The sequence below is a fragment of the Cucumis melo genome, chromosome 10 (assembly GCF_025177605.1).
Source record: "Cucumis melo cultivar AY chromosome 10, USDA_Cmelo_AY_1.0, whole genome shotgun sequence".
Classification (NCBI taxonomy): domain Eukaryota; kingdom Viridiplantae; phylum Streptophyta; class Magnoliopsida; order Cucurbitales; family Cucurbitaceae; genus Cucumis; species Cucumis melo.
In genome coordinates this window covers 23,779,231-23,851,319 of record NC_066866.1, presented here as the reverse complement: position 1 = coordinate 23,851,319, position 72,089 = coordinate 23,779,231, and the positions used below count along the sequence as shown (strand labels likewise).

At 32.1% G+C, this 72,089-nt stretch overlaps 6 protein-coding genes across 9 annotated transcripts; 5 read left to right on the top strand and 1 right to left on the bottom strand.

Annotated features, from left to right (window-relative positions):
• The first annotated feature begins 6,236 nt into the window (after nucleotides 1–6,236).
• On the top strand, nucleotides 6,237–6,980 carry LOC103502519 (uncharacterized). The gene has a single exon (XM_008466475.3). It carries the CDS (start codon nucleotides 6,327–6,329, stop codon nucleotides 6,834–6,836), a length of 510 nt encoding a protein of 169 aa, XP_008464697.2. The 5' UTR covers nucleotides 6,237–6,326; the 3' UTR covers nucleotides 6,837–6,980.
• Nucleotides 6,981–14,754: 7,774 nt separating this feature from the next.
• On the top strand, nucleotides 14,755–17,821 carry LOC103502518 (cell number regulator 2-like). Its single transcript, XM_008466474.2, has 4 exons — nucleotides 14,755–15,130; nucleotides 16,039–16,110; nucleotides 17,242–17,454; nucleotides 17,536–17,821. The coding sequence occupies exons 1-4, from the start codon at nucleotides 15,040–15,042 to the stop codon at nucleotides 17,610–17,612; spliced, it is 453 nt and encodes a 150-aa protein (XP_008464696.2). The 5' UTR covers nucleotides 14,755–15,039; the 3' UTR covers nucleotides 17,613–17,821.
• A 14,858-nt stretch (nucleotides 17,822–32,679) lies between these two features.
• On the top strand, nucleotides 32,680–33,619 carry LOC103502542 (MLP-like protein 329). Its single transcript, XM_051091456.1, has 2 exons — nucleotides 32,680–32,829; nucleotides 33,183–33,619. Exons 1-2 carry the CDS (start codon nucleotides 32,691–32,693, stop codon nucleotides 33,446–33,448), a joined length of 405 nt encoding a protein of 134 aa, XP_050947413.1. The 5' UTR covers nucleotides 32,680–32,690; the 3' UTR covers nucleotides 33,449–33,619.
• Nucleotides 33,620–42,095: 8,476 nt separating this feature from the next.
• Nucleotides 42,096–50,022, top strand: LOC103502517 (vacuolar fusion protein CCZ1 homolog B). Of its 4 annotated transcripts, none has more exons than XM_051091451.1 (10): nucleotides 42,096–42,796; nucleotides 43,251–43,344; nucleotides 44,000–44,183; nucleotides 44,285–44,326; nucleotides 44,411–44,520; nucleotides 45,194–45,289; nucleotides 45,472–45,867; nucleotides 46,364–46,519; nucleotides 48,679–48,908; nucleotides 49,613–50,022. In XM_051091451.1, the coding sequence occupies exons 1-10, from the start codon at nucleotides 42,612–42,614 to the stop codon at nucleotides 49,641–49,643; spliced, it is 1,524 nt and encodes a 507-aa protein (XP_050947408.1). In that variant the 5' UTR covers nucleotides 42,096–42,611; the 3' UTR covers nucleotides 49,644–50,022. The 4 variants fall into 4 exon arrangements, with proteins under 4 accessions (XP_050947408.1, XP_050947409.1, XP_050947410.1 ...); XM_051091453.1 differs by having other exon boundaries at nucleotides 42,647–42,796; nucleotides 43,995–44,183; XM_051091452.1 differs by lacking the exon at nucleotides 44,285–44,326 and having other exon boundaries at nucleotides 42,098–42,796.
• Nucleotides 50,023–50,704: 682 nt separating this feature from the next.
• LOC127151489 (vacuolar iron transporter 1-like) lies at nucleotides 50,705–61,719 on the top strand. The gene is made up of 4 exons (XM_051091455.1): nucleotides 50,705–51,300; nucleotides 51,384–51,469; nucleotides 55,213–55,327; nucleotides 61,233–61,719. Exons 1-4 carry the CDS (start codon nucleotides 51,044–51,046, stop codon nucleotides 61,528–61,530), a joined length of 756 nt encoding a protein of 251 aa, XP_050947412.1. The 5' UTR covers nucleotides 50,705–51,043; the 3' UTR covers nucleotides 61,531–61,719.
• Nucleotides 61,720–61,921: 202 nt separating this feature from the next.
• LOC103502515 (heat stress transcription factor A-8) lies at nucleotides 61,922–65,805 on the bottom strand. Its single transcript, XM_008466471.3, has 2 exons — nucleotides 65,437–65,805; nucleotides 61,922–63,460 (listed from the first exon to the last, which is right to left on the bottom strand). The coding sequence occupies exons 1-2, from the start codon at nucleotides 65,656–65,658 to the stop codon at nucleotides 62,450–62,452; spliced, it is 1,233 nt and encodes a 410-aa protein (XP_008464693.2). The 5' UTR covers nucleotides 65,659–65,805; the 3' UTR covers nucleotides 61,922–62,449.
• Nucleotides 65,806–72,089: the final 6,284 nt, after the last annotated feature.

The following is a 72,089-nucleotide window of genomic DNA, read 5'->3' as shown; positions in this document are numbered from 1 at the left end:
TAAGTTTAATTTACGTCTTTCGGTTATATTAGCTTTCATACCTATAATAAAACACCCAAATATTTAACAAAATCATAAAATCTGAAAAATCAGTAAAATACTTTTATAAATTCCAGTTTTACCTTTCATATTGCGGATGACGATGCGTCACTTCTCTTTCTTCATTTCTAGATTTCTTCGGCTCCTCTTCTAGATCTTCTTTTTTCTATTTTTATTCATCTTCCTTTTCTTCTCTTTCTTTCTTTCTTCATCTTCTCTTTCTTTCTTCCAACTCCTCTTCTAGAATATCAAATCTGGAACTTTGGTATTTAAACTCAAGGAATGCTAAAGGAATATTTAAATATCACTTTGGTATGACCTAAACGATTGTTTACCTAGTCAACACAATCATTTAACATATGTTCAACAAGATTTGAAGCTCCTTTTCCATCGTTTAAAAAGAACTACATGATTGTGTTGATATGATCTAAACGATCATTTTCCTAGTGTCGATTGTTTAGTATGGTCAACATGATCGTCTAGATTTATAGCCACTCCCAATTGTTTAAGAAGAACTATATGATCATGTGGATATGATCCAAATGATCACTTGCCTAGTCAACACGATCATTTAGCATGGTCAACATGAATGTTTAGATTTGAAGTCATTTTCCCATCGTTTAAAAAGAGCTAAATGATTGTGTGGATATAGTCTAGACGACCACTTACCTTCGCATAGTCAACACGATCGTTTAGATTTGAAGCCCTTTTCCTATTATTTAAAAAAAACTACACAATCGTGTGGATATAATGTAAACAATCGCGTACCACAATCAACTCGATCGTTTACGTGGTCAATACGATCATTTAAATTTAAAGCACTTTTTCCCATCGTCGAAAGGAACTACACGATCGTACGTGTTGATATTATTTACCTACACAATCGTGTATCGTTTAGAAGAAGAATTACATGCGCATGTGTAGGCAATTAATTGAGTGTTGATTGGAGCATTTTTTGTATTTTTCATTGTGGGCCTATAAACTTTTTCCATTTTCAAAATTGTCTACACAATATAAATATTTTTTCGTTTTGTTATATTTTTAAAAAAAGAAAACTCTTAGAAATAATTTGTTATGGATAATTTGAAACACTTTGCTTATTTTAGTTTTCTCTATTTTAAATTTTTATATGTTCAATTTAATCGATAATTGGTGGTTGTTGTTGTTCTTTTTCAAAAGTTTATTTTTTATAATTATTAACATGAAAACTATTATTTATCATTATATTAACGAGTTTCAAGAAAATAAAAGTAATATTTACCTAAAGTGAAAGAGTAAAATTTATGATTTGAAAACTAAAAAAAAAAACTAAAAGCGAACAATCTTCACAGTACGGAGACCAAACTCATATTTTGTCTCAAACCATTTTTCACTAAAAGTTATATACACATATTTATTGTATTTTGTTTTATTAAATTATTACTATATTATTATTATGTAACCAATTTTTTGATATAAGAAGTCTTTGAGATATTAAATTAACAACAAAACAATATTTTTAAATACAGTAGAAATCCAATCTTACTTATTTATAAATTATAACAAAAAAATTTTACTTTTATATGTGATAAATCTAGATATACATTTTTTTTCTTTATATTTGTGAGTGTCCAAACTAATTTGTGCGCAACTTAACTAATCTCACGAGGCAACTTGCATAACTTACAACATTTAGGTGTCAAGAAAACTCGTATAAATTAATTCTTAAGTAGGTGGCCACCATAAATTGAAACCATGATCTTTTAGTTAGATATTGAGAATGTGTCTTCTTTTCAAGCGTTAGGTCAATCCACAGTGATTATCTAGATACATATTTATTGTATCAGCGATAGAAACAAGTTAATAGATGAATATATAAATAAAATTTAGTTATATTTGAAAATATATTTGAACAAACCATTACTTATTAAAATTAGAAAGACGTAAATGAAAGAATATAAAATTTAATTAGAGGAAGTAAAAAAGTAGAGTTTAAAGGGGTTGTGATAATATCATAGGAAGGGTAAAACCAAAGGTAGAAGAAATATATTAAATAGGGAGACACAATTTTTGAGGTGTGCAATAACTGTTCCAACGCTCCTATTGTCTGAGGTTTTGGCAATTACATATATGTGTGCAAGTGGATGTGTCACACTTTTTTAATTTCGCCACTTCTTCAAAACGTCATTTCCATGTGTATTGTTAACTAATTTAGTTATATATTATTTAGTTTTTACGATACCATGATAATTACCCATTCTACGTATAACCTTTTCTAACTTTACTTTTAATACCATCTTAAAAAGTATTATATAAATGAAAGATAATTGTCTTCACTTATATACTCTTCGTTATTTTCTTCTATTGGATCTTATTTGCATTCTTAATATTTTGTATATTTTCTACTTTTCACTATAGTATAGTTTTCGGTAATGCTAATGGTGAAAAATCCTATTGTCTACCAACTTAAAATAATTTCTTTTATTGCGATTTCAATGGTTTAACTTGAGATTTGTGCTTATAGTTTTTTTTTTTTTTCTTCCATTTGGTTGTTTGATTTGTGTATGAACTCTACTTCTTATACTTTAGTTTTTTTTTTTCTTTTTCTTTTTCTTTTTTTGTATTTCACCTTAGAATAAGTTATTTACCTAAAAAGAGAGATATAATTAATTATGTTTATTTACAATATAAATGTATAGAAAGAAAAAAAAAAGAGTGAGGTATGGGTGTTGTTGATGATTGTTTTAAACCTTCCTTTCATAAATGAGAATGGTTTAAATTTAATGAGAAGTTGGCTTCTAACATTAATGGCCCACAGACTCATAGAGCATGGGTAGAAAATTAAGGAAATAAAGCTGCCAACTATATAACGCTTTGGGAGGCAGTAATTTAAACCGTCTACACTCAAAGAAAGCTAACATGCATGTTGTTTCAAAGAGTGCTCTATGAAATTTGGAGTAATTGGTTGGAGTGGTGAGAATGATAGATATATTTGATTGTATTTGATATATTTGATTTTAAGATAAAACTTGATGTTATTTGATATAATATCAAAGTAGATGAAAAAATAAAATTGGGATGGAATTAAAAAAAAAAAATGGAGAAGTAAAAGAAAACCACATCCATATAGTAATAACAAGAAAAGAAGTAATGAAAAGAAGTAATGAAAGAGATGGAATAGTTGTTTCAGGTTTGGCTTACATTATTTTTGGTAGTTGAACCATACTGCCCACATTTCATTTATAAGATTTTAAAGATTATGGAGCTCACATGAGGAGTAATAAAAGTTTGGAAGCTCCTCCATATTTCCATTACATTGCTTTCTTTAACCTACAATTGCATTAAATCCTCCTCCATTCCTTCCCAAATTCCCCTCAACAACCACCCATTTTCAATCATAACTAAATATTTTAAAATAACCTTAATTAAATTTTATCAATAATAGATACACCATGCTACGGATTACATGGCCACTAAAAATTGATATCTTCAAGACACATGACAAAGGAGTTGGATGTGGAGAGGAGTGACACATGAGGATGGACACTAAGCTTAATGGGGCATCTATTTTAATAATATTTATGATAATCCCCCGTAGATGCTCATTGTGTATATGAAATATGTCTATTAAAACCCTACTAATTTTCTTCAAGATCATGAGTGTTGAAACGTTTCGAAGAAATATGTTTTGTTCTATATGCTTTATTCTATCTCCTTTAATATAATCTCCTTTGATTTGAGCTATACATGCTGTGCTATCTTTCGTATAGTATCATTGGAAGATTTTTACTTCAAGACAAACCACATATTTATCGAATGTGCTGAGTCATTGATTTTACTCATACACATTCTCGAATTTCCTCGCGCATTGCATGAATTTCAACATGATTTCAAGAAATGACTGTTATTTTATATTTCATAGATCATCATGATACAATAGTTCCTTCACATGTGAATATATAACATGTTTAAGATCTAGTTGTGTTGAATCAGATAAATATTCAGAATTTACAAAACAAATTAAGTCAAAATTTGTTCTATATATTTATTGGAATAAAAAAGACCCACAACAATTGTTCCTCCAAGATAACGAAGTACATACTTAATTCCATTCCGATGTTTTTTTGTTGGAGATAATTTGTATCTAGCTAATAAATTTACTGAAAATGCAATGTTTGGTTTTGTTATTAACAAGATACATAAGTGCACCAATTACACTAAGATATGGTACTTCCTGAACCTAATTAAAAGTTATTATTCATTATCATCTCGAGGTCGAAATATATCTTTCTTCACATCTAGTGAACAAAGAACTTGCATTGTAATGTTCAATGGATGTGCTTTATCTATATAAAATCTTTTCAAAAAATTTCTTGTATAAGTTGACTAATAAACAAATATCTCATATGTTAAATGCTTAATTTGCAAGCCAAGACAATTTTTTTTCAAAATCTTTCATCGATATATACAGTTATAATAGTAAATCTTGACTATGATTTCTTTATAAAAACATGCAAACACATATTGGATTATTTTAATCCTTCTTTCAACAAATATCCACTCAAGAGACTATACCACATATGTCTTGATTGTTTCAATCCATATAGTGATCTCGGTAACTTTATTGAATATAGTTCCCTAGAACTTGATTTATATGTTTTAGATACCTTAAATCCTTCTTAGACTTTCATATAAATATCATTATTAAAAGATCCATATAAATATGTTGATTACATCCATAAGATACATGTCCAGATTTTCTTACACAGTCGGACATATTAAAAATCTTAATGTGATTGCATCCACCACCAAAGAATGTCTCCTCATAATTAATACCAGGTCTTTATGAAGAACTCTGGGTGGCTAGTCTTGCTTTATATCTTGTAATTTCATTATTTTCATTTCTTTTTCTCACAAATACCCTTTTATATCCCACAAATTTTACATCTTCTGTTGTTTGGACTGCTGGTCTAAAAACTTGACGTTTTGAAAGTGAGTTTAATTCTACCTCATTTGCTTCTTTCCACAAAGATCAATCTTTTCTCTGTCAATATTCTTCAACAAATTTTCGTTCAAGATCCTCATTTTAAGATATACTATCAATAGCAATATTATATGCAAAAATGTTGTCAATAACTACATTAGTTTTGGTTCCATTTTTCTGCATGGCCTAGTTTATCGAAATCTCATTATTCTTGTCAGAAGTCAAGTTTTGGATTTCTTCTAAAACGTTTCTGGTTTGTATTTTAGATTCATTAATGACAACTTGTTGTCTTGGCACATATCAATTTTCAATGGGACATTTGCAGCTTCTATAAATGACTTAGTTAATTTCTTTGCATCTAGAAATGCATATGATAATTGATTTACTATATTTTGCAAATTAATTATTTTTTGAACTTCAAGTTAAGATTGATTTGTACGAGGATCTAAATGAGACAATAATGATGCATTCCATGTAATTTCTTTTCAACTTCTGAATTTATCCATCTAATGTTGGAATTAAAATTTGTCTCATTAAAATGACAACTAGAAAATTGTCCAGTAAATACATCACCTATTAGGAGTTCAAGATATTTAATCATTGATGGGGAATCAAAATCAACATATATTCTTAGCCTCTTTTGAGGATCCATCTTAGTATCTAGTGGTAGAGCAATTGAACGATATACTGCACATCAAAAAATTCTCAGATAAGAAATATTTGGCCATGGTGGGTACTTGTGATAAGCTACTGGCCTAAAATGCATAGGTGATGTAGCAATATGCAAAATAGCATATCTTCATACAAATGTGGGAAGCTTAATTCTCATAAGCAATGATATAGCAATTGATTGCAAACGTTTTATAAATGATTCTACTAAATCATTTTGTGTATGACATGAGCTAGAGGATGTTCAACACTTATCCCAATTAACATATAATAATTATCAAAAGCATGGGGATGCAAATTTACCAACATTATCAAGTCAAATGTTTTTAATTGTATAATTATGAAATTGTGCTCTTTAACTTAATTATTTAACACATGCCTTCATTTACAAAGCTACTTTTGGATTAACAAAAAGTTTTGCTTAATTTATAAAAAAAAAAAAAAAAAATCAAAAATCTTAATGGCATTATTGGTAATTTCCTCAGAATTCAAACCCAAATCCTTAAGGGAAAAAACTCTATATATTAATAACCCCCAACCCACCTCCATTCCAAAACCCAAGAACCAAAACGAAATCATACCCAGAACCCAACAAAAATCATCCACACTAGTATATTTTCGTATACAAAAACAAACAACTAAACAAAAAGGAATAATGTCTCTCCTCACAGAAGAGCTGAAAGCCAAAGCTGATGAAGTGTATTATGGTGACAAGATCTCACAAGAGAAAACAAGGCTTCTTTTAAAAGAAGTGGGGCTTCCAAATGGGCTTTTGCCACTGAAAGACATAATAGAATGTGGCTACGTGAAGGAGACCGGCTTTGTTTGGATGAAACAAAAGAAAGCCATAACCCACAAATTCGACAAGATTGGTAAGCAAGTGAGTTATGCAAAAGAAGTCACTGCCAATGTGGAGAAGAATAAAGTCAAGAATTTGACTGGTGTTAAGGCTAAGGAGGTTTTGATTTGGCTCACTTTGTCCGAGATCTATGTCGACGACCCACCCACCGGAAATATTACCTTTAAGATCCCCACTGGGCTCTCCAGGGCTTACCCGGTCGATGCGTTTGAGGTGGAGGAGGAGGAGGAGACGGCAAAGGAGAAGAAGGAGGTGAGAGAGGTGAGTAATGGAGGGAGTGTGGTGGTGAATGTGAAAGAGGTTTGAGAATGTTGATCTTAATCTGGTTAGAGTTGAAATTAGTTTTGTGCTATTTACCCTAAATGCTTGTGTTAAACCATTTTATTGGAATTGGTGATAATGGTCAAGATCATATTTATAAGTAATTTTACTAATAATTCCTTTCACCAATATTTTGCCTTTACTATGTGTATGACGCAAATTTAAGGGGTTGAAGTTATTTTCAGTCGAATATGATGTATTTTTGCATATCTTGTCTTCGTTCTCTTTTTAATTAGATGGATGTGCACAAATAGTTTTTTCTTCTTGATTACCATTACCAACTTCAAATCTATGAGTTGAGGATGTATAAGTATAATTATAGAAATTTTCAAGTATAATTAACACTAGCTAGTAGTTGAGAGGATGAGTTCAATGGAAGGATGAACCATAGAGAAAAGCGGGGTAAAGAGTCTTGGGAAAGATGAACAAGGAATGAACGTCTAGAATGCTTATTTAATTAAGTCCACTAAAATTCATTTAACCTTCACCGGATTTTATCATTATCTTAAATAATTAAGTGTAGTAATTTTAACATTGCTTCAATTTTTCTTCTAATTTAATTAATATAAATACTTTAAAATGTTTTATAAACTCATTAATTTCCACAAATTACGTTGTATATAAAAGTAAGAGTTTGACTATGGCACAAATTATTAACCATCAAAATATCTTTGCCCAAGTTCATAAATTTCAACCATTAATAAATAAAGTAAATAAATAAACAAACTTTTGTAATATTGGAACATTTAATTAAAACTTCAATCACATCCATACTGGTAGGTATGGTTTATCATTTTCATGGAATGTAATATAAGGTACGCATTTTCCACTCTAATATTTAACATCAAGACTTCTGATCCATTGCCAGGGTTGTGCTTGTTGTTTTACCTATGTTCCTTTGCAGATTGAATGCGAGATGGGGCACGCGAATTGGTTAACTTGTATCTCAGCTCATTCTTTTATAAATGATTTCGTTATTTTGTTATTTAAAATTCTATTGCTGTGACTTGGCTACACCAGGGAATTAACATGGTTATGCGATAATTAAAATGTTCTAACTATGCCTCTAGTCGAGGATCATGTTATAAAAGGCAAACATCCTACCTATGTGTGTTGCTATTTCTACTGAGTTCGCATAAAGTATAAGTTTTTCTCTCGCTTGCCCAAGTTTAAGCAAAGGAAAATGTTTCTTGGGTAAGCCAGGATCGAACATAGGGGATTTCTTAATTATCAATTTTAGTTATAGAACCTACTTCCAATTTCAAGTGGCATAAATCTATACAGTATAATTATAAATGTATGTTAATTCTATTATTTACACTAAGGGGTTCTGTAGAAGGTAGAATGGAATGGAAAGATTATGGAATGTGAACTAACTTGCATTGAAGAAAGGTGTACGAAAATCTACGCGTTATAGACGATTTAAGCAATGTGAGATGCCTTGATGAGATATAGAATTATCTTCTAATTAAGGCGAGTAACCTCTCTACGCCTAAACACCACACTTGTTCTCTTTTCGAGACACAAATATTGATGAAAATATGCTACGCAATATATATCTAGGTTTCCTTACTTATAAGCGTCACATTTTCTCTCTAATTAAGACAAGCAACCTCTCAATGCCAAAACACCACACTTGTTCTCCTTACTGACACAAATGATGGAGCCAAAACGTTCGAACGAAGTTTGTTATCAAACTCTTTTTTACGCGTGTTTAGCGAGGTTTTTGCTACTTATTCTCTCGAGTAGTTAGCGACTATTGCTTGATTCCTACACTCGAAGAGATCAGGCGTTGGAATTAAGTTCAAGCTAAACACGATAAGCCTGATAAATAAAGAACCCTTATCGAGTATATGACACAAACTTAAACTACTTATAATACTTCAACAAGATGAATAGTAAAGACATGAGAGAATGACAGTGATAATAAATATGCATTGTAGGTGTGAGGCCCAGATCTGAAATATGGAGTCCTATTGAAGAAGAGAGGGCCGAAAAGTGGAATGGTCCTTAAAAAATGTAAGGAATGAAAATCATAAAGATAAAGTTTAAAGGAAGGAAGTTGTGTTGGAAAGAAAGCAATGAAGAAAGAGTGTAGCAGTGAACACTACAAGAAGTGAGGCCACTCCCGACGCATAAAAACGTCAGAAAAAATGTAAAATACGTTGAAAAATAAGTTTCGAGGCTATAAGAGACATCAGGAAGAGAGTCGGAAGAAATGCATCGGAAGACAGATATCCAACGCGTCACTAACAAGGCGTCGGGAGTATATGTCTTCCGACGGTGGCATTTTCAACGTTATTCGTGCGTCGAAAATAATCCATCCCCAACGTCCACATGTCTGACATCTGTGTGTGTCAAAATATTCTTGAGACATATTCTCGACGCCCTAGATCCAGACGTCAGGAATGGCTTCTTGTGTCTCACATCATTCATGAAGCGTCGGGACAAGGTAATACTAAAATAATGTTTTCTTCGTGTCCCGACATATACAAAACGATGTCGGGAATAAGCATTTTTCCCGACATTCAATTCCCTCTTTCGACATCATTTTGTGCTTCGAAAACCCCTAATTTCTTGTAGTGGAAGGAGTTACATTGCAAGAAAAGTTAAGCATTCCAGTGAAGTAATGCGAAGCGAAGTCAGAAAGGAAATGGGCGATTGTAGTTCGTCGTGAGAAATAGAAGGTGAAGAAGGAAAAGGCAAAAAAAAGAATTTGGTTTCCTAAGAAGGAGTAGGTGAGGAAGAGTTTGACTACCTGAGAGGATAAGGTTTGTGCCTTGAGAGGATGTATAATCTAGAGTTGACTGTTAAGCTTATGTGTCAAGTTTCAATTTGGTTGCATGGTGTAGCAAGACGGTAAGACGACACGTGTAAAGTGATAATTCAGAACTGGTGGGAAAAGAAAGTAACCAGTCTAAAGGTTTAGTATAAATAGGAGTGAAGATCTAAGAGAAATGCTATTACTTTGGAAGTTTTGTTGAGAGAGTGTAAGGAGTTGAGTTGCTGCTGATAGAGTTCTAGGCAAGGAGAGGCGTTCGGGGAAGAAAAGGATCTAGAAGCTTGCGTAATTGACCTTCTTAAGCTAAACACTCTTGCGTGAGTCACTTTTTAAACTAAATACTCTTGCATGGGTGTCTTTCTTAAACACTCCTGCATGGGTGATTTGTAAGCTAAATGATTTGTAATATTTTCTAAATAGATTCCTTCTGAGTTTATGTTTACATAACACATTTTGTATCTCTTTGTGTTATTGTTATTATTGTTGATTGTTTAAAAAGAGAACTATTTCTTCATTTATGTTGATTGTGATGAATAATGCATGCAAATTATTAGCCTTATTCTCATCAAGTGAGTAGTGCTTATGCAGTGTGTGCATTATGTGAATGACGTCGTGTGGACGGTCGATGCAACAAGAAAGGAATGAATTAGAAAATTTCCCAGATGTTGTGGATGGAGTTAGTTGAAGGGATGAAAGCTCTAAATAGCAGAATAAATTTAAACAGAACCATAAACTTAATTTAATTAGGAACTTAAAAATACCAAATACATTGGAAAAATAATTACAGAAACTAATTTCTACAAGGCTAAGCATGCTTTCAAAATATATACAGAGAATAGGAAAGAACACTTATTCTCGTTAACGACTCTTGTATCTGCCAAACGCCAAGATGGGGCACCACCACTTAAAGACCTCCTTATTCTCTAAGCTGAGATTTTGGTTTGTGGGAGCCAAAATTGGAATGAAAAATTTGCTTTACAAAGAAGTAATTTTCTGAGAGAATTCCAGAGCACCAAAAGACCAGAAGCCCACTGTTAATATTTGTCATACTCTGAAGAAGAGAAAAGTTAGAGAGAATTTGGGGACGTGGAAAAACAACCCACGTTTTTTATTAATTTAATAAATTAAATTAAATTAAATTAAAAATAATATTATTTAATTAATTAATTAAATTAGTAATTCATTAAATCATATTTAATTACTATTTTATTTAAATCATATTTAAATGAATATCTCTCACATAACTTATAGATTTAATTTATTTAAGTCAAATTTAATTGATAGATTATAATAATTTATTAGCGATAAAAATGTATCATGCACTTTTTTTAAAATATTGCTATATATATGTATAATTATTATTAGATAAAATTGTAAATCATTATAATTATAAATGTGCCTATGAATTGTTATTGTTAATCTAACATAATTGTTTGATGCCATTAGAAAAAGCTTGTTTCCCATGACCACATAAATATTTAGACACATATCATTAATCCCTTGCATTCCAATAAACCATACATATAATCATTAAAATTATTTAGAAGGGTACGAATTGAATGTAGATTTTACCTTATTTAGCCATCATCTTTACTCAGTTTCAAGTATACATATTCAAATAATTGAAAGGTTATGAATGAGATGGTTTATGATAATAATGTATAGCCTCTAAGTCATATTAATTATATCCAATTATTTGGTATAGCCTCCAATTCATATTTTATTAAATAGTGTTAGTTGGAATGTGTAGGAGCTGAGGGTGGCTAGGAAAAGCAAATGTGAGATAAAAGTAAACCCACGTGTGTGTTTTACAAATAAAATGACCATATCATATTTTGTTCAATTCACATTATCTATTTACATTTCTTGTTTGTATTGGACGTCTCTCCAATCACTTTGATACTTCATATATTTTGAAAATATAACTCATGCAATTATTAAATCATAATTATCATTATTTTTCTTTTAAAAATATTGAATGCTTTAATTACCCTCTCTATTTTAAAAATTAAATTTAAACTAAAAGTATTAATTTTCTAAATTTTCTCATATATCTAGCTTTGAATGGTTTAATTATTCGTAAACAGCAATTATTTAGATTTAGGTACGCGATCGTTTAGATTTGGCTAAGCGAATTTTTTCAAAATTTTTTTGGTACACGGTCGTTTATTTTTTTCAAGATTCTTTCGTAAACGATTGTTTAGATTTGCTAAACGATTTTTTTAATTCTTTTGATACACGATCATTTATTTTTTTTACATAATCGTTTAGATTTGGCTACTTCAATCTAAACGTTTTTTTCAAGATTCTTTATACACGATCTTTTAGCTAAACGACATAAAAAGAGATGAGGAAAAGAAGAAAGGCGACAGAAAGAAATCACAGCAGAAAATAAAATCGCAGTGATAAAAAAAAGAGAAAAATAAGAAAGACGATACAAAAAAGTCAGATTTGATTACCCAAATCTACATGAACAAAAGAAGAGAAAAAGAAGAAAGGCGATGGAAAAAAATCGCAGCGGAGATGAGAAGAAAGACAGAAGGGCAAATCTGAAATATTTAAAAAATGACTAACTTTATGAGTTTTGTTTCACGGGCAGTAAATATTTTAGTAGTTTGTTATATTTATGAAAAATTTTCTAATTTTAATGAAAAATAAAATATGTGAATATATATATATATATATATATATATATATATATATATATATATATTTTTAAAAGGTTAACTTTCATAAATGTAACAAAACATAGAAATATTTGCGACCGTGTAACAAAAAGTAAAAACCCATGAATTCGGTACAATATTTCTATAAATTTCATATTTACCCTTAAATATTATGAACGATTCATCACTTATTTTTCTTCTTTTTTGCAATTTATTCATTTTCTCGTCTAGATTTCTTCATCTCCTCTTCCAGATTTTGTTTCTTCTATTTTTAAACGATTGATTTTTCTGCTTAAATCTACTATTTCATCTTCACTGTTTTTGACAAGATCCTCTTAAACTACTTCATCCTTCCTCATATTCAAAAATATCAAAGATCATTTAAATATTATTTTGACATTATTTAAACAATTGTTTACCATTGTTAACACAATAATTTACAAATGGTCAATACGATCATTCAAATTTGAAGTCTTTTTACCATCATTTAAAAGTATCTAAAACGATATTGTGTTAATATGATCTAAATGATCGCTTATCATAGTCAGAAAGATCGTTTAGCATAGTCAACACAATTTAGCATAGTCAACACAATTTAGCATAGTCAACACAATTGTTTGATATTTAAGCATTTTTTCATTGTTAAAAAAACTACACGATCGTGTATCATGACCTAAACGATCATGGATCATTCATTTATACTGTAATTCACGATCGTTTAGAAGAATATTACTCAAGCGCTCGAGTGGCCGATTAATTGTGTGTTGACTGGAGTAGCTTTGGTATTTCTCATTGTGAGCTTATGGATTTTTTTCGTTTTTAAAATTGTTTTATATAGTGTAAATATTTTACCGGTTTATTATATTTTCGTAAAAAACCACTTTTTAAAACTTATAGTAAAAGTATTACAAATAACAAAATATTTTTTAAAATATATTAGTAGTGGGCACTAAATTTAAAATATGGAATCAAACTAGAACCAAGTTAAAAGTAATCGATTAAAACACTATTTTAAGAGATCTTTTTTAAGATATAACAAATCGGTAAAATATTACATTGTTTACAATAACTATGAAAAAAATTAAAACTCACAGACCCATGATGAAAAATACCAAAAATATCTCAGCCAACATGCTATTAATCGACCACACGCACTCGCAAGAAGTTTTCTTCTAAATGATCGTGTACTACAGTGTAAATTAATAATAATCTACTATCATTCAGGTCATGATACACGATCGTGTAGTTCTTTTTAACAATGAAGAAAAATGTTTCAAATTTAAACAATCGTGTTAATTATACTAAACCATCGGGTTGATCATGACAAACGATTGTATTGATCATGAAAAATGATTGTATTGATTATGGTAAGCGATCATATAGTGCAATGTAAATTATCGTTAAAAACTTCAAATCAAACAATTTTGTTGACCATGCTAAACGATCGTATTGATCATGCTAAATAATTTGTTAACTACGGTAAACGATCGTTTAAATCATGTCAACACGTGCAATTCATTTTAAATGATGAAAAAAAAAGACTTTAAATTTAAACGTTTGTGTTGATCATGGTAAACGATCATGCTGACAATGATAAACAGTCATTTAAATAATGTCAAAATGATATTCAAACGATCTTCATATTATCGAATATGAGGAAGATGAAGTTATGACTTCATAAAATCTTGCCAAAAATAGTGAATATGAAATAGGAGATTTAACAGAAAAATCATCTAGAAATAGAAGAAAGAAAATTGGAAAGAGAAGATGAATAAATCAAAATAATAATAAGAAAGAGAAGTGAGGACGATTCGTTTGCAATATTTGAAGGTAAATTTGAAAAATTATGAAAATATTTTACCAACTTTATAAGATTTTGTTTTTTGTTTTAATTATTAAATGAGCCATAACTATTTTTAGAATGGGGTAGATTTATGTAAATTATTCCTATTTTAATGTGATTTTAATATATAAGAGAAATAGTGGTTGACATGGTATCATCATTAGGGGCCGCCGAAAAAACCTAAACAAAAAAAAAGAACCAATTAAGTGCTCAACACAAAATCGTGGGTGGCTAATATTTTTATACATAGAATAAGATTTACTATTTCTTAAAACAACTATATATCCAAATTCAATATATACCCCAAAAAATTAACTACTTCAGTTGTTACAATGAATAAATATAAAAATCCAAATAGCCAATAAGGCTTAGAAAACTCAATTTTCATATCCAACATTCAAATAAAATAATAATAAATACTTCTTATTGGCCATATATCTGATTTCATCTCCCCCTTCTTATCTCCCACATTTTCTTTTTTGTTTTTACTTGTTCAAAGACGTTGTTGCCTAATTATATATTAAACAATTGGGGCTGCCTATCCAACTTCAAACAATACTTTGTACAAATATATTATTAAGCCTCCACTTTACAAATATTTACTCTTTCAATTAATATCTTCATTTGATGTGATCTTACTTAACGGACGTTAGTCGAGACATGCATGCATTGTTGAATGTACATTTTCTCTCTTTTCCTTCAAATTAATATTGGCACATCCACGTAGACCAAGTCTTGTATTTTAATTCTTAAAAAACTCTCTCCTCTACAGCTTCCTTCTCTTTGTTATAACACACAAAACAATCACTATATATTGGAGTATACAACAACTTCACTGCCCACACTTCTGTCTCAAACTTAGTTCAATTTTGGTTCACTCTTTTTAAATATCAAAAGATGGGCAGCGACGATGGTTTTCTGACCAACTCCGAAAACGAGTCGCCATGGTCCAGCGGCCTCTGTGATTGCTTCTCCGATATGGGATCATGTAAGTTCTCTCTCTCTCTCTCTTTTCTTTGTTATTTCTATCTATTATGAACATGTTTAGGAAGGATTTTTGACGAGTACATGTCACCTTTCATTTTAAAATAGTGGTTTTGATTAACCAAGTAATCGACTATTGTTGGTATTATATGTCCGATAAGTTGATGAGAAAAAATAAGAGAACAAACGATAAGATGAGAGCTGGAGTTGGTATATATAGAGGAACTACAAAAAAGACTAAAAAGAAGCAGCAAAGAATAAAATTGAAGAGAAAGAAAGAAGGATATATGGGTATTTTATCATAATTTGGCCATCCACTTCGGTTTGGTCTTTTAATTTCATTTGGTTCTATTGTTCACTTTACGAGCAATGTAATGATTATCATATATATTGCATAAATATCTCTAAATTAATTAGTAAAAACGATAGTAACTCATTTTTACATTTTTATGACGTAGATTCTTAAAAGGATGTTTTCTTAAAGGTAATGTTTATAAAATGTTTGAGATTTTTGCTTATGATATTTTTGTTATTTTACATTCTTGATTTTTTCTATTTTCAAAGTTGTTTTAAAGTATAAATATTTTTACGTTTTGTTCTATTTTTTAAAAATCCAAAAAGTTAAAGATTCAAACATATGTCATGCATTTTAACTTCTGTGTTTAGATTTACTTATATAAGCAAATACAACATTTTTCGACAATAAATTTAATGACAAATGTGTACGAGAGTTGTTTGGTAACAAACTTTAAACGTGTAAAATTTTTGAATATCAACCCTATACTTAAAATCTACTCCCCAATCTAAAGTATATTTTTATTTTATTTTGATGCTTTCTTTGTAATTACTTTTGTGATTATTTGTTAACTATTTCTGTTTTTTTTTTATTATTATTTTTAATTTAAATTTTAGGTTGCTGTACAACATGGTGTCCATGTGTGCCATTTGGGCAAGCCTCAGAGATCATAGACGAAGGATCAACTTGTAAGCTCTTATTTTAAACCATTTTTTTAACTAAGTTGTGTACTAAACCTACTATTTAACAAAAATATAAACATATACATATAACAATCTAAATGTTTTATCAGGAAAATTAAATTCTAAACCAAGTTTTTATTTTTTTTCACTTTTTAAATTATAAATTTAGTCTTTTTAAATTCGTTTCAATCAAATTTTAAAAATGTCTAAAAAATTGTTTAATAAATTCTAATAAAATGTGTAACATAAGATCCTTAAAATTTCAATATTATGTTCCATATATTTATTAAGGAGTGGCTTGATAACCCAGTGTTGTTTTTTGGTTTTAATTTTTTTAAAATAGGGTTGTATTTGATTTGTAGTTTTTTTTTCGTTTTTAAATTTTAAAAGTTTTTGAAAATTCTTAATAAATTTTAAAGACGGTCAAATTGATTGCAAAACATGTACCGAAAAACAAGAGAAATTATAAATTTGACAAAATATTTACAAAATATAACAAAATTTTGGATTCTATTAATGATAGTGATAGACTTTTATAAATCATATTCATAGACAATAATAGAAGTCTAGCAATGTCTATCATCGATAGAATCCAAAATTTTACTATATGCTCTAAATATTTTATTTTATTTTATTTAAAAATGTTCTATTTTAAAATTTATTTCTTCCTCCTTTGTCACATTTTTCCCCTTCCATTTGTTAAAAAAATTAAAGGGTAAATATTAACTATAATTAAAAAGATATTTTTTACCCTTCAATTCTAAATCCATTATCTCTGTTATTTTATTTTCTATTATATTTTATAATCAAATTTATCTTTTTTTAATAAAAATCGAGAGGTAAATAGTGTTGTTTTCAAATATAATAAAATGTAATAAAATATTTAAAAATTTAAAATTTGTGGAGTTGTACTTTTTAAAGACAAAACTATTACCAATAAAAAAGGTTTTTGACTTCTTACTTTTGAAAATTGTGTGTTTGCTTTCTCATACTTCTAGTTTAGTTTTCAAAAAATTGAAAATTTGAAAAATCGAAAAAGCGAAATGAATTATTAATTTTTGAGGTGTATTAAGGTTTGGAATTGAGAATGACGATTGACGTATATAATTGTTTATGTGTTATGTGGTGTGGATGCAGCTTGTTTTGGTAACGCATTAATCTTTTGTCTGATTGCTTCCTTTACGCCCTGCATTTGCCTTTACACTTGTTCTTATCGATCTCGATTGAGGAGAAAATACAACCTCAAAGAAACACCATGCAACGATTGTTGTGTTCATTGTTGGTGTTGGAGTTGTGCTATGTGTCAAGAGTATCGTGAGCTTAAAAACCGAGGTTTCAACATGCATATCGGTATTTTCCCTATCATATCTCTTTTACATATGTTCTTTTTATTGAAAAAAATCATATATTGATCGAGTGTGTTATGCTTAGGTTGGCAAGAAAATGTGCAGGGACAAAATAAGGGAATAGAGATCCCACCTACTGTCCCGGGACAAATGAAACGTTGAAGTTAATTAATGCAAGTGATGGTTCTCCCTCCTTTGTATTTTGCCCCTTGAGTTCAATAATGTGTGGAATTATGTCTTAATCTTTGTGTGATTAACCATATTAGTTAATCTGTATTCTTTGGTTTGTCATTATTTTGTTCATCTTGTATTTAAAACTTGTGAGAAAACTTCTCCCTAAATAATAATTGAATAAGATTTTCATTTGTTCACATATTGTGTAATATGGCATTAATTAGAACAACATATTCCAATCTCTCCTTCCCTGCATTGGAAATTAGGAGTTCTCTTAAATACACTATGCTTTGGCTCCCCTAAGAGTGAGATCTCCTCACATTTCATTATATCTAGACTCCCTCTAAATACGCAATATCAATATCGAACTCCTCCCAAAATTCTACAATGACTGCTGAACAAAAAATTTTAAGTTAAAAAATTTTCAATGTATCATGAAGGTTGAGACTTAGACAAATCCTAAGCTCAAAACGTTTAATGTACACACCTTTCTCATGAGGTGGCTAACTCGACCCTAAGATTGAATAAGAGCACCATATATATATGACTAATTTTGGAAATACATTTTAGGGATAATAAATATTAATTGCAAGAGAATAAAGGAAGACATATATGGCTAAAGAAAACAAGATCCACAAAAGCTGCAAATCACATACCAATTATATATGAAAAGAATCTTTTGCTGAAGTTGTTGGTTGATGGTCTCAATGTTATTGATATGTTGTCCAACATATTGCTCAAGTTTTGCCTTTATAAAACCAACCGACTACAAACCAAAGATCAATAGATACAACCACATTCATTCTTCTCCTTTTGTGTGACTTACAAAAATAGCTAAAGTCAACAACAATTTAAGTCTTCATCAAACCAAATAATGACAATCAAAAGCCTAAATCCTCGAATGTAGCACCACTAAAGAACAATATTTAAAACAATATTCTAATATAGGTCAACAACCTCTTTATTTGTAGCAAGGGGATATTAGATATATAACATCCTTAAGTCCTTTAGAACCTATTTTTTTTCATGCTTAAATCCATTATCATTTTCCACAATTGATACATAGGCACAAGCATTCAACTCTAATCTTCACACACATCATCATCTTGACCATCATAACTCACAATGTTTATATCAAATCAGAACACTATCAACAATCAACTTCTCAAACACGCCATTAGAAAGCCAATTTTTAGAAGAAACACTAGCATAGACACTTTAACAAGCAATGTCATCCTTTAACGCATTCTTAAAATAATCATTCAATTGATGAAGCAACAATAAAAGCTTTATTGACCCAAAAAAACACAATTGATGTCAGCTGAAATATTATCAGTATCCTTTCCAAGAAAAAAAGGTTTTCTAACGTATTTAAATCCTTAAATGTATTTCTATTGAAATAATGAGTTACATCTTAATATGCATGTGATTTATAAATAAATTGAATTTCAAATGAATTAGAATGATGTGGTGAGATGATCTTTGGTACCCTATGCGATGAGATGTCTTGTTCTCGTGTGGGATGCCTTATCCTTAGTGTATGTTCTAGGATAAGATGTCATATTTTTGTTGTGTGATCTGGAGTATGATGCCTCAAACTTGCTGCGTGATCTAGTATGGGATGCCCTTTGCTTGCTGTGTGATCTGGCATTGCAAGACCCGTTATGTGGGATGGATTGATGGTGAATTGCTATTGGTATTGAGATTACTTCGAACACTCACAACCGAGCAAAAGAGTGTGGTAAACTTTGAGCTGAGAAAATGGTATAAAGATGTAATTGAACATGTAGGGCAATTCTGTAATACAATTTAATGATGCATTATGTGAGATGCATGCTTATGAGATACGAGTTATTGTGAATGATTTGAAAAGAAATGTGTTCCATGTGATTTATGAATATTTGTTAATGAAATTTGGATTATGTTAATCGTCTAACGCATTGAGAGATGATTTGATTGGGACTCAATGTTTAATTATTGAAACGCATAACTATTTATATCACATGATTTGGTGAAATGAGTTGCAGCGCGTTATGGAAGAATTTGACTTATTAAATGCGTTAGGTAAAAAACTCCACTCACTAGACATTTTTTTCTAAATTCGATCACAAAGTTATGTATTATTAGAGCCTCCAGAGAAGACTACCAGAATTTATGGGCTGCAATTACTATTGAGGAGTATCAGCAATTGCCCCGTTGTATTTTACAAGTATATGTATCTACTTGTTGATTGATCTTTGCATGATTAGTGAAAAATGTTATCAAATATCACATGATTACTGACTTACACTACTACAAAACTGTGGTTAATTGACGTTTTTTAACTGTCAAGTATTGGTTTACTTGACGCTTTTCAATGTATCAACTAATCCAGTGTCAAGAATAAGGAAGGTTTACTTGACAGTTTTTACGTGTCAAGTATAATTATACTTGACATTGAAAAAGCGTCAAGTATATACTTATACTTGACAGTTTTTATGCGTCAACTAATCCAGTGTCAAGAATAAGGGGTTTATTTTTTACATTTTCAAAGTGTCAAGTATAATTATACTTGACATTTAAAACACGTCAATTATGGATTTATACTTGACAGTGTTTATGCGTCAAATAATCTTGTGTCAAGAATAATGGGGTTTTATTTTTGACATGTTTTACATGTCAAGTGAAATTATACTTGACAGTTTATAGGTATCAAGTATATAAGGTTTGTTCAAATAAAAAATTATATATTTTGAAATATTCATATATTTTATCATTTACCTGTTTTGAAGTCCAACAATATTAAAATACACATCAATTAAAAATTTGAAATCAACTCAAACTTTCCATCAAAGAAATTGCGTAGATATATCAATAAACCACATATATAAGTTGGTAATTACATAGTTAATTACAACATATATATGTGTAGCCCAAACTTCTAACAATAGCCTAAACTTTCCATCAATGTTTCGATATCTAAACAAAATATATATGCAGCCTAAAAGTGTCGTTACCATATCAAAACTAGTTTACCTATATCCCACTGTCAACAAAATATCAACAAAACTAGTTCACCTATATTCAATATCAACAAAATAACAATAAAACTAGTTCACATATATCCAGTATCAACAAAATTTGTCTATCTAACCCAAAAAGAACTTAGGTATGACCATTTCACATGTGGCCACCCAAAAAATCAGCAAGCTCCATTCGTACTTCGTTCAACTCGAGTTGACTGTATGAGGTCCTAGTATCAATCTGATATGAAACCCAGAATATTGAAGCTAATACTTTGATTACTTGAATTTAATTTATAAAATAATTCAAACAATCATTTAAACACAACTTACCAAATCTGTGACTACTATGCTCCCGTTGGTGATTATATCTCTCATGTATCTCATCACATAGTATCCACATTCAATTACTGCAACTTGCAAAAGACACTGTAAATACATAGTACCCAATATAATGCATATTGCCAAAAAACAACCACATAGTATTCATATTGCCAAGAAACAATTACATAGTATCCAAAATAGTGCATATTGTGAAGAAACAATCACATACTACCCAATATAATGCATATTTTCAAGAAACAACCACATAGTATTCATATTGCCAAGAAACAATTACATAGTATCCAATATAGTGCATATTGTCAAGAAACATTCATATACTACCCAATATAATGGATATTGCCAAGAAATATGTGTACACTTACCTTCACTGTTTTCCATATTGGTTGTTTACGACTTGTTTGAATATTCTTCTGAGATCGAAAAATAGTAATAGTCCTAAGACCAAGAAACAACTAGATGTTATAATGAAGTAAACTTTAAGATGGAAAACATCATATATGAAGAAAGCTTACTTACGTGTCAGTGACATATCTAATATCTACTCTTGATGTTGTTCGAAGTGAGTCAAGATAATAGACTATCTCATCGTATGCGTTAATAGCTAAAAGTGCCCAATGACCACTACATAGAAAGAATAAAGTAGATTATTTTCATATAATTTAATTTCATACCCCCCCCCCCCCTTACCACCACCTCCACCACCACCACAAGATTGTCTTCACATAATTCATTGATTAGTATAGTAATTACTTACCTTGGATTGAATGGAGCAAGAACGAGTTGGTTTGGTTTTGAAGCCATTAATCTACTGCAAAGATTGCGAGCTCTAACTTCTTGGGTGTTGTGTCCAACAAATATAAGGGATGGAGAAACGAATATGTAATTTGAAAGTTCATCTTGTGAATGCAAATACCTAAGAAAGATAGAGAAATCAATAAACAAGTATTTATATAAAAAGATTGGAGTGGATGAATGAGTACTTACGTCATATATGCAACCAATGCCAAAGTCTTCACTTCTCGCATGTTACAAAATCAATAATATCTTCTCGAAGAACGCACGTCTTCCTACCGATACCAAACAACGAGAATGGTAGTTGGTAACGAATCCCTGAATCTTTGTCCATTACCTTTTCACCAAATATGAGTATTGTCTTCAAAGGTAGTGACATCTTGATATTGAACTCACATACAACTTCTTTTTCATTACGAACCTAAGAAAGACATAAATCCAACATTAATAAACTTAATAAGACTTATAGAAACTCATGCATCAAGTTGTGCCAAAACATAACTAATTACCTCTATAGCATCCTCCTGTAAATCATTCAAAATAATCACATCTACATTCACCTCCTCTTTAACTACCTCATTTTCCACATTTTTTTTACATTGAATATCGTATTCCAAACTTGGTCTGGAGCAAGATCCATGTGCAGACGTCGGTGTAAATTGTGTTGATATGTGAATATTCTCTAATTCTTGAACTCTCAAATGAAACTTTTCATTCTCTTCACTAAGCTTGTCAATTTCTTCATTCCGTCTCTTTGAGCGTTTTGATGTGTGAAAATAAGTACTTGGGGTGACAAACCTGCCAACTCCACGTACACGTTCACTACTCTCTCGTGTACCCAAAGCTTGTGTCAAAACATCGTTTGGAGACGACTCTTTATCAGCACAAGTTTTAGAGATCTCATCCTAAAAATGCACAAAAATATAATTTAATTTCATAAAACTTTAAAACTTTAAAGAATGTAAAATTTTAATGTGTCTTCCTATACGATTCAGAACTTCTTGATTCACCACATTCAGGACATTCAGTTGCATTAGCGTGTTCTTTTCTATACAAACAACAATCATTAGGGCATGCATGAATCTTTTCATAACTCATTCCTAATGCACCTAAAGTTTTCTTCGCTTCATACATGGATGTTGGGATCTCATTGGAAGTAGGCAAAATTTCCTTTAAAGTTTTCAGTAGTTCTGAAAAGCTAATATCACTCCATCCATACCTAAGTTTTAAATTATACAACTTCACTAATGTGGACAACTTGGTGAATTTTTTGCATCCTTCATATAGTGGTTTTTCGGCATCATTAAGCAATTTCTCAAATTCATTTGGATCTTTTGAATACTCCTCATGAGCAACTTCAATCATTTCATTTATACTTCCAACATCATTCTCTTCATACATATGAGTGTCAAACTTAGAAGATTCCTCGTATAAGGATGACTCAGGTAGTTTTCACCATGCCAAAACCAAAATTTATAACTTTCATCTATTCCATTGACATATAAGTGATCTCTAATAGTAGTACAACTTTGCTTTTCACAATTCCCACATTTCAAACAAGGACAACGAATAGAGGCATCTTTTGTATTAGAAAATCCAAAACTTATGAAGTTTTCTACACTCAATTCATAATCTTTGGATAACCTACTCTTGTGCATTCATGATCTATCCATAAGTGTAAGTCCTAAGAGAATTTATTGAGTAATGGTTATCAATTTGAATTATAATATATGAAAGAATACAAGAAATTCATAATATGAAAGAAATTCATATGAAAGAATACAAGAAATACAAGATTTTAGCAACTCCTACTAACAAAAAGAATACAAGTTACTATAGGCTATAACAAAATCTATAACATTAAAATCCAACAATCAAAATACAAAGGAATAAGAACTTGCATGCAAACAAATGCAATTATTAAAACAAAGTCTAAATGGATACTCTACCTTCTTCACAAAGGAATATCAAAATACATACTATAAGTGCTTATTTTGATTGGTTTTTTTAGGTTTTTTAAGTGGATGAAATCAACTATAAAGTACATCCAAAACAATTCCTAAACGTTTCTAGTGAGTACTTCAATATAAGATAACTTCAATATCCTCCCAAATAGAAAAGCTTGGTGGTCCATGATTTTCCCTATAAGATAACTTCAATGATCTCCCAAATAGAAAAGCTTGGTGGTCCATGATTTTCCCTATAAACTTAATTGAAAATAATACAATAACAAAGTCGTATTGGCCAATACACACAATGGGCTAAAGTGAACACTAAATCTCCAACATCAAGAAACTTCATATCCTCTCAATCTCCAACACCAAACAAAATCGAAAACAAATAATAAATAAATGCAGAAAAATTAGCATGAAACTAAATAAAAAAATAAAAAAAATGACATCAAAAGAAATCTAATTACAATGACTTACCGATAAAATTAGGAGGAAACTAGGGAAGAATTCGACGGCGGCAGTTGGTTACGGTGGAGTGTTGCGGCGGCCTGTTGCGGAAGACGAAACGTGAAGCGGCGGCGGTTGCGGAAGAAGAATCGTGTAGCGGCGGCTTGCAACGACGGTTGCGGAAGAAGAATTCTGTAGCGGCGGCGGGTGACGAATCGTGTAGCGACGGCGGGTGACGACGGGTTGCGTTGTGTAGCGGCGGCAGCAGACGACGGGTTGCGTTCAGCGCTCAGCGATTTCGTTCGTGGGGCGACGTGGGCGGCAGACGAGCGGGCGGCGTGGGCAACAAACAAATCTTCACACGACCGGCGGCAAACGACCAGTGGATGGTGAGCGGCGGCAGCTTTAGAGGACCTTGCGTGAGGGAGATAGAGAAATTGGGAGGGGGAAAACTTAGATTAATTCCTTTTACAAAATTTGGGGGGAAAATTTAGTAAAGTAAAATTAGAAGAGGAAAAATTAATTGTTAGGGTTTAATTTTTTTACAAAATTAGGGGGGGAATTTTGGGAAAGAGTAAAATTAGAAGAGAGAAAATTAATTGTTAGGGTTCATTTTTTTTACAAAATTGGGGGAAAAAGGTTGGGAAAGTAAAAATTAGAAGAGGAAAAATTTTAATTGAAAAAAGTATATATTACTTGAAATTTTTTTAAATGCCAAGTAATTAAAAATAAACTTGACAATTTTAACCTGTCAAGTATTTAAAAGAAAAAGACAAAAAATTTGGGTTTTTTCAATCTCTCTTATTCTTGACGCTCTTTTATGTTATTTGACAGTTTTTCTTAAAACTGTCAAGTATATCAATTGTAAAAACGTCAAGTAAACCTAGTTTTGTAGTAGTGTTATTTCGTTTAAACTTATAAAAACATGTTCATTCGATCTGTCATCTATTCTTTTGTATTAGAATTTTCTGATTTGAGATGTGTTCCAAAGGAAGAAAAGATGTGATCCCAGTTTTCTTAATGTTGTTTGTAAGACGTATATGAAGCCATTGTATTGTTAAAGTCTGTGACACATGCACGTCGGAACAACCATTTCTTTCGATGACCCTCCAAACCAAGAAAACATGTTACACACAGTTTCTGCACCATATTTGTTAGGTTTTAATTTGCCAACTGTCAGCGAAGATTTACGTTTCTTCTACTGATCTTAACCAAGGGAAAACCTAAAATAAAATATTTTATAAATTATTTTATATAAATGAATTATATTTGCGCTGCTTGCATCTTTAGCAATGAAAAAAACAAAAAACTGTCAAAATAGCAAAATATTGGATTGTAAATAGAAAAAAATCTAGCCCAAAATCACTTATGGTCCTAAAATAAAGACTTGAAAGTATCTCTAATTGATTTGAAATTTGATTGTTACGTGAATAGTTACTAATTACTTTTTTTTTTAATTAATTTCTATAGTCATTTGATTTTCTTCTGATTTTCATCTTATTACTTTTTTTTCAATTAAAAAAGTCTTTGTTGATTCACTGATTGTATGGAAGTTGATTGCTATTTGATTGTTATTTGATTTTTATTTAATATTGATATACGACTACTAAAGATACAGATTGTTATTTGATTACTATCTTATACTAATTGTCGATTATACTAGTTATCTTTATTGTTTTCTTATATTGTCATTTAATTGACATCTAAAACTTCAATTTTTTGTCACATGCATAGTTAGTAGTTTCTAATCGTAGATTTTAATACTAACATATGATTGCCTTTTGATTGTCATCATTAATCTATATGAAATTCTATTATATCATATACTTTTACATAGTTTATATATCCTTTCAAAATTGAATTTGATTGCTATTAAATTGTTATGTGATTTGATATTGATTATTATATGATTATTAGTAATACCGATTATTATCTAATTACTACTCAATACTTAATATATACAAGCTTTTTGCTTTACTCCAATTATGCTTCGATTCCAAAAAATTCAACCAAACTTTCACTTTCAATTAGTGATTTCTAATAATATCATCTGATTACGATTATCATTTGATTACCATAGTGTCTAATAATATTATCATTTGATTGAGTCATGATATCTCTATTTTTTTTTACATAGTTAGTAGTTTTTAATATTGTCATGTCATTTAGTTTCTACTTGAACTTTTATTATATCATTTGATTGTTATTTTATATTGCTATCTAATTCTTATCTCATTATTATCTGATTGTCATTCTCATTTAGTTACCTTTTATTTTTTGTCCGAAAGAGCATTCGGTGTCTTGAAGGGTCGATGGGCGATACTGCAAAGAAAGTCATACTACCCTATAGAAGTTCAATGTCGCACAATACTCGCATGTTGTCTCCTTCACAACCTTATCAATAGAGAGATGACAAACTTTGATATAGAAGAAAACATAGATGAGGTTGATTCCACCCACGTGACTACTACTGCCGATGACATACATTACATAGAGACGTCCAATGAGTGGAGTCAATGGAGAGACGACCTTGCAGAAGAAATGTTTACTGATTGGGAGTTGTGTAACCAGTAGAAAAATTAAATGTTCCTCGTTCATTTTCATACTTAAGTAGTGATTGCACTGAGTCTTATTTTGTCATAGTTTTTGGAATATAATTATTTTGAATGTATTGGTTACGCAAGTAAATTACTGCCAAACTGTTTTTCAGTAGGAGTTGACTGTACTATGAAACTAATCGTATGTATGTTATCTAATCATAGGGAAATTAATGAGACCAATATGTTTGCGTTTGACTTCTAGCATGACAAGTTCATCGAGACTGCCTAAACACAATTGAACTAAAGAGGAAGAGGCAGGCTTCGTCAAGTGCCTCGTGGAGTTGGTCAACGCTGATGGCTGGAGGTCCGACAACGAGACCTTTTGCCTCGGGTACTTAAATCAGCTGGCGAGAATGATGGTCTTCAAGATCCCAGGTTGTAATATCCATGCTTCAACGATCGATAACCGAATCAAATTGATGAAGAGAATGTTTCATGCACTTGCGGAGATGCGTGGCCCAATGTGTAGTGGTTTTGGGTGGAATGATAAAAAAAATGCATCGTCGCAAAGAAAGAAGTCTTCGACGATTGGGTCAAGGTGCGTTACTAGTCATTTGAACACTTACTGTACTATATTTCAATAAATGGACTAACAATTTATTATTGTACTTATACAGAGTCATCCGGCGGCGAAGGGCCTCCTTAATAAGTGGTTTCTCCACTATGACGAACTATCGTACGTGTTTGGCAAAGATCGTGCAACAGAAGGCCGGGTTGAGAATTTTACGGACGTTGGGTCAAACGATCCTGTTGGGTATGACGCATTTGCCGCTGACAAACAACGTCGATATGTACATGCATGGAGTTGCAAAACGTCTATATTATTATTTCAATTAAAAGTTTTCGCGACGTCTCCTCGCTCATCGTCGTCGAAGCCTCATCCTCCGTTGACGTTTTCTATTCGACATTGCTAGAGCTCGGCTGTACTGCTGACGGCTTCTTCATGGCGTCGCAAAAAGGTCCTCTTACGATGAACCATTTTTCCCATGCCTGTTTCAACGTCAACAGAGCTTCGATTTTTTATAGTGATGTGAAATGTCTAGGCGACCATGTCTTCTCTTAGTCGCATAAAGGAACTCTTGGGTGGGGTGTAACACTTTCTTATTCTCTTCTCTCTCTCTCTCTTTTTTTTTTTTTTTTTGTTTCCATAATTGAATCTAAACATTCCTCATTAAAAAAACCATAACTACTCTTAATCTAAATTAAAGGGCAAATAATCATTGAAAGTTAACTAGTGATCAGGGCCTCAATTTTATGATCATTTTATGATTATTTTTTTATGACCTCGTGAATATTATCTTTGTTTCTTTTTCTTCGTTTGATTGCATTCTAAGATTCGAGGATTTTCTATCTTATGTTTGGACAAATGATCAAATTAATTAAGTTGGTTTTTATTAGTCTTATTTTATCTTGTTTTTGTTTTTCTAGATATTGATACAGATCTTTATTGAGTTATTTGATCGTTATGAAAAGGTGATAGGTTTTCAACTTTGTTATATAGGTGACTAGGTTTTCTTAAGTTCAAGTTTATTTTGATTTGGAGCCTATCTATATGATTTTGTCGTGAATAATACTGTTTTTGTTTGTAAAGTTTGATTTAGAGTTTAGTTGTTTTAATGCAAGTGACATTGTTTTGTGAGTCGGATGAGAAACCAACAATTTGAAGTCAATTTTGTTAAGATTTAGGAGTAAACATTTATTTTGAATTGTTTAAACTCGTTATACATGACGTAAATTAGTCGTTATATCTTTTGGAACTCTCTTTTGTAGGTTTGGACTAATTCAGAGTGTTTGAATTAAGTCTTAATTAGGTCATATTGAATGGATACTTAGAATTCTTTTAGTAGCATAGTAGGTAAGTGTCATTTTACACAAAGAGCATGTTGTGTGCTAGATAATTAGTATGAGATGCAATTATCTATACAATATTTATTGTTTATAACTAAATGTTTCATGTTTAAATGAGGAAATTATTCACATTGGTATGTTTAATTGAGTTATAAAATGAATGTTATTTTTTATTAGTCATTGGACAAACATATTGAAGCAGGGAAACCACCAACCTAAGTGATTTGTATGTACTTTTTTCATTTGCGACAATAGAAACACTTGTATTTAGTTTTTCTATAAATGACTTAGACCAATGTTTTGTTACTTGTTTTATTGTATATAGTTTCTTATAGTATAAACATTATTGTTATATAAGAAAGTTCATAATTATGTATGTGTACATATTTTGTGATGAAATTTGGAGGAAATATAAATGTAAGAATAGATAGGAAACAGATAGTTATACATCATTATAAGTGCATCTTTGACATTTTAAAATGTTAATGTACATAGTTCAATAACATTGTAAAACTCACGTGTAAGATATTATTGATATTGTAAATGTCACATTATTAATGTTTTTGTGACAAATTTTGAATGTCAAGGTAGAAATTTAACTAACAGAAAAATCCAATTTTTTTGTTGTGTAATGACTCTGATAAATTGTTATACATAATGTCACCATGATAGATAATAAATGTCAACAAATGATTACTGTTGACTGAATTTGTAAGTCATAAAACAACTAATTATGATGCATTTTTCACGAGTCATCTATACACTTTCCTTGATGGTGGATTAGGCAACTGGAAAAAAAAATTTCGAAAAGTGGTTATGATACGTTTTTAGAGTCATGTATAACAATTTTTGTAATCCATGGGCTTGAATAGTGTTTACTATCAAACCCATGGGAAAGAGTGTAAGAAGCCTTGGTAAAGACGGTCGTTGATCAATGATGAACATGATCAATGGTCGCTAATGTCTTAAGACAATTGGTTGGTCGTCGATCATCATGACAATCGATCGCCAATGGTCATAACTATTGGTCATTGACCATCATGACAAGAGGCACGTCATCGATAATTAACGACAACGATTGGTCGCCGTCGACCAAGATGTTCACCTGACGACAGTAACGTCAAAAGTTGTAGGTCACCAATGATCAAAATGATTGATCACCAATGATCGATAATCGATAGTCAAGACGATTCAAAGGCGATGATCAAGATGATCTGAAGTCGATAGTTAAGATGATCGATCATCGTGACCATCGATTGATCATTATAGATGATCGTCAAGTTGATTGACGTTTGTTGTCAACGGTCATCAATGATCAATGGTAAGAGGTTGAGGTGTAAATTTTTCTAAAACATATCACATTCAATAAAAGAAAAAAAACATATTCCAAACTCATGGGTTTGGTATCTTAATCCCAAGAATTTTATTCCAATGGTCCAAAGAAGCCAAAGCCCCTAATTCCAAATCCATGAGCCAAATACCCCTAAAAATTAAGGTAATTTCTAATTTAATTATCTTAATTTTATTTAATATTGAATTCTTTTTTATATTAGTTTATTTGAATGGAAAGATTAAGAAATTATATGTGTAATTTGATTGATTGATTAAGTATGTATAGTTAATCCAAATAATTTGGAATTTGGTGAAGAATGTTATTAATTATATAGATTTGCAAATATAATTAATAATGAAAAAGTAAATTAAATGAGGAGAGAGAGGGAGTTAATGTTGATTGGATAGGGAAAGAAGATAGAGTTAGTTATTAGGTCGGAGGAGAATTTAAATAAGGGAATTGTTAAAAAAAGCAATTTTGACAAAATATTTATAAGCTATAGCAAAATTTCAGATTCTCTCAATAACAAACTTTTGATAGATATTGATATACTTTTATCAGTGACATTGATAAATAGTGATAAAAGTCTATCAATTTTTACCATCAATAAAATCCAATTTTTTTACAATTTATAAATATTTTAATTTATTTTGCTATTTTTAAAAATTTTCCTAAAATCAAATAAATAATAGTACTATTATTATTATTATAATAATAATAATAATAATAATAACACTCAGCAGTAATAGGGATGATAATAACAAGAATAACAATAATAGTAATAATGTTGACAATAATATTATTAATAGTAATGGCAATAATATTAATAATATTTAACCTAACCTCTTTAATAATAATATTGGTATGAGTAGTACTAACAATTTCATGAAAAAATGATAAAATAATAATAATAATAATAATAATAATAATAATAATAATAATAATAATAATAATAATTTAAGAAGCAAGGAGATAGAGGAAAAGAATATGAGAAAAATGAAGGAACACTTACGTGGAATGTGTTTTAGGGGTTGCTCCCACTTGTGCTCTAAACCTATGCCATTGTCTCTTATTTATGCTCAACATATTTCTTTTCTTTTTAATCATTTTTTTCCTTTTCCTTCAATTTTTTCCTCAAAAAATATCTAACATGTTTTATTTATTTACTTATCTTCTTACAATTTTCCTAAGGAATTCTTTTTACTTATATATTTATTTATTTACTAATTTAATATTTTATTTGTTATTTATGTAATAATCTAGATATTTATTTACCTATTTTTAACTTTAATGTATTAAAGGGGTTTTCTAAAAAATAGAAAATGATAAAAAAAAAAAACTAAAAAACTAGTTATTATACTTGATTTTTCTATTTAAGATAAATATGTTGTTAATTTTTTTAAACCATTTTTTTATTAAATTTCAAATAATTATTTTCTAACTAAAAATTAAAATACAACTTGTAAATTCTTAAAACATTTATGCACAATACATGGGTTGTTATACCACTTCTTTTTTTCTTTATCATTTTACTTATAAGAAAAAATATATATTGACTGATATAATTAGGGTTTTTTTTTTAAATATATCGAATCAGTAAAATATTTATACTGTATAAAACAATTCCAAAAACGGAAAAAATCCATAGGTTCACAATAGAAAATACCAAAAATGCTCTAGTCAACACACGATAAATGGACCACATGCGCGCGCGAGTAATTTTTTTCTAAATGATCATGTACTAAAATCTAAACGGGTAACCTACTATCGTTATCGTTTAGCTCATGATACAAGATCGTGTAATTTTTTTTTCAATGATAGGAAAAAAGACTTCAAATTTAAAGATCGTGTTGACTATGCTAAACGATCATGTTAAGCATGACAAACAATCATGTCGACCATGAGAAATTATCGGTTGATTATGGTAAGAGATCGTGTAGTCTAATGTAAACGATGGAAAAAAGCTTCAAATTTAAACGAATATGTTGATCATGCATGATAATGATCACATTGACAATGATACATGATTGTTCAGATCATGTCAAAATGATATTTAGATAACCTTGATATTCTCGAATACAAGGAAGATGAATTAACTTTAAAGAATGTTGCAAAAAAAAAATGGTGAAGATGAAATAGTAGATTTAAACAGAAAAACGAATCGTTTAAAAATAGAACAAAGAAAATCTGGAAGAGGAAGAAATCTAGAAGAGTTTTGACTAAACCGCAAAGAAGAAGAAGAAAGAGAAGTGACGAATCGTCCGCAATATTCAAGAATAAATCTAGAATTTATGAAAATATATATTGGACCGGCTTCATGGGTTTTTGCCTTTTATTACAAGGGTCGTAATTAAATATTTTGGTGTTTTGTTACATTTATGAAATTAACCATATAATTATGCGTATCAATAATTAACTCAAACATATAATACTTTAAAAAAGACATCTTTAAAAAATAGCAAAATATTGAAGTAATTAACAAAAGATAGCAAAATATAATCCATCAAACTCTCTTTTAATCCAAATTTAAAGTTTTTGATATATTTTTGTAAATAGTTGCATTATTTTGTTATTCATAACAATTATCTATTTTAAAAGTAAGTAAATCCGATTTGATGGTATTAAAAAAAGTATTGAAGTAATGTAATTTGGCATGGTTGTGTGTATAAAAAGAGAAGTTGCTAGGCATATATATCCTTGTGTATTTGAGTTAAAGCAAACTAAGGGTGTGTGCTTAACTTTAAACCATGCCTTTTGCTGGGAAGCTTGTGAGTGAATTCAACATAAATGTAGCTGCCGAAAAGTTTTACAAAACCTTCAAAGATGGATGTATGCACCTTCCTACCATTTCTCCAAAATTCATCAAACAAGTTGAAGTTCATGAAGGTGATTGGGACAGTCATGGTCATGGCTCCATCAAGATATGGAATTATACCACTGCTGCTAATTAAGTTTACAACCCCAAAAAAAATGATCACTTGAAACATATTCGCTACTGATTTTTTAATAGTTTAAATAACCTTTTCAATACTTCAAATTACTTTCTAATTGCGTGAAAATTTAAGTAGATTTTGAATAATTAAATACTTATTTACTAGTGGTTTGATAAATGAAGATTTAAAACATTTCAAAATTGGCTTTTTAATTTTTTCAAAATTTTAAAACAATGAATAGTCTTCATATCCTGAGTCTTTTGCTTACCTTATTATTATTATTTTTATTTCATGTAATTTGTTAAGATGGTAAAGCCGAAGTCTTAAAGGAGCAAGTGGAGTTTGATGATGAGAAACTAATGGTAAAGAAGATTGGATTAGAAGGAGATGCACTCGATCATTACAAAACCATAAAATTTGTATATCAAGTTGTGCCAAAGAGTCGTAAACATAGTTTATTAATTTTGACAGTTGAATATGAGAAACTCGACGATGACTCTCCTCATCCATACAAATACATCGATATTATGATTGGTATGACCAAAGATATGGAATCTCATATGAATTATTGAGAACCCTCAATGTTTTAGGTGGTGGAGCTTCTCATTTCAATTTCGTTTTGATAGGGGGTTGGTTATTATGTTATGTATCTCTATACATTTCCTTGTTATGTTATATGTAAAGTAAATAAAATACTAAAAGTAGTAAAATAAAGAAACGAAAACAATGGCAACTAGTGAAGAAACTCCTCCATCAATAATAAATTTGCTTCTTCAATGAAATATATATGGTATGTTTTTAATACCTTTTTTCGTTACAATAAAGAAAAATAATAATTGCTATGAGGACTAAATGTGCTTCATTATTTTAAAAGTTGAGAAACAAAAATAAAGGAAATAAACGAAATATAGGAAGCCTTCTATTTGTTTTGTTTCTCAAAATTTTCTTTGCTCAAATCCTAAAATAACATAATTTAATTGGTTTATAATTTATGGAGCAGTTTAAAATGTTATAAAATTAGGAGCATTCTTAAATACAATCAAATAAATAAAAATATTTATAAAATATAATAAAATTTTAAATTCTATCCTTTTCAATGTCTATGGTCTATTATTGATAGAATTTGAAATTTTGCTATATTTTATAAATATTTTATCGAATTTTCTATTTTTGACAATTCCCCATGAATTAACACCATTAAACCAAGCCTATAATAAGACATGATTATATAAAGTTAAATTTTCAAAACACAAAAACAGTGTTTTTGATAATTTAGTTGTTTTTCTGTTTTCTATAATTAGAAGTTATCATAATTATATTGATAAGAATAATTAAAAATACGTGTAAATATAAGAATATATTAGATTCAAAATATTGAAATGTATAACAATACTTTTAGAAAATTACAAATACGACAAAATTTGTTAATAGATTATGAGGTAATAAGTAATAGAATTAAGTAGGTCTTCGATAGATTTTGTTACATTTGCAGTTTTCTTTTAAAAGGTTACTATATGTATGGGAATTGGTACCTAATATAATTATTTTAATAATTATTATAATGGCAGGACAGGAATTTGTGGACTTGTAAGAAAGTGTCATTATTAGATTGATGACATTTCCAAAAGAAAAAACCTTCAAGAATAATTTAAATCATTTACAAAATAAGTGAAATCATATATATATGAACAAGAAGTGTATGTGATATAATGGAAAATTGCAAAACGTGAGGAGATAATTTAAAAAAAAGTTATATAGTCAGAATCCAGTCTATTTTTGTATAGAAAAAGATTTTGATGAAAAATCTGAGTAATTTGTTATTTATATAAATTAAACCCAAAGTGAGGCTTATTAAGTTTTAAAATACCAAAATAAGCTTCCTTTTGGCAATCTATTTCAGAACATTAACATTTTCTCCTTTGGTGACCTAATGGACATGAAGATGATTTCTAAGAAATTGGTGACCTATTGTGCGAATTGAGGTAGAAGAATGTGCAAACCAAAAACTTATTTATGGTAATAAAAACTCAACATTATTCAACAAAAAAAAAAAAAAATTCTAATTTGTGTTATTTCATATGAGGCTGCACCAATTTCCTTCTATGTTTATGTTCATTATCATGAAGCCTTAGAAAATTATGAAGATAAATTTATTTACAAGAATATCATTGATACAAGAATATCATTGATCTTAATTTAATTAAATGTGCTTAATGTTTAGAAACTCAATCAAATACCAAAATTATGACAACATCACACCTGAGTATTTGAAACTATTGGCTAATTAACGAAAATAGAAAGTAATCTCATGACACACCATATGAGAAAACTACATAAAAATTGATAATCAAACAACAATTTAAAAGTAATCAAATAACAATTCATAAATAAAAATTATATGACGAAGAAGATCATATTGTATGATCAGACTATCAAATAAATTATTAACTAATAGAAAACGTCAACGGAGGATGAGGCTTCGACGACGATGAGCGAGGAGACGTCGCGAAAACTTTTAATTGAAATAATAATATAGACGTTTTGCAACTCCATGCATGTACATATCGACGTTGTTTGTCAGCAGCAAATGCGTCATACCCAACAGGATCGTTTGACCCAACGTCCGTAAAATTCTCAACCCGGCCTTCTGTTGCACGATCTTTGCCAAACACGTACGATAGTTCGTCATAGTGGAGAAACCACTTATTAAGGAGGCCCTTCGCCGCCGGATGACTCTGTATAAGTACAATAATAAATTGTTAGTCCATTTATTGAAATATAGTACAGTAAGTGTTCAAATGACTAGTAACGCACCTTGACCCAATCGTCGAAGACTTCTTTCTTTGCGACGATGCATTTGTTTTATCATTCCACCCAAAACCACTACACATTGGGCCACGCATCTCCGCAAGTGCATGAAACATTCTCTTCATCAATTTGATTCGGTTATCGATCGTTGAAGCATGGATATTACAACCTGGGATCTTGAAGACCATCATTCTCGCCAGCTGATTTAAGTACCCGAGGCAAAAGGTCTCGTTGTCGGACCTCCACCCATCAGCGTTGACCAACTCCACGAGGCACTTGACGAAGCCTGCCTCTTCCTCTTTAGTTCAATTGTGTTTAGGCAGTCTCGATGAACTTGTCATGCTAGAAGTCAAACGCAAACATATTGGTCTCATTAATTTCCCTATGATTAGATAACATACATACGATTAGTTTCATAGTACAGTCAACTCCTACTGAAAAACAGTTTGGCAGTAATTTACTTGCGTAACCAATACATTCAAAATAATTATATTCCAAAAACTATGACAAAATAAGACTCAGTGCAATCACTACTTAAGTATGAAAATGAACGAGGAACATTTAATTTTTCTACTGGTTACACAACTCCCAATCAGTAAACATTTCTTCTGCAAGGTCGTCTCTCCATTGACTCCACTCATTGGACGTCTCTATGTAATGTATGTCATCGGCAGTAGTAGTCACGTGGGTGGAATCAACCTCATCTATGTTTTCTTCTATATCAAAGTTTGTCATCTCTCTATTGATAAGGTTGTGAAGGAGACAACATGCGAGTATTGTGCGACATTGAACTTCTATAGGGTAGTATGACTTTCTTTGCAGTATCGCCCATCGACCCTTCAAGACACCGAATGCTCTTTCGATTACATTACGAGCAGACGAATGCTTCATATTGAAGAACTCTTTCGATGTTGAAAATGCATTTTCAGCACCACATCATTCTTGCAAGTGGTAGCGCTGGCCTTTGTATGGTGCCAGGAAACCCTCTGCATTTGGGTACCCGGCATCAACCAGGTAGTAATAGCCTGTGATAACAATGCACGATTAAAATGTCGCAGTTGTTAATTGCAAAATTGCATTCATAGGTACAATGCCGTTGTTAGTTACCCTTGGGCACCTTCAGGCCATTAGGTCTTAAAAGGGCATCACGGAGGATGCGTGAGTCCACAGCTGATCCTTCCCAACAGGCAAGTATGTAAACGAAATCTCCTTTCGTGTCACACATGCCAAGTACATTGCTACCATCTCGTTGAATGACCGCATGAACTCTCGTTGAATGACACGATTTTTCACGTCGTGTGCAAGAATGTGGAGGAACATTGCTACCATCTCCTCAACATCGAAGACTTCCATCCACATTAGTCCAGCAATGGTCCTCAGTAGGTGACACAGAATGGCGAAACATCTTCGGTCCATTCTCGTACTTTGGCGACACACAAGGTCTGAGCCATGAATCATGCGAAAATAAGCTAACTGTCTAATCCTATGCCTAGTTTCATGCGGGATGTGCGTTATCCTCTTTGTGTTGTTCTTCAAGAGCTCCAACATTAGTAACAACTGACGTTGGGATGCTATGAACGCATTTACAATAGACGCCAACTCGTGTTCGTCCATTATAAATTCTAGATTGACACCCTCTTGGAAAATAATCCTAAAAACGCGTTAATTTCGAATGTTGTTAACCTAATGACCTACTAGCAATCTAGGTTTTGAAATGTTGGAAATATCTTCGAAGCTAAAATAAGTTTCTAAGTTATGTAAGTGAGTTTCATTAATATGTTTACAAATTAAGTAATTGAGTTTCTACTAGTTTTTTGAAAATACGTTTGTGTAAATTTCATTACGTATATTTGGAAACCCATTTTTGTAAACTAATTATGTGGAATTGGAAAACAATTAACTAAGTGCGTTTGTAAATATTTTTTTTTGAAAATAGGTTGTAAGAATGTGTAAGTTTTTTTGGTAAACGCATTATATAAATGAACTAAGTGCATTTCTAACATGGTTTTAGGTGTACAAAAAACCATGTAAAAAATGTTGCGACATATTCTTGTAAACCCATTTTCAAAATAATGAAATTTGACGCACACTTTATATATCGATTTTTTTTAAGCATAAAAACAGTTTGATGAGTTAACGAATTTTGTAGGTTTCAAATAAGCTAACGACACAATGTGTCAAAATTTTGGTTTCAAATAAGCTAACTTGACTTATAAAAAGCCATATTTAGGTATTATGCGAATTTTTAACAAAAATAGCTTTTCATTTCAATTTTTTATCCATTGAACTTACGTAACTTAGTAAGAATCATAAAAGGCGTTCGAGTTGTATGTAAAAACCCTATAAAAGACCTAACTTTATAACACTTTTCCATAATGTCTAGAAAACGTATTCATGTTCTAAAAATTCACACAACTTTTATTTATGTTTCCCTAGTGTGTTTATTTTCTATATCAGAAGTCAAAAATCCTAAACAATAGTTTTATGTCTAGGGGGTTACAAAATTCCAAAAAACTACATGTGACCGTGGAATTATTTTTTCTTCAAACAGTACATAATTAATGTAAATGCCATTTCAAAAGCCAAGAGATGGTCAGTGTACTATGGAAATGAATTAATAAATAAAATTATAATTGAACATAGAAAGGAAATAACATAGTAAGCATAACAATTAATTTACATAATATATACAAACCTTATAATAAACAAACAGTAAGACTAAGGAAAGAAATGAATTTATTACAAAATTCAATTATGTAGACCACACAAACAATGGACTGTATAAATGAAAGAGGTTTATAGTTGTAGTACCTCATTTACGAATTGTTTAAGTGCGACAACCTGAAAATACACCTCAAATAATTCCAAGTCATTACATATGCATACCATATATGTTACGTAATGTAAAATGAATGAAAAAAGTCTATTAAACATACCTTAACTACAAGGAGAACCTTAGAAATGCATGTAAAACACCAATAAATAACAGAACCGTTAGTACATAATGAAGGGGAAATAAAGTAGCCTCAGAGTTAAGAAATTTCCGCAAAGCCATTCGAGTAGAATGCATTTGCGGTAGAATTTCATGCGGTGGACTCGATAACATCATATGAAGAAGCAACATGATGTGTTTGAGCATAGGAGACATACACAACAGTTATGAGAAATGTGATGCTTTACATGGTTAGTGAGCATTTTAGACATAAAAAATTATGGTGTAATAGCAAAAAATAAAATAGCAAAATTAGACAGAATGAGATGGATATGAATAGGGAGAAAACAGAGTAGTCATTGCAGATTATATATTGTGGAAAAAAAATATGAAGGAAAAAAATTGATGCACATACCAAAGAGCAATGAAAATAGACCAAATATGGAACACAATCGGGAATGGAATGCAAGAAGGGGAAGGACCAAATATATAGTAAATGGAAGATAGTAATAAATAGGACAGTAAGCATATTAAAGATGAAAGTGAATCCCATAAAATAGGGGATTTGACAAACGAGGGTGATAATTGAATAGAAGTTACAATCAAACTTGAAGAAAGTAGCCATGGTCATATTTTTCAACACAAGTACACAGTAGGCATGACATACACATCTTCAAAACAGAATGGCAATGAATACAGAATTCAATCACAAATCAAAAGGCACGTAACAACAAGTGAATGCAACCATGGAAATGGAAGACCTTCTAAAAAAATCCATACATAGGAGCATTAAAACAGAGTGTAACAAGGTTCATAACTATACGAAAAAAGTTCTTCAGATGCAAGGTTTATAAAATGGAAACGGGGATGCAGGACACAATTTATCACACAGGGAGGCAAATCAAACGAAATTTTTTTTCATAACACAATAATCGAATCATATCATGTAATGCCCAACATTAAACTCATCCTTGGCAATGGGCAAAAAATTGTATATTGGACCCAAACAATAAACAAATGTGAAATAAAAATCAGAGACACCACCAATTTACTCATCATAGGCTGATCATACCTTTGGTGTAGACCGACGACCCCTGCCATGCTCTGCCATGCCCCTACTTCGCTTCCTTTCACCATTTCAGTATAGCATCTGTCACCCTAATGGTCGTTCAGTGGAAAGAAAAGTGCAATAAACTAATTTTAGGATCAGCAAGGGATGGGAAGCAGCAAGGGTTCATCAAAAAACCAAACCTATGGATGGAGAGAGGATGAGAAACGTTTCAGAGATAACGACATGTGTCGCAATCGATCAACGAAACAGAAGATGGATATTGATCGAACCGTTTCGGAGGCAGCATCAAAATGCAGCCGTCGCAAAACGAAAATGGGATTCAAGGGCATGGACAAAAGAATCAAAGAGAGTAGAATGTGAGTCGAAGACGAACAACACGACTTGATGCTTCGAAATAGGGAGGAAAATGTTTCCTTTTGCTTAAGACTGAAGCAGAAGGAGAAGAGATCATAAAAGGTGAAGATAATCGGAGGGAAAGGGTGAAGATAATTGGAGGGAAAGGAAAGAAAAAGGAACGAAAATGGAGAAGAAAACGGAGATTTCAGCCGGCAGATCGCTAGGGTTACGAAGGGTGTGTACGACGGAATGAGGGGTAGAGAAATATAGGGTAATGGGGATTAGGATAACCCTAATCCCCGTTTTACACAAAACTTTGAGCCAAACAAGGTTTGGCCCAAAATCTTTTTCTTTTTCCCCCTAAAACTGAAGCCCAAACATAACCTAAATGTTTTGGATTTTTTTTTTTACGCCTGGTAAGAAAGAACGGCAAAGGGAGAGAAAAAGAGAAAGGAGAGAGAGAGAGGGAGAATGGTGGAGAAAGGGAAAGAGAAAGAGAAAGGAGCACTGAAGAGAGGGGAAAAGAGAGAGTGGAAAAGGGGAAATTATAATAGGTAGCAATTTTTAAAATAAATATTAAGTATGTAGCAATATTTAAAAAAAATTGCAAATATAGCAAAATCTATCAGTGATAGACTTCTATCGTTGATAGACTCTTATGGTTTATCAGTGATAGACCAACATTTGCTACATGGTCTATTAGTGATATACTCTTATCATTGATAGATTTTGACAAATTTTGTTGTATTTGCAATTTTTTTAAAATGTTGCTATATACTTAATTATTTTGAATATAATTGCTACATTTGCAACTATCTCTTATATTTATTTGCATTTTTGTTTTTGGGCCCAAATCTATCGGGACTTCTTTTTTTATTATTTTAATTTTATTTATTTATTTACATCGGCCATTTTTGCTTTAGTTTTGTTTTTTTTTTAACTTTTTTTGTTTTGTTTTTTTTAATTAGTAAAATATTCTTTTCTTTCTTTTTTTTTCTTTTCTTTTCTTTTCCTTTTTCACGTTTTTCTTTTCATTTTTTTCTTTCTTTTCATTCTCTTCATTTTTTAGCCTTTTTTAACCATTTTTTCTCACCTTTCCTTTCAACCTCTTTTTCTGAAATTGTTTTATATTTATCTTATAATAATTTTTCTGACTCATAATTTGACTTTGACTTTAACTTTTTTTTTCAACTATTCCTTGAAGGCCCTGTGCAAACATATATAAAGTGATATCTACATCACGATTTGGTCATGATAGACGATACAACTCTACCATGTCATTCCTTCTCGACGTTTTGCTTTTTTTTTTTATTTGGTTTATGATAGACTAAGCAACTCTATCATAACATTCTTCAACGTCCTCTTGATTTGGTTCACGATAGACTAAGCAACTATATCATCATTCCTTGACGCCTTTCGGTTTCGTTCATGATAGACTAAGCAATTCTATCATGTCATTTCTCAACGTCCTATTGCTTCTTGGTTAGGTTCATGATAGACTAAGCAACTCTATCATGACATTCTTTGATGTCCTATTGCAGTAGTTTGGTTTATACCCCACTCATCATGACCGTAAATATTTTTGTATTTATGAAAATTAACCAAAGATAAAATATAAAAATCAACCAAAGATAAAATATAAGGCAAAAGCACTTTTAGTGTATTTGATCATAAAGTTATTTAGACCATTAAATATGATTAGCTTGGCAAAAATATATTATAATATTATTTTCTTATGATGTGTAATCCCCTTCTCGTTCCTTTCTTTTTATCTAGAAGGTCAATCTTCAATTTGATAAAAAAAAAAAATCTAGAATTTAGATGGAGAAAAAGGAGGAATTTAATGGAAAAGCAAGTAAAAAATTGTGGATGGTGACAAAGGAATAAGAAGTATGCAAATTTCTTTAGAAAAAAAGGGGAGGTTGAGAATTGGAAAATAAAAAAAACCATTGAGAATTGGAGAAAGAAAGGAAGGAAAGCAAATAAATAAAGATAAAAAGGAAACAAATTTGGGAGACAAATGGAAGATGGAAGGTATGCTACATCATAAAATATAATATTATACTAATCATATTTAACTTAAAACTATTTCTGTTTTTCTCTATTTCTTCTCTTACCCATTCACATCCAGCCGGAGACCGCTCTGCCCTCCCAGGTTTCTTTCTTCTTCTTCACTCCGTGTGCTGGCCACACACCTTCCCCCCAACCCCACTTCCTCTTCGGTCGTTGGCACATCCCTGTCTCCATTTTCTTTCTCCTCTTCTCTCCCTCTCTACTCTTAACCTTACTCCGCTAGCTGCCATTTCCACAATGCTTCAATCTCGAGTTCTATCGTCCTGATCAAAGTTTCTTCTTCTTTCTTTTTTCTTCTCTGTTTCGGCATTAGCCAAGTTTGGAACAAGACAAATTTCAATTTGAAATCAATCCATCTTCAAATCTATTCGATCCATTTTGATTTCGAAAACCCTAATTTTTTTTTAGAAATGATTTCTAATCCATTTGAAATCCTTCCAAATTCAGTGGTTTCAAACAGGGGGTAATTGTTATTTTCTCCTTACGGAAGGTTTTTGACTAGCAAAAGTAAATAATGGGACTTTCGACTGCTACTACTGCTGTTTCTGAGGCCATTCAACTCTGTGTATTTGATTCAAGGAGAGGACAACAGGAGGGGCAAGAGCTGGACAAGATATTATTTTTCTATCCAGCTGATTTACCCTTTACAAAACAATTGTATATCATTGGCCTCAGTGAAGGGCTCATCACATTTACAAGGTCAGTACCATTCTTTGTTCTTTTTCTTTAAAAAAGAAAAATAGGTATTCATCATGTAGAAATATTTGAAGAGCAAAATTAAGCAATAGGGCGAACTAGTGATGAAATAAGCGAATGAACATTAAGGGAGTTACTCTGAGTAAAATTTCATGCTTCGGTGAAAATAAACCTATAATGGATCACAAATGATATACTATAATGAATGCATATTTTTCTTCTGGGCTGAAAATAATCCTTTCACTAAACAAGGTTCTTGTGGGTGGACTCCTATTACGTTCTTTAGTAAGATATTTTTAAGGAGTTACTTGCATTTACTTTTCTCGTTACTGTTGACTAGCTTTAATGACAACAAAGTAAACCCTGTCAATTTAGGTTATGTTCAAAGATTTCCCAATGTATTTGCATTTTCTTGTCTGTTGTTGGTAGTTAAATGAAAAACGAAAACTTCATGCAGAACATTCTCCCCAGAGGCAGCTTGTGAGGTCATTGAAGCAGAGAAGCATTCTCATGTATTTTTTGAGGCTGAGCAAGATATATGGATGGTTTTGGTACAGTTTTGTTCTAAAAAATATATATTTAAATGGTAGTAACATTATTTTGTGTTGGGATGGATCATACATTCAGATGGTCACATATTTTATGTTCTATCATTCATGCACGTTACATGCGAGCCTGGTGTCACTTAGATGGGAACATTGTTGATCTGGTTCAATTATTTCTTACACTTTTCTTTTAATCGTTGATTCTTGACTGCTTTATTTTGGCTTTTTTTTTTCTTCCTTAAGGCTGATCTTACTTGTTAAATATCCTGAATCTCATATAAAATCCAGTGTGTTATCCTAGAATTCTGATTACTTTCATGCATTAGGGTTTTGTTTATATTACTTTTGATAAGTTATAGTTACATCTCTGTTTTTGTTTATATATGTTTAGATTAAACATGTTCAGGCTTCTTAGGGCTGAAGAAAGTTTAATATGGTAGAAGTAAAGGCTTACTATTTATCAATTTTCATTTTGAGAAAAATCCCTTACCATTTTTCTTTGGTATCTTTGGTTTCAATCATGTATGTTGCGATCTGACTGACCTGTGAAGTGTTTACACTTATGCTTTTTGTAGTTCTCAAGTGTTTCCATTCATCTAAAAGAAGCATTGTTAAACTTTAATTTCTCTGTATTTCTAATGATTTATCCTTGTTAGGTCAGGTAGTGGAGAAAAACAAGGAGTTAGAAGCAATTTGGCGGATTGGTGCATTACAGAAGCTTCTTAAGGAAATCCATTCTCTATTTCTAATGTTTCACGGATCTATAAGATTATTACTTGAGAAAGAACCCACCGGAGAAGTTTCAAGATCACATTTGTATTCCTTCATCATGGATTATCTGAATGGTAAGTCACTTACAGCCACTTTTCACCTAAAATTTTATTCATGAAGTCAAGTATTTATCTTTTTGTTTCAAGACATTTCATTGTAAGTTACTAATTGTCAGCATCATGTCAAAAGCGGTCTGCATTGGATATGTGCTGCTGTGGTAATATTGAAGTTGCTGAATGTTGAGATTGGGATTGAAATTACTGTATCTCATGCCTAACTCCTTACTTCTCTTTCGAGGCAGATTTTCTTGTTGGGAAGAAACTGCATTTACCATCATTTACAGACTGTTTAAAGGAACGTGGAACTGTACAGATGCTGACCATAGGACGAGATGCTGCCCTTGACGTTCAGGTTTGTCCTTGTAAAAAAACCTTCAAGAACTTGTATGTGTGCATGCACTTAAATTCTTTTGTTCCCCTTAGGTGCACAGATTTTCCCTAATAAGTAATAGGAAACAGAGAGAATATGTATTAATAGACAATCAAGAGGAAGAAATGAAACAAAAAGATAGTCTTCCAATCATTAATAATCATGTCTATAGTTACCAAAGAATTTCTTGTGGTTGGAATAACAAGAAGATGTATATTGTACATTGTTACAAAAGAATTTGTATTTTGTAGAAACCACCTCAGCTTCAAAAATTCTTTATTATTTCACTTTGAGTTGGAGAGCAAGGCTTTAGATCAATCTGTCCTTAATTCCTTCGAAACCACCACAATGTTTGCTTACATTGATAAAAAGGAAGGACCACTCCCAGATACCTACTCAGTGTCCTTTCCTTGGGTTGCTTTTCTAATATCTTTATGCTTTTTCACAGAGTTGTACGACCTGCATTTTAAAATTTGAATAGATTGTTGACAATGAATTTGCATTTGAAGAACTCTTACTTGACGTGATGAAGAAACTATTTGATTCCCACGCTACCCTGCTCTGTTAGGAATAAATAAAGTAGCTAAGGGTTGGAGCTTTGTTGACATTTTTATTTTTGTTCAATGGCGTTAATTGAATCTTATACTTATTGCAGGCACTTGTTAGAATAGTTGATTCTTGCATTGGAAACACATCATGCCACTCTCTGATTTTATTTCAGGACTTGCTGGTGTCTACAACACTTTCTCCTGTATGTATTGCTTTCTAGTTGTTAACGTTCTTCTTAATTTGTTGAATTTTTCAAATTTCGTATTATAAAAGCTGAAATACATGAGGATGCTAAAAACCAAGTACACATCAGACTGAATTCTATTTTAAAATATGAATGGGTCATTCAAAATTTTAAAGCAGTTGTTACAACCTCTTTTTCAGGATGACACTGCAAATTTATTTTCCTATGCTGTTCTGAGACTGATTCCACGTGTCTTATCTTCTGGCGCGAGTTCCTGGTCCTATTTAATCAGAGGAAATGTTGCATCTCATGTTGCCCAACATGGTGGAAATGTTGGTAACCGTGTGATACGACCCTTGCAGCATGGAAAATGGTCAAAAGGAAAAGATGGTTTTCTAGAAACTGATATTTGGGGAATGGAGGCAAGTGGCTGGGTTGGTTCCACCCCAAAAATCTGGCTTTCGCAAACGGAGGAGCAGATGTGTCTGTATGTACATCAGCATAAAAGCCTGACTCTCATTCTTCTTGTTCCTGTTTCATCCATACCTAATGGGGAGCAAGGCATTTCGATTGTCAGGCAGTATATTCTTGAAAATGTTAGTCATCTCTTTTAATGGAATTGATTATTTGCTATCATATAATTTCTTGATTTGAAATGGTGATTTTATGTCCAAGCATTAGACTTTGGACAGATTGGAAGGGAAGAATTGTAAGGGTTGAAGGACAAGAGAAGAGAAGAGATATCATGTATTTAATAGTGGGAGAAGAGCTAGAAATAGAGACATTAAGGAAGAGATGAGCGGGGGGAGTTTAGCTTCCAATATTTATTGATTCTCAATTACTAGCTCACTTGTCTCCTATTGGAGCCTGTACCATGTTAAGCAAACTTAGAAGAATAAAATTTACCACAATAAATATATAAAATAAATAGTAACAATAACATTTCTAATACAGTCATTCTAATATTAATAATGCAAATGATTAATGCTCTAGTTTGGATACTTTTGGTAATTCTTTTAAATGTTTATTAACCTGATTTATGAATCTTTTAATTCCTTCCATTCATTGGATTAATTTCTTGCTATCTTCTAGGCTTCCTTAAAGATCGTGAAAGTTGAAGAAAAATTGTCGAAGGGCTGGGGCGGGGAAAATGCTTACCATGTTGGTGGGTATCGTTATTTATTGGTAGATGGTGATAGACAAATATCCAGGGCTTCGCCACCTGGAAAAGTTACCACCCTCGCAAAGGTAAAGTGTTCTTTGACAATGACTACGAAATAAGGTTTTTTTTTTTTTTGAAATATTGTAATATATATCAGAAAAAGTGTCCCTAGTCAAACGAGTTAGAAAAAGTGCCTCCATTTAGCGGAGGTGTGAGAGAATAATTACAAGAAGCTTTTGGTATGCTCTTGTATTCTTCCATTTGCTCAGGGAAACGGCACTCCTAGAAGAGGTTGAATGTTGAATGGTATCTCATATCCCACACCCTGCGTCATTTCTTTCTAGCCACGTTTTCAAAAAAGTCTAACCAATAGATTGTACTTTTCATCTATGATCTCTTAACATTTATTGAACTAAAAGTTGACTGGAGTGCTCTATCAGCAGTGGTGGATCCAGAAATTTTATTGACAAAAGTGTAAGAAGTGGGGCTTGAACCTGGGTATAGAGGGGGTTGGGAGACAATTTTACCACCGAGCTAACCTCTAGAGTTGGTATTATATCAGATTTTCATATATATGTAATATAAAGAGTATAAAGTTGAGAGGAGGCTTGGGCCTATGCTAAATCCGCCAGTGGGCTATATGCCACAAATATGAAGGGCGATGGAAAAGAAAAAATAATAGGAAACAAACAACTATATTCCAAGAAAGAGGAGATCACAGCCCAAGGGCAAGGGGTCGAGATAAGCCCTCCCCGGAAGACAATACAAGAGGGCCTTCTAATTATTAAAAATCATTAAAAGGCTGTAATTAAAAAGAATTTGGTATAATTTGTGCACCACCAAGAAGCAGAACGTTGGACAAAAGCTCAAAAAGAATCAAAAGAGAGACTTATCTTCGAAAATCCTACTATTTCTTTAATTCCAAAGACACCAGAGAAGGGACCGAGTTGTGCGACTCCAAAGGATCTTTCCTTTACCACTAAAAGCATGACTGTCAAGCACATCTAAAATCCTGTCATCCACCTTTTTCGAGAGACAGCACTGCTCTCCAAAAATGCTAAGATATTTGACCACCACAATCACAGTGTAAGAAAAGATGGTCTAAGGACTCCATGTCTTTCATACAAAGGCAACAAATAGAGGGGGAAAGAAGGCTACTTTTCAGCTTCCTTTGCAGCTTGTCATGGGTATTTGGGCTTTCTATATGCAAGAGACCAGAGGAAGAACCTGACTTGTTTGGGGGATTTCCCGCTTCCAAACAAGGTTAACCAGAGGGAAGAAAATATGTGGGGGTTGTTTTGTAATGTTCAAAGAAATAGTCTTTGTGGGCTTGATTTTTGTATGCCCATGTACCCTTTCATTCTTTTTCAGTGAAAGTTGTGTTTCTCATCAAAGAAATATGAGAAATGTGTGGGCTTAATTTTTTAATGCTCATGTATTCTTCCCTCTGGTTAACCTTCGGGAAGGAAATGTGTGGGGGTTGTTTCATAATGTTTAAAAAGATAGTTTTTGTGGGCTTAATTTTTGTATGTCCATATATTCTTTCATTCTTTTCTCAATGGAAGTTGTGTTTCGCATAAAAAGATAATAGTCTTCTTGTGGTAAAATTCCCTGAAGCATCAAATCCCATGAGCGATTTGAGACACACCAGCAATCCGCCACCTTAGCTTCCTTTTGTAGGACAAGAGTAAATATTAGAGAATTTGAGAGCAAACCGCTGGAAGAAAATATGATCCACTTCTTTGCCACTCCTTACATGTTATACCGATTTAGAGATAGGCAGGGGTGCAGGGGTTCTAAACTAAAAGTTTTTACTTTTCTAACCCATTCTGCTTGAATCGGGATTTACAAGAAAATTGGTCTTGTCTTTCTTCCTACCTTTACCCCTGGTCAACATATATATAGATATATAGAAATATGTGCGTGTGTATATTTTTTTTTTCCAATCATTGAGGCTCTATTTGATAATGTTTTTTGTTTTAAGTTTTTTGAGATTTTTACTAATTTTCTTCTACTTTTAGTTACTAAATTTTCATATTTCTTACAGAAACATTTGGATTAGTGAAATTCTAAAAAATAAAAGCGTCATTCCTTTTTTGTTTTTCAAAGCTTAATTTGGTTTCTAGATATATTGGTAGAAAGTGGATGATATTATGAAAATCTTTACTTGTCTTGAGACAACTTGAACTTGTTTCCTAGTCGTGCATCGAGGATTGATATTTCTCATTTGAGCTTCGTCCTATAGGATTCTTTACTTGCCATGAGCAAACTCAGAGAAAAGGTTGATCTGGAGAAGAGTCGAGCAAAACAGGATAGTGATGGTGAGGAAAAGGAACTGGAAGTAACCATCAGAGCAAAAAATAATGCTTGGGTCATTTCTCGTATAACAAGAGGGAAAGAGCTTTATATCGCTCTGGAGAAAGCCAACGAAACCCTACTCTATGCCTCTGATATGGTGGAGAAATTTAGCAACAGGTATTATCGGTTTTTTTTTTATTTTATTTTACTTTTCAGCATGAATAGCTCTAAACACTCGATAGCAATAGTCATGTCCAGACCTGAAAACTCACACATCACTAATCTAATAGGCCATTTTTCAGCCAAAGTATTGCCAAGAAAGTAATTACAGAAGACTGGACATAGCCTACACTGAGAAATGTTTTCTTTTCTTGGTTGAAAGCAGGATATCTTAACCCAATTATAAGCATTAAGTAGGTCTCAAAGAGTCTCTTTAGAACTCAAGGACACATATGAACAACTTATAGAATAGATCACCTTCAAGTAAGGTCGTAAGTTGGTCTCAAAGAGTCATGAAGTTGGATCAAGAAATAACACCAAAAGCCAGGCACTAAATCTCGCATTGCCCACACTTCTTGCTGATTGTGAGTGATTTATCAATAAAATATGTGTAAAGATGGGTAGACTGCCTCATTTCTTTCCTCAAAATGGTAGACCGAATTGGATCATGTCATGAGAATGGATTCAATTCGTTTCCTCGAAAAAGAAATTAAGTGGGGTCAATTTCAGTCTTCTTCTAAGCTTTTGAGTCAAAAGAGTGTCATGTACTTTGTTTCATGGAAAGCTGCAACAAAGAGTACATTTTCAAAAAAAAGGATGAAAAATCCTTTCATCTTTTCCTACAAACAAATAATTTCTTTTTCCTAATTGTGTTTCTTCAGGTACTGCAACGGAGCATTCTCCTTGGATTAGAGGAACATCCTTCCATTGTCTCGTGTATACGAAGTTGTAAAATAAAGAGCAGAGGTTAGATGGATGTGCACAGTTTCTAGTTTTTTCTTCCTCATTATTGTAAATCTCTCGTGTAAATTTCTAGTAAACGATAAGGCGAATCCTCTCCCATTTTCTGTAGAAGGGAGGGAAAAAGTAATATGCATATAAGGCATTCAACCATGGGGAGAAAGAATATCTATCCAAGTTACTAAAAGGCAAGCCTGCATTTAGTCTTTTATTATAGGAACAATTTGAAACTTGAATTTCTTCCCCTTTTTGGGGAATTCTTAAAGAAATTTGTATACTTGTTTTGATACTGAAAATTTTGAAGGATCTAAGGGAAAACTATTTGATGCCATGAGAATCTGACTTAGTGTTTGGTATAGCATCACGGAAATGGGATAGGAAGTACCATTTGAAGACGAGAAATTGGAAATGTAATATGCAAATGAATAGATTTCAAATGTTTGAGAATGAAGGATAGTATTATGGAAGGGTACATCACCAGATATCCAAACTTAATCTCATTTCATTGTTCTTGCATACCAAAGACAATATTTACAATCTATAAATTCTAACAGATTTGAAGTGTAACCATCAGATCATAAATTTCAGCATAAATAACTTCCCATATAGAGAGTGCAATTTTTTGACAACCACCTTAGCATCACTTTGAATCCATGGTAATGAGCAATCAACATCTGTTCAAACCCACCTTAACACAACCAAAACACAAGGTGAGCAGCCATCACCTCCCCCACATGAACAGCTTGTTGGACTGTCGAAGTGTCAAGTAGCATCCATGTCACATTCCATCTTGCTAGAAATACCCTAATTGCTCATATCTACTCCCCGACTTCCAAATTCCTTCACCATTCACGCCCACCTTTAATGGTGCGATTCTTCACCCCAAACTCTAGAAGTGCCTTCCTCACCCAAGCGATCGACAACGCAAATCTCCCGTGGGCAACTTCTAGAAGTTAAAATGTATTTGTCCAGAGAGATATTATCGGTTTATGTTTGTATATTTACTTTTTTTAAAAGATTGTCTTTTAAGTTCATGGGTGTGTGTTCGAAAAACAACAATACTCATTTATCCGAAACTAACCTTGTAACAAAATGATTTTCATTGTTTTTTCCCCTTTCCTTTTGGGAAGACATAATATACGTTTATAAAACTATGTACTTCCACTTCCATTGTAACTGTTTGTGCAGAGAAAAAGTCTGGTGTCTGTTTTGCTTTTACAAAATGTGGTCAGCTTTTTCATGTATTAACCCTTCCCAAAAAAAACACACCAAAAGACAAATATAAATCATCTCTCTCTTTTCAGACACGGAACCCACGCCTTCGGCTTTCGCTTTTTTTTCTCTTCCCGTCAATGGCTACCCAGGACGACGCTCCACCGCCACCAGTCCCCCTCGACTCCTACAAGCAATCTCTTCTCAACCGTCACACCGAGAATCATTTCACCGCAGGGGACGTCGTCCGCGATATCATAATCGGCGTCTCTGACGGTCTGACCGTCCCTTTCGCCCTGGCGGCTGGTCTTTCGGGCGCAAACGCCTCTTCTTCAATTGTTCTGACGGCTGGAATCGCTGAAGTGGCTGCTGGCGCTATGTCGATGGGACTCGGGGGGTGCGTTGTGGTATTTGGTTTAATATGAATTAGGGGTTAGGGTTAATTTTGTTGAAAGGTGGTTGTGTATTTGTGTATGTTAGGTATCTTGCGGCGAAGAGTGAAGCGGATCATTATATGAGAGAATTGCGGAGAGAGCAAGAAGAAATCGTTGCTGTTCCGGATACTGGTCGGTACTAATAACTCCTTTCATCTCTTTCTTTCTTCCTTTGTTTATTGTTTGATTTTAGATTTCATATTCATTTCTGATTCCTTCGAATATATCTTCTACTTCTACGTTGTTTGTTGTTTTCCATTTTCCATTTTCCATTTTCCATTTTCCATTTTCCATTTTCTGACCCATTTACATTTATTTAATAAATAGTAATTAGTAATAATTACATTTAAATATATATATAATAGATTCTTTTTTTTGCAACTATATTTTTTTAAACTTCTTTTTTAGAATTTTGTATTCATCTAATCCAGGCAATACATATATATTAATAATGCTAATGCATATACATTTCTATTTTTATTTTTTTTTTATTTTTAATTCCTTGCCTTACATATATATTAATGATGCTTTTTTTTTTATATATATATATATATATATCTTTTATCAATTAATTTGTGAAATTTTAATACTTTACATTTACAATTTTTATGAGATATTTGTTTTTGTTTAAAGTTGGTATTAAATATGATAGATATTTGGGTTTAAATGGAAAGAAATTGGGAAAAAGAGGGGTTGCTTTGCTTTGAAATTATTTAGAAAAAAAAAAAAAGAAAAGCTAATTTACTAACAAAACCTAAAAATATTAACGTGGCCTGTAACCAAAAAAAAAAAATTAAAGTCGGATTAGTCATGTGTTGTTTTTTAATGTTGCCGGTCCATTTTTCTCATTTTCATATTATTAATTTTTTTAATTATTTCTTCTCCTTCCTATCCTCACCTTCTTTTCTTTTTTTTTTTCCTCCATAATTTTTTTATCTCTCATATTTTTTTTCTTCATTTTCGTATAAGATCTAAACAACATTGGTACTTGATTTAAACTACCAATATCTAAACGATCAGTTGTCTATTTAAGATAGATAAAAACATATGATTGTTTGCAATTTCTCAATTTTCTCTTCATCTCTCTCTTTTTTTTTTTTTTTTTTACAAAATCTAAACAATATTGGTAAATGATCTTAATAACTATGTACCAATATCTAAACGATTAGTTGTCTATTCAAGATAGTTACATATATATCACTGTCACTAATAGATATTTTGGATTCCAAGGATACAATATTGTCGTTTATACTTGGTACAAAGGTTTAGTTATTTGTATTGGGTACAGTGATACAATATCGTGTAGAAGAAGGGTACGAGATCAATATCGTTTTTAATAGTGTTTTTATACTATATATTTATGTTACTTTACGTTGTATGCTTATGAGCGCTTTCTTTTTCAAAATGGAGAAGGATGAAAGTATTTTCGGGTTTGTTCTATTTTTCAGAAACCCTTTAGAAAATTAGAGTTGGTTATTTTTGTAATCACAATTAATTAAAATTCGTGTTTTGAAATTCATAGTATGGAAGGGACCCATTGAGTGAAAAATAACGAATTTAAACAGAGATGAATCAATAACAAATCATTTTATCATTTAATAACTACTATATAATTGCTATTTTTTCAATTTTATTTTTTGAATCACTTATTATTGTTTATTATTATTATATAACTATATTTTAAAAAAAAATTATTGTAAATGACAAAATTGTTGAAATATTATACAATATAGTAAAATTTTAGATTGAAGGCTAAATTTTTGTAGATATTTTAGTTTATTTTATTATATTTGAAAACATTAATTTCCTTTACATGTTTTTGTAATTAATTTTTAAATAAAATATAGTAAAATTTTAGATATTATCGATAAACAATTAGGTGTTTGATAAGATTTAAGTATAATTCTAAAAGGATATTCTTTAAAAATTGCACAAACCACTCATGACCTCAATAATTTAATTTGTTAATTACTACAACCATCTTATATAGTTTGTAAAAAATTTAAGTTATATAAATATTTTAAATTAAAAAATACACTGATAACAATTTTTTTTGAATAGGTAGTCAATTGCAAAAAAATTAAAAAAAAGAGGGGTAATTGTAACAAACAATATAATTTAAAGATGATTTTGATCAAAATTAAAAGAAATCATAAAAACATAAAAAGAAAAAGCGTAACACCATATTAATATTTTTTTTAAAAAAAAAAAAAAGAAATTAAAATGATAAATTTCTGCTCTCAGCATTTGTAAAATATAGGCAAACGGTTCTCTTATTTTAAGAGGAGGAGTTATTAAATGTAAACAAAAGAGGCATTAAGAAATCCCCATCCAATTCCCTCTAATTTTGTTACTTCTCTTGTCTGCCTCTCTCTACTGTATTCATATGGTCATCAAACCAAACCTATTCGAATTCCATTTCCACTAATGCCTATACATTCCTATTTTGCTGAATACTTTTAAAACTCTCTCTTTTTCCTAATTTCTTTTTATAACTACAATATTTATTGCTTATCTATATTTGGTGTTTTATATTTGTATTCAATCACATTCTACTTTAATATCATGTGTATCCATAAACTTACCTATCCAACGACTCAATCCAACCAATCCTAATTTTTGGGTCGATCTAAGAAATACCATCACAAATCATAGTGTTTGGTAAATGGGTTGTGTGATTAGTAGAAGTGGTTACTATGAACAAGCCAGAATTAAGAATAAAAAATAAAACAAATAAGTATTGGGTAAAATTCAACCATTGATTTGAAAGAGTTGGTTAGTAGAGATTACTATATCACTGTATTTTACATATAATAACTAAACTTACTATCATATTCATATATGATCTAAAAATAATAGTTATCCTTGTATGAGAAAGAAGGGTTATGTGAGGAAAATACTAAATATATAATATATAAATTTTAAATCCGAACGATTAGGTTCAAAAATGAAAAATAGAAATTTATTGAAAAGCAGAATCTGATTTTAGAAAAAGCTAAAATCTTGAGTTTAAAAGTGATGGAAAATCAACATAGGTTGTGAAAGTGAATTTGATAAAAGATTGTTTAGCCAAACATAATATACTCATATTGTATGCATATCTTTAAACTTTTTTTTTTAAATAATTATATCTTGAATCTTCGTGAATAAACTTTTAAAGATTTTGTAATAGGTTTTTTTTCCCTTTTATTATTTTACACATGCAACATTTTAAACTAGAAAAAGGGTTTAAAAAATATTTGTTCTCCTAAATTATTTTTTTAATTTAAAATAGAAAAATCGTCAAAAAAAAAAAAGAATATTCAACAAAATATTTATCGAGTATAATAAATTTGAAATAGTTTATTAATTTTTCTATTTTTGAAAAAATTTCTTTAATATAGCATATAATTATTTAAAGGTATATAAAAAAACTTTCATGGACACCTATCAATCTTGTTCTTAAAAACTATGTATTAGAAATGTATGAAAAATTAGGGACCAATTCAGATTAAGTTTATAGAAAGTGTATCTAAAAATTACAAAAATTATTTTAGATAGATCTGTACCAACGAGGTGTATTGTATGTAGGGTTGTAGTTATCATAATTTGAAAACTTTGATTTAGTCAGGGTTAAATATCTTGGATTTTAATTTCTTTTATCCATCATTTTTTTTTTCTTCAAAAGACAAATTCAATAACTTCGTCTAATTTTGAGCATGACTGAGTTATTATTATTATTATTATTATTATTTTAAGTATATGTTCTACACAAAGATAAAGTGTTATACACATAAGGTAAAACAACATTCAATTGTTGACAATCATTTGTAGAAGAACAAAATAGGAATTGTTTTGAAAGAGATAAATTAATATGTATAGTGTTAGAAATGCAGAAGCAGCAGAAGTAGCAGAGATATTGGCAAACTATGGGATCGAACCACATGAGTATGGTCCAGTCGTTAATGCTCTTAGGAAGAGGCCTCAAGCTTGGTTGGATTTCATGATGAAGTAATTAACTTCCTTCTCTATCTCTTTCTTCTTCCATTCCTTTTATACCTTTTTTTTCCTATCATCATCCTTCACTTTCTTTTTCCTTATTATTATTATTATTATTATTTACAACTGCTAAGCCATTGTCTAGTAATTATTTTGGCCTCCTCCAGTAATCCTTTTGCTTTTTGGAAAAATACCTATGAAGGTTGTCTAAGCAAATGTCTAACCCCATAGGTGTCAAGCTCAATGGGATTTAAGCGCTCCAAAAGGTTAAGTTAACCCTTGAGTCCTTGGCTAGTTGGGTAGAGCTCGACCCACTTTATTAAAAAGGAAATGGTAAAGTCAAGCTTACACTAGCAATCTACAACTTCGAGTGTTACACCTACTCAACACTATCGATATTGTACATATCCTAAACGAGAGACAGGGAGAATGAACCTTATATAAGTAACCCCACACCAACAACATTGAAGGGTAAACAATTCTCTTCATGCTCACACAAGTTGAATACATAAATTTACTTAGGCATAAGAATGTACTTGACTCAACATCACACTAGTGTTAGTATTTTGCACATTAGCTTAAGCTTTAGCAACGTGTCTAGACCAGAAAAAAGGGTCGAAAGAGCAAAAAGTGCCTGGATGAGATACCCGTAGCAACATTTGGCATCATTTCTAGGGACAACACGTCCAAGTGAGGCCTAATAGTGTGTATGGTTGGCAATTGAATAAGAAAAAATCCTAATGAGGATGACATTTGTCCTCCATGTCCTAGTGCAAATCACAACCAAAGTGAAGTCGACTCGACCCCCTGGTGAATGGTACACCCGTGAAGCAAAATCTTTGCAACCCATTTGTTCATGTAATGATTTGAGGATCCCTTGTTGTCAACGAATCAGTCAATGAAAGTGTGGGCCAATTCCCAAAAAGAGTCGAATACCTTTGTGGGCACCTTTCGGTACTAAGGTCGGGCTGGTCCCATGAGGTACACATGGAAAGCTTAGTAGCATCTGGCTGAATCCCATCACGATTAATCTTATATGTCTCAGACTTACTTAAAATATACGTAATATCAGTGAGTCAAAGTAGGTGTGGCTCTTGAGATTATAAAGTGTAAATTCCAAACTCTGACTAAACTATATCAAGGATCTAAAGGTTTGACTTTACTTTGGTGACACAAACTAGCATACAAACTTTATGGCACTGTGAGCTTTTGAGCCTTGAACAACCCTAAACATACAACTAAAAAAAGAAAGAAGAAGAGAAAGCATACATAAATACAAAAGAAACATTTATGAGTTTCTGTTATTAAGATGGATATTTTCTTCGAAAATCTATGTAAGATATAGAAGTGAATAATTTTGTTTGACAGTAATTCCTAGGCGGTGAGTTTATATGGAAACCACAAATTTGTCTCATACAAAAAAAGGAAGGTTAGCTTTGTACTAGAACAATAGCCCATCATCAATAATCCACTCCAAGTTTCCACAGCCATTTCTAACCAACATGTTGACTGCTGGTCCAATTTTCCTGAAATTTTTGGGATTTGGTTCACGGTTTGGATATTTAAAAAACCAAAAGAAACACAAAAATAGGCCAGCCCACCAAGTCACCAACCTAATTAACTGACCTATAAATTTCAAGTACACTTCAGACACTATTTCTTTCCGGCCTTTCTCTCTTTCCTCTCTCACTCCTTCAGTTTCTCTAATCACCCACAAAATGCTCTTTTTGTCTACTGCTTCCAAAACTCGTTCTCTAATTTTCTTTTATTTTTTCTATTTTTATTATCTGTTCATCTCTTTCTTTCCTTTTTGTTGGAGAAGTGTCATCTCGTCCATTGTTTGCAATCAAGGAACAAAGAGGAAAATTTGGTTAAAACCGAACTGAACCAGTGAAAATCAAAATCAGCTGGTTCTATTTTTAATTAAAGTCTTTAACGATTTACGTCCCACCAGAACCAAGGTAATCGGTTTAGTCTTCAGTTTTGGTCAAAACCGTACCAAACCGAGTGGTACACACCCCTAATATTGACTGCTCCCATCCAGCAAAGATAACTAACATCGAAACTTTTTATTTATTGTTTACCAACTTTGTTTTATAAATATTAAATTTGTAATTTTATAGTTGATAAGTTAAATTTAAAATTATCTAATAAATTTAAATTTATTAGATTTTTTTTTTTCCTTTGAAAAAAAGAAGAGATTGCAATAATAGTAACTAGTCATTCAAGTCATTACAATTCTTATGGTTATAGTGATGGACATTACATATCAATTTAATATACATGAGAACCACAAGGTACCGGTGAAGACATCAATAAAGGTTCACTCTCATAACACCCGCCGCTGTCTACATTATCCAAAGCATCTTTATTTGGATTAAACGTGGTTTGATCTAAAGATACTGTTCTATTAGTATCATCAAAATCAACATTGATAATAATGCATGCATGGCATCCTTCTAATTGTACAACGCATTTCCTACAATTCCAGAATGTTAGGTCAAATTGTGAAATCTAAGGTATGTTAGGGGACTTGGCCAATTTTTGTTTCTTGTTTTTCAAATTTATTTAGTGAAAAAGGTGTTTACCAAATAGTCTGGTTTCTGTTTTTTAAAATTGTTTATTGTTGATTTTGTGATCTAAAAGACAACATTTTCTAAATTTTTAACATATGATATATTCATAAATTAAATAATAGTAGTTTCTATTAAACCTAATACTTAGCAGTAATCATATAACTAGTTTTATAATTTATAAACATATTACTTAGAACAAAGTGTTTACATTAGAATCTCATTTCTTACTCTGCCTCTAAAAAAACATGGAAAAAAAAAATCTTTGCTATTGTTGAATTTCATGTTCTAAAATTTGTATCTAGTGTACGATGATTTCTAAGTGATCCAATAGGTATTCACATCCTTAAATAATCCATTGTAAAGCATAGACAATTAACAATAACATACCATTTTGTCCTGTTGAGTCTTACACAAAAGAAATCAAACCAACGATACCCTTTGCTATGGTAATCGGTGTTTTTATGTATTAAACTATTGAAATAGTGATGTAATTTTTGTCACACCCCATTCTAGGTTTTTCCCTCTAACTTAGATTGTGGAATGAAAATGCTTTTTAAAACAACCTTTTCAGCCAAATGAACAAGTATTATAAAGTTCTACATGAATTCTGACATTTACCTTAAAATATGGGTTAGCAAAACCTGAAAAGAGAAGGAATTTTTCTCAGCACATCAAGTGTGTCCCTCGTTTGCTTTAAACCTTCCTTATTCTGATGAGATCGACCCACTGATCCTTTCTTTTTTACCCCACTAGAGCCTTCTTATGGGTTTTGGCTACTCACTAAATGTCTAGTTCTCTGAATAGTATTACCTTTCGGTAACATATGGAAACAATCTTTCGATAATGACCTAGTTGACCACATTTATAACATACTGCTATGCCATCAGATTGAACAACATGAGAACCTCTCGTAGGATATATAGGACAACTAGAATTCCTCGATCTATGAGCTCCTCCACCTGATGCAGATTTAGAAATAGAAGAACTACTATATTGAGACTTAAAATTCCATCTACTCAGGTAAAAATCTCTTCCATTACCTAGTCAGTTTCAATAACTAGTGTTGAACGTACATACATTTTTGGAAGCTTCTCTTTCATGCTTCCTTTCATTTACACTTTTCTCTACTCTTGGCGTTGCCTCCACTAATTTGAAGAAATCAATCCACTCTACACAAATAATCCGTCTTCAAATCACTTGCACCTTTCAACCTCATCCTCAATCATATTAGTGTCGTACTTAGAAATATACTTCTTCTCAAATTCAGCAACAGTCATTGAGCCTTGAGTGAGCTTCAAGAACTCACTTCGTTTTGCATCACAAAAAGAGCGTGGATAAAACTTATCAAAGAATGCCCTTTTGAACTCATCCCAACTCATATCACCTAACTCGTCTACTTTTTGTCATTCGTCACCAATCTTCGCCTCCATTGTGGAGCAGAAAAACAACAAGTTCCACCTTTCTATCCTTTGGACATCTCATCACTCTAAAGCATTTTTCAATCAAAGTAAGTCATGCTTCAGCATCCGTTGGATTCATTGTTTCTACAAAAGTGGTAGCACCGAAGGCCTTCAATCGTTCTATTCCATACTTTCCATACTTCTTTTCTGGGTCTGATTGTGTAGATCTTATTCCTGAAGCCAATCTTTGAGCAAGTCTATCTAGAAACTACTCTTCCACGTTCCCTTCAACATGGGGACGACAAAATTTGGTATCGGAGCTTGATTTTAGGAAACCTAAGGGTTATAAGAGAGAGTTTGAGGATTTTAAAAGTTATGCATTAGAGAGTTCACATGTTTTGTAGTGCTTGAGTAAGTTGCATGAGTCCATGTTTACTAAATATGTGTATTATATTATTGCTTTATAGGAATCATGCCTCGGGGTAGACCTTAAAAGAGCTCTGTCGTAGAAGCTAGTAACGCTACTAGAGGAGCAACTATGGGGAGTGAGAAGTCCGATGCCAAATCTAGTCGTCAAAGTAGTCCCCATGTTGAGGGGGAAAGTAGAAGAGCAGTTGTGAGATAAACTTGTTCAAAGATTGACTTGGGGATTAGATCAGCAAGACCTAGAAAAAAAGGAATATAATGGTTAAAGGTCTTAGGTGCTACCACTTTTGCAGAAACAATGAATCCGACTTACTATGATTGCAAAATGCTTGGAGTGATGAGATGTCTGGAGGATAGAAAAGTGGAACTCTTTTCTACCAATTGAAGATTGGCACCACCAATATGACTGAGGATGAGGCTGAAAGGTGCAAGCGATTTAAGGAGGGACTATGATAGGAAATTCGTACTCCTGTGACAGCTTGTGCAGCGACACTAAGCGTAGAGAAAAGTGTAAATGAAAGGAAGCATGAAAGAGAAGCTTCCAAGAATGTTTAGCGAAACTGGTAATGGAAGAAGTGGGAGATTTGTACCAAATGTGTCTAGTAGAGCGATTTTAAGTCTCAGTACAGTGGTTCTTTTGTTTCTAAATCTGGATCAGGTTGACGAGCTCAGAAATCGAGGGGTTCTAGTCATCCTCTATATCCTACAAGAGGTTCTCATGTTGTTCGATTTGATGGGGTAGTGTCGGGGTCTAGCAAGAGCAATGCATGTTATAACTAGCGAGAGCAATGTATGTCATAATTGTGGTCAGCCAAGTCATTATCGTAGAGATTGTCCCCATATGTTATCGAAAGGTAATACTATTCAAGAAACTACTTCTCAGACAGTCAGTCAGCAGCCAAAACCCATAAGAACAAGTGGTGAGAGCTCTAGTGATAAAACAGAAAGGATCAATGGGTCGATCTTGTTAGAATAATAAAGATTTAAAGCAAATGAAAGACACGCTTGATGTGATGTGGAGTCTAAAGATTGTATATATACATAAAAGTGAAAATTCCTTTCCCTTTCAAGTTTGGCTAACCCATGTTTTAGGAGAAATGCTATCGGAATTTCCATAAAGTTTTATAATGCTTGTTCTATAGAAGTTGAGTTGAAAAGGTTTGTTTTCGAAAAGTGTTTTCATGTCACGATCTAGGTTGGAAGGGAAAACTTAGAATGTCTTTTGGATAAGCAAACGGGTGTAATTGTAAAGCACAAAATCACTTTGTAATTGTCAAAGAGAATCAATTCTTTCTACATTAAAATTTTGAGAATTTTCTAATTCTTTGTTTGATGTTCTACAATTTTCATGCTTATACTGTAACAAGTAAAAAGCAACCTAATTTACCTCCTTAAAAACCCCCTATTTACATGCAATCTAACTAGTAGTAGTCGTAGAGCCAGCAATGGACAAATATAATTTCAACATTTATTCTTATGATTTAATCCTTATTACTGTTTGTGTTGGTTATGTAGGTTTGAATTAGGATTGGAAAAGCCAGATCCTAGAAGAGCTCTACAAAGTGCTTTCACAATTGCATTGGCTTACATATTGGGGGGATTGGTGCCTCTCATTCCATACATGTTTATTTCAAACGTGAAGAGAGCCGTGACAGCATCGGTTGCATTGACACTAGTAGCATTGCTCGTGTTCGGGTATGCAAAGGGTTACTTCACAGGTAATAAGCCCTTTAAAAGTGCCATCCAAACCACCCTCATCGGAGCTATCGCATCTGGAGCTGCTTTTGGCATGGCTAAGGCTATACAACAATGAACTAACCAACCCCACATGTCAATCTCTAATCAGCGAGTCCCCCCCCCCCCCCCCCCCCCCCAAGGTCACTTGTTTTTCATTTGTTTTGTCAGTCTAGGCCCAGAAATGAGAACATTCGATGTGGTTTTTAAAGCATTTTGTCATATGCAGAATTCAATTTTCTAAGAGCAACAAATATGTTTGAAAATCTTTTCCAGTCCTTGAATCTTAGGCTTGGTGTACGTCTCATTTTATAACAATCGAGTTCCTATACTGTGGTGTTGAAAACTTTATCTTTAACCATTGATTAAAGTTTTTTATTCTACATCATATTCAAAAGGAACAATAAAATAGAAGATTTAATGAACTGGCATAAAGTAGGAGACTTTAAAACATTACAAATATTATAGTATAAAGAAGAAAGAACAAATATAATTTGTGGTATGTTATTATAACCAACAAAATTCAGTTTGGGTGTTGGGTATATGTGTACACGGGCACCGCATGTAAGAGATTCTGAGCATCAAACTTTATATCAAGCAATCATAACAAGAGGAGTGTCTGCCTAGCTTTATAGAAAAACATATGGAGCAAGGCAGGCAAGAAGCAATGGAGAAACCACTTCTACAAAATTGATACTATATACTATGTGTTGATTAAAATTCATGAAGGCCCACAAAATATAATGCTTGAAAGTTGAAACAAAAGCATTACCTTGTGGTAGCACCAAGAAAAAGATGGCTGAAATTCCACAAACCTGTTTGGAATGCAATACTCTGCTCTCAAGACATCGAAATGGCTACGGCTTAATCACCTTCACTTCATAGCCAACCATGATTACTCAATGTGGATAGTGAAGAGAAAAAAGAAACATATATTGATCTTTGAGAGCTTATATTGTTGAAGTATATTATAAAACCAACGAAAATGTATCATTCTTTTAAAGGGTTCGCATCTTGTCTGGTGTTTCATAGAGGATTTCTCGATCAGATGCCAAAAGGTCCATCTGTTGGGTTAGAAGATGAACATCATTTGAATTCTCAATATAAGATTCATCCAACCTTGTTTGTATCTCAAAATCTTCACATTTCTCCATTTGCCTGATTAGAAGTTCAAAATCTTGGGAGTTCTCTTCATGAGTTCGAGTATCGATAGTTTCCATATCCAGTTCATCGTCCTCACTGTCTGTATATCTCCTTTCATGGTCTACTTTTCTACCATTTTCTGAATTCCCAGAAAAAGGGTTAGCTAGAAGAAGCTGCTCCCATGCAACATCTTGTACATCTGGAAGAACAAATTGACTGTGATTGTCTAAACACACTTTTTCATCCATAAGCACTTTCATGAAGTCAGAATTAAGGAAAAAGTCTTTCATTCCATCAGGAAAAGGTTCAGATTCTTGTTGTTTTCCCGGACCCGTCACTGGTGGAAGTAGAGTTGTTGACAATTCATCTAATGGTCGTTGATACCTGACTATCATACCATTTGAAGGTACTTGATTATCATCTGATATTTGCTCGAGCATGTTGCTAGGATCAGCCATGCGCCAACTCTTCTCTTTTGGTTGAAGAAACTGAACCAAAAATCCAGGGCTTTGCACTGCCATTACTAAAAATGACAGCATCTGCTGTTGATTCTTTTCCATACCTTGAAGGCGCTCTCTCAATAGGAGCAACTTGTTCTCTGAAGTTTCTTGGTGTTGCTTAAGTTTAACCAGTTCCTGCATTACAGCATTTTTATCTATTTTAAGATTCTCAACTTCCTTCCACAGCCCTGAATAATCAGGTAGTTCAACTTGTCCTTCAGAATTGTCTTGAGGCTGCAATGCTTTCCGCTGATCTGTGCCCTGGATGTTTTTCCTTCGGTAGATACTCTTCAACAGATGTTTTTGTCCTTTAACGAATCCATCAGTTGCAAATTCCCAGCAATCAGTATCAATTTTCCGAAAACCCTAAAATAATAAAAGAAACCACTAGTTATAATAATGATTTGATCATTAGCAGCAGTTGGGGGAAATGTAGTTGTTTCTCCTCTAGCAACTTATATGATATGTCGAACAGTTTCTGTCTTTTGCAAGAGCCTAAAAGCATGTACGTTGAATGGCAAATGCACTCAGAAACTATGCACATCAAGGACACAACAAAAAATGTAGTATGCATGATCAATTTACAAGTCACACCTAATAAGGTTGACCAGAAATATACAACTCCAAGAATAATAGCCCCAGATCGCATCAAGACTAAATCGGAAACTCATCAAACAATAAAAATTAGTAGAGAATGTCAAAAGGAGTAAAAGAAATAGCCGCAGACAAAGGAAATATTCATTTAAGAAGAGTGAAGTGAGACGCTTATGAAATTTCCTCACCCCAACCCAGGCCCTCTACACTCAACCTTGACTGACAAGAAACTAATCCAGGACTATTGAAGGAATGAATTGAAAAGAATAAAACATCACTTGTTTGATTGGTTTTCAAGGTCATTGTCAGACAGCCTAAGAGCAGCATAAGGCATGCCTCCATATCAACTATCAACTATCAACTAGCGACAAGATAAAGCTATTTCTATCTTCATCCCTATTTTACAATGTAAAAAAATATTTAATCCACATGTTGATGGGGTCAAATAGATCGTGGGGACAATGTTTGGGATTTGGCACACTTCAATGCATTCTCAGCATTTGGATACAGGAGAAGATTTGAGCTAGTTGCTTGCTACTAAGGGAGGAGCTGAAGCCTAATGGTTAAAAGAAACTGAATAAAACAAGTGAAGGAAGGAAACCCTGTTTGCTTCCATTTGAAGATAAAATACGATAAAACACGTACTTAAACTCAGGTTTCTTCCTCCACCAGCAAATACTGAAGAAAAGAAATCAGAAATATCCCCAAGAAACTCCAATAGTAGCCAAGTATATTGAGAAATTTTATCAACTAGCACACAAGTGGCTAATTTCATTGGCAGTCTAAGATTCCTTTAGGAATCATTTTAATCATTCATGAAATTGAGCTTCATTCTAACTACGAACCTTGGCAAAACAATAACTACAAACCCGCCTAGTCTTCCAACTACAATGGCCTTTATATGGCCAAAAAAATTCACTAAGCCATATCTTGACAATGGAAAACCCCAAATATGAAACTCCTTGCCCAACTCCTCTCCACCAAAACCCCCTTCTGACAATAGCCAACCTTCAAAACCTCCACGGAAAAATCCAATAGTATCATCACCCACATGCTGGAGCAATTCATTTAAAATACTACACTTCTTCCCACCCTGGGGCACAATCGGATGTCCTAAAGTTAATGATCATAGCAACCACAAGAAACTTGTACTTCTCGAAGGAAATAAAGATTTTCCAACCAATACTTTTGAAAAGAATATGATTATACAGAATTTACAGAAGAGGATGAGGGTAACAATGCCAATTGCATGGTAACTGAGCCCCAAGCAAGTCGGTTCTGTAAAAGGCATATGTTATGTTATTGGGCACTTACTAAAACAGGATGATCAAAGTTTTGCACATAATTGAACATTTCGTTGCAAAAAAGAGGATCAGCTAAGGGTTTCCCTGTCTAGAAGATAAATTCTACCGAGGTTACAATTAACCGACCTTACACAAATTCAGTCAAGCCCCCATCAAAATCATCCCAAGTTTTTTGAAAGTAAATCTTTCACCAACATTCCTCATAGCGTTATTACCAATTAGGGCACCTAAAACAAGAAGAGATTGCTATATTATCAAAACTCAACCACAGAAGAAACGATTAACTTGATGATGAACAAGGCGTATGGTCTTTTTAAAAAGAATTCCATTCTTTCTAAAGAAGGGAAAAAAACCCACAAGAGCAAACACGGAAACAAACAGGAAACAAGAAACAAAAACAAAGATAGAAGTTAAAAGAAAAAAATGAAGAAACAAGAAACTCACATAGATATTAAGCTGGCGCATGAAGCTAGAGAAATTGCTATGCTTAAAGTACTTAGGAAGCAAGTGAAGGGAGAATTGGGTAATATCCAAGATGGTAAAACTATCGTTAGAAGAAGTCCAAGAGATGATTGAATTGGTGGAATCATCATCAACCATATCGTACAACTTCTTAAGAAATGGCGCCACCGAAGATCCCTGGCGGTCCGCCGCGGATTTCACCATCGGAGATTAAGGTAGCGTAATTAAGAGGAAAGCAAAAGGGAGAGTGGGAAATGGGAATTTGGGAATTTTTGAGGGTTTTATCCTTTTAGAAAGCGTTGTTGTGTTGTGTTGTTTTGTTTGGTTTTTGAGAGGCAAATTGGTCAGTAGGATGCTTCCTTTGCTTCCGCCATTTTGTTCGCTGTTTCTTTCTATTTTCGAATTCTTTGTACCAATTTCACCACTTACATATCGCCACGTACTTTCTTTTTTCTTCTTTTTCTATTTAATTTCACATTTCATACTTTCTTTTTTTTTTCCTTCTCTTTTTATAACTCAAGGACCGACCTGGTTGTACCATCAATAAAATAAATTGGATTCAAGTAAGGTATTATACATTTTTTTTAAGTTAAATTACACGTTTACTACATCTCTTGTATTAATCACCTTCGTAATTTCAAATGAAAAAGATCTTCTTATTATTTTTGAGAAAAAAAAAAACTTTTTTTCCCTCGTCCAATTGTCAATAACAACATTATCAAACACATAAATAATGGTGGTCGCCGACATTTGATACTTGTTCTTAATGTTTGATCATCTTAGTACTCGCTCTGGCTTTCTTTGTTGCTCTCTATTACTTGGCTAGTTTTGTTTTAATAAAAATTGTTCCAAGTGAATTAGAAGTTATATTATTTTTAGCTTAACCTACGTTCACAAAAAGCCTATACCCAAACAACTTGAAGTTTTGAAGAATTTTTCATCCTAATATTCTAACGATCTTTGCTGATTTTCTAATGTGAACATTTTTTTTGTGAATTGATTTGAAAAATGAGCATAGAAGTATCTATTCATTTGAAATGATGCATAGGTCATAGGGCATAGGTCATAGGGCATGTATATGAAATTACAAACGTTAGTTTCTTAGACTGTCTTGGAAGGAAAATTGATTACACCTCAAATCCTTATTATATTAAAAGTGGCCCAGGAAAGAATAATTTTTAGATGATTCTACCCTTGCCAAATTTTTAATTTACAACATTATCCTAAAACATGAGTGTTCGCACGAGATTTCTGAAGAAATTTAATTCGTGGAATTAAATTTTGTTATATTGATTGATATAGTGGATACAATCTCTAATATTTACTTATTTGATTCTTTCTCTCACATACAATTTAAACTTAGAACTTTTTTATCTTCGATCTTCAGGAAGTTGTAGTTGCAAGTTAATTCGAGCTTCAATCTTCTGGAATTGAAGAAAAGTTTGATCTTCCAAGTCTTCGATCTTTCAAAAGGATGATCTCGAGGTTGATAATAACTTGGACGTCTTGAGAGCCTTCAGAAGTTTTTGTTTTCAATTTTTCAAAGCTTCGATTCTTCCTTCAACCAAAGATCATCAAAATGAATAGGAAGGTCTCTATTTATAGAGCATCTCCATGGGCTTTAGGTGGCTTGGGCCCATTTGCCTGTTGGACTTAGCTTGGGCCCATCTACCTGTTGAGCTTGAGCTTGGGCCTATTTTCTTGGTAGGCTTGGGCTCGGGCCCATTTGCTTAGTGGGTTTGGGCTTGTGCCCACTTGTTTGCATGGGCTCGGGCTCATTATTTCTTTGGCCCAATTTTTCTTCGGGGCTTAAACTAGGTTGGATATAAGAAAACTTGACTACCCAAATTCAATCAAGTTATAATCATCACAATTTTGGTGGGCTGACATGGCGCAATTTAATTGACCAAAATTTCTTATTCAACAAATGCTCCTTTGCGAGATTTGTGCACGTGTATGGGTGGATCAATCTCGAAAATGATAAGCTGAAACCAAAAAATACAAGTGATCTTGTTCTTAACTTTTGCTCTAGTTAATATGTCAAATTAATCACACTATGCGTTTGGACATAAGTTTGATTAAAATGAAGTTTGGATACAATCCTCAATTTTGTAGTGAATTTTGATTTTAATTCACAATTTATTTATTTTTTTGGACTATAGCAAAAAAAAAGAATGAAATTAGATTTTTTTTACTAATGAATTTAATGGAAGAATTGAGACTTAACATTTATAAAATTGAAGTATTGTCATTTAAGTCAAAGTTTTTTTTTTTTTTTTTTTTTTTGCAAAACTTGTGTTAATCTAAAGGAGTTTATAACTTGGGATAAAATTTAAAAATTTTCCAACAAACAAAATGATTTGAGGATTTAATTTATTTTATTTTAAAATTCTCCATTTTTTTTTGTTTTTGTTTTTTGCCAAATATTTAATCATGTAAAGAATGTGGCCTTGGTAATTTTTTATTAAAAAATATATGCCATTTTTATTAATTAATAATTTCTTTTGGAATAAAGAAAGGGAATGGGAGGAGAGGGAGGAATGTTGGGGTAAAAGAAATTTCAATATTATCTCATGTCTATCTAAACCACTGGTGGTTGTTGAGAAATTTATGAGATTTGATTTGTTATTGCTCTTATTTATAAATGGAGGAGTGAGTGAGAAGAAAAAAATGAATAGAGCACTTCCTTTTCAGATTTCACCAATTCTAAGTGGATTCTTCTTCTTCTATTTTTTTTTTTTTTTTTTTTTTTTTTTTTTATTTTGTTGCTTCATACTTGGGAGTAAGAGAGGGAGAACAACCCAGGAGAAAATAAAAAGAATTTTTTCTTTTAATTTGCACCATGGTAATGGTGGTGATCGGCCGAGAAAATTAAAAAGAGAAAAGAACAAAAGGGAAAAAAATACATATTTTTTTTTTCTTTTATTATTTCTATTTTTATTTTCAAATTTCTGAAGCCCACAAACTCCCTTTTTTTTTAGCGTTTCTCTCTCTCTTTTTTTTTTCTTTCTTCTTTTATTTTTACGCTTCTCTTTTTTAATTATTTGTTTTTCTTTACATCATTTTTAGTTTTTTTTTTTCTCTCTTTTTTTTCAATTTTATATATATATATATATATATATATTACTCTTTCCCTTTTTTTATTCACTTTTTTAGTTTCTTTTTCTTTTTTTCTTAACCATTTTCGATTTTTTTGTATTTTTTTTGTATTTTTTATTCTTTTTTCTAACCTTTTCTTTTTCTTTTCTTGTTTTTTCTTCTTTTATTTTTTTCACATCTTTTTTTAGGTTCACACAAACTTGCTCTGCCCAAACGTTGCCTTTTTTTTTCTCATGCAAGGATGTCCTGCTTATTTGACCGTCAGCATTTGAGGTTTGTGATGCGACTCTATGACGATGATCATCGTCTGCGCCGCACTGACGATGATTATCGTCTGCACCACACTGACGATGATCATCGTCTGGACTACGTTGCACCGAAGATGATCATTGTCGATCCTCTTTATATATGGTTTGGAATACAAAGAGAAAGTTTGAGCAAGTCCACCATATTGAGTTTTGATGAAGTTTGCAATCATCTCCTGTAACTGTTGAACAAACAATTATGCAATTGAGGTCGAATTTTGTGGTTGACTTTCTTGTATAACTGCCTTCCCTTTGTTAGTATTCTTGACAGTATGTTTATGACTTGATTCAGCAACATCACAACTTTCAATGTGATTCTTCAGAGATGCAATCTCATAATCTCTTTCTTCAATCGCCTTCATGAGCATGTTCACCTTCCTTTCAAGCGCTGTCATTCTATTTTCACTTGCCACGTCAGTTACCATAACTGACATTATATTTGGGTGAGGCATCTCCTAACTTGAGTGTTCAGAGGACGAGTAGTGTTGGTCAATCGCGAGATTTTCTATGATTACAATTCTACCTTTTAGTGGCTTGGAGATTTGCTCCCAAATATTCTTTGCGACTTCAAAAGGTGGCGTATCTTCAAATGATTGAATCTCTCTTGAGCGGGCTACAATGTTTAGTCGCTTGCCGATGTCACTGAGAGGTTTGGAAATGTTTCCTTGAGATGTCATAATTTTCTTTGGATGTTCTTCAAAAAGAGAAAGAGATAAGGTAGAGACGGTCTCACTAGGCGTACCAAACTATTCACACGAGATTTCAGAAGAAATTTAATTCGTGGAATTAAATTTTGTTATATTGATTGATATAGTGGATACAATCTCTAATATTCACTCTTTTGATTCTTTTTCTCACATACAATTTAAACTTAGAACTTTTTGATCTTCGATTTTCAGGAAGTTGTAGTTGTAAGTCAATTCGAACTTCAATCTTTTGGAATTCTAGGAAAGTTTGATCTTCCAAGTATTCGATCTTTCAAAAGGATGATCTCGAGGTTGATAATAACTTGCACGTCTTGAGAGCCTTTAGAAGTTTTGGTCTTCAATTCTTCAGAGCTTTGATTCTTCCTTCAACCAAAGATCCTCAAAATGAATGGGAAGGTCTCTATTTATAGAGCATCTCCATGGGCTTTAGGTGGGTTTGAACTTTTTAGTCGGTTATGAGTTACGAATTTACACTCAAGCAATGTTCAGAGGTTTTAAACTCTTTTTATTTTGGTTTGGAACTAAGTTTGTTGAACTTGCATACTTGGCTGACATGTTGGGTGTTAGAGTGCTTTTATCGCACTTTTTGGAATTTTGGTCAGTTGTGATTTGCGAACTTATACTTAAGCATTGTTCGATCGTTTTGAAAGCTTACACACGTTTTGAACTCTTTTTAGGTTGGTCTGAAACAAAGTTTGTGGCACTAACACACTTGGTTGCCATTTTCGGTCTTGAAGTGCTTTTTTCACACTTTTTGAATTTTTTGGTAGGTTATGGTTTACGAAATTACACTTAAGTTTTGTTGGGTCATTTTGATAGTTCAAGTGATACTTAGACACGATTTGAACACCTTTTAGGTTTGTTTGAGACTCAGTTTGTTGCATCCACACACTTAATTGCCATTTTGGGTCTTGAAGTGCTTTTTTTACAATGTTTGAATTTTCTTGGTAGGTTATGAGTTACGAAATTATACTTGAGCATTGTTAGGCCATTTTTTAAGTTCGAATGGTACTTAGACATGTTTTGAACAGGTGTTAGGTTGTTTCGAACTAAGTTTGTTGCACATACAGACATGATTGCCATCGAAGGGCTTTTTCCACACTTTTTTGAACTTTTTGGCAAGTTATGAGTTACAAGCTTTTTCACTTAAGCGTCATTGGGTCGTTTGAAAGCTAAGACGTGTTTCGAATGCCTTTTTGGTCGGTTTGAATCTAAGTTTGTTGCACTTACACACTTGGCATTCTAGGTCTTGAAGTGCTTTTTTTCAATCTTTTTTGAACTTTTTGGTACGTTGTGAGTTACGAACTTACAGTTAAGATTTGTTAGATCGTTTTGAAAGTTCAAGTGATACTTGGACATGTTTTGAATGCGTTTTAGGTTGGTTTGACACTAAGTTTGTTGCACTCACACACACGGTTGCCACTTTGGGTCTTAAAGTGCTTTTTTCACACTTTTTGAACTTTCCGCTAGGTTGTGAGCTATGAACTTACACTTAAGATGTCTTAGGTCATTTTTTAAGGTCCAAGTGATACGTAGACATGTTTTCAACACCTTTTAGGTTTGTTTTAAACTTAGTTTGTTGAACTTACGCACTTTGTTGCCATTTTGGGTCTTGAAAGGCTCTTTTCTCACTTTTTTTTAACTTTTTGCTAGGTTATGAGTAACGAACTTACACTTAAGCTTTGTTAGATCGTTTCTAAAATTCAAGTGATAATTAGACTCGTTTTGAACACTTTTAAGGTTGGTTTGAGGGTATGTTTGTTGTACTTACACATTTGGTTGCCATTTCTTTTGTGGTCTTTGAAGTGCTTTTTTCACAGTTCTTGACTTTTTGGTACGTTGGGAGTTGTAAACTTACACTTAAACTTTGTGAGGTTGCTTTTAAAGTTCAAGTGATACGTAGACTCGGTTGGAACACTTTTTAAGTTTGTTTGGTTTGTTTGAATCTAAGTTTGTTTGGTTTGTTTGAATCTAAGTTTGTTGCACTTACACACTTGGCATTCTAGGTCTTGAAGTGCTTTTTTAGGGAAATATTTCTGATTTCCCAAATCCTTGATTTCAAATTCATCACCCATTCTCAGTTTTAATTGATTGATTTCTGTTTGATCATCTCCGGTCAAAACAATGTCATCTACATAAACTATTAGAATAGCAATCTTTCATGTCTTGGAAACCTTTGTCAATAGAGTATGATTAGAGTGCCCTTGACTATACCCTTGAGACTTCACAAAGATAGTGAATCTGTCAAACCATGCTCTCGGAGACTTTTTCAGACCATATAGGGATTTTTGGAGTTTACACACCTACTGACCAAATTGGGCTTCAAATCTTGGCGGGGGGCTCATGTAGACTTCCTCCACAAGGTCTCGATTCAAAGAAGCATTCTTAACATCTAGCTGGTATAGAGGCCAATCTTTGTTCACAACAACAAATAGCAAGACTCTAATAGTATTCAACTTATCAACTAGAGAAAAGGTTTCTGAATAGTCAATATCATAGGTCTGAGTAAATCTTTTTGCAATTA

Coding starts and splice junctions, on each gene's coding strand:
- LOC103502518 (XM_008466474.2), top strand. CDS start 15,040: ATGGGCAGCGACGATGGTTTTCTGACCAACTCCGAAAACGAGTCGCCA. Junction 15,131..16,038: donor CTTCTCCGATATGGGATCAT/GTAAGTTCTCTC, acceptor TTTAAATTTTAG/GTTGCTGTACAACATGGTGT. Junction 16,111..17,241: donor CATAGACGAAGGATCAACTT/GTAAGCTCTTAT, acceptor GTGTGGATGCAG/CTTGTTTTGGTAACGCATTA.
- LOC103502519 (XM_008466475.3), top strand. CDS start 6,327: ATGTCTCTCCTCACAGAAGAGCTGAAAGCCAAAGCTGATGAAGTGTAT.
- LOC103502542 (XM_051091456.1), top strand. CDS start 32,691: ATGCCTTTTGCTGGGAAGCTTGTGAGTGAATTCAACATAAATGTAGCT. Junction 32,830..33,182: donor ACAAGTTGAAGTTCATGAAG/GTGATTGGGACA, acceptor TAATTTGTTAAG/ATGGTAAAGCCGAAGTCTTA.
- LOC127151489 (XM_051091455.1), top strand. CDS start 51,044: ATGGCTACCCAGGACGACGCTCCACCGCCACCAGTCCCCCTCGACTCC. Junction 51,470..55,212: donor CGTTGCTGTTCCGGATACTG/GTCGGTACTAAT, acceptor TTAGAAATGCAG/AAGCAGCAGAAGTAGCAGAG. Junction 55,328..61,232: donor TGGTTGGATTTCATGATGAA/GTAATTAACTTC, acceptor TTGGTTATGTAG/GTTTGAATTAGGATTGGAAA.
- LOC103502517 (XM_051091451.1), top strand. CDS start 42,612: ATGGGACTTTCGACTGCTACTACTGCTGTTTCTGAGGCCATTCAACTC. Junction 42,797..43,250: donor GGGCTCATCACATTTACAAG/GTCAGTACCATT, acceptor AACTTCATGCAG/AACATTCTCCCCAGAGGCAG. Junction 46,520..48,678: donor AAGTTACCACCCTCGCAAAG/GTAAAGTGTTCT, acceptor TTCGTCCTATAG/GATTCTTTACTTGCCATGAG.
- LOC103502515 (XM_008466471.3), bottom strand. CDS start 65,658: ATGGTGAAATCCGCGGCGGACCGCCAGGGATCTTCGGTGGCGCCATTT. Junction 63,461..65,436: donor TGCGCCAGCTTAATATCTAT/GTGAGTTTCTTG, acceptor TTATTATTTTAG/GGTTTTCGGAAAATTGATAC.